At 47.7% G+C, this 68,570-nt stretch overlaps 7 protein-coding genes across 10 annotated transcripts in view; 2 read left to right on the top strand and 5 right to left on the bottom strand.

Annotated features, from left to right (window-relative positions):
- TFAP2C (transcription factor AP-2 gamma) overlaps positions 1-8,775 on the bottom strand; it is a 12,212-nt gene extending 3,437 nt beyond the window's left edge. Inside the window, exons 1-4 of one of the 2 annotated variants that reach the window (XM_053453975.1) lie at positions 8,463-8,775; positions 3,033-3,509; positions 2,306-2,357; positions 436-655 (exon numbers count right to left, since the gene is read on the bottom strand). In XM_053453975.1, coding sequence (XP_053309950.1) covers positions 436-655; positions 2,306-2,357; positions 3,033-3,509; positions 8,463-8,492 — 779 coding nt within the window. In that variant the 5' untranslated portion in view covers positions 8,493-8,775. Of the gene's footprint in view, positions 1-435; positions 656-2,305; positions 2,358-3,032; positions 3,510-4,992; positions 5,205-8,462 lie in introns of those variants that run through there. The other variant, XM_053453974.1, reaches the window with a different exon arrangement.
- A 13,688-nt stretch (positions 8,776-22,463) lies between these two features.
- RTF2 (replication termination factor 2) lies at positions 22,464-28,848 on the bottom strand. The gene is made up of 9 exons (XM_053453442.1): positions 28,700-28,848; positions 28,246-28,340; positions 28,048-28,138; positions 27,728-27,864; positions 27,521-27,599; positions 24,042-24,155; positions 23,553-23,601; positions 23,391-23,477; positions 22,464-23,007 (listed from the first exon to the last, which is right to left on the bottom strand). The coding sequence occupies exons 1-9, from the start codon at positions 28,766-28,768 to the stop codon at positions 22,823-22,825; spliced, it is 906 nt and encodes a 301-aa protein (XP_053309417.1). The 5' UTR covers positions 28,769-28,848; the 3' UTR covers positions 22,464-22,822.
- On the top strand, positions 25,017-27,301 carry LOC128471492 (beta-1,3-galactosyl-O-glycosyl-glycoprotein beta-1,6-N-acetylglucosaminyltransferase 7-like). The gene is made up of 3 exons (XM_053453441.1): positions 25,017-26,003; positions 26,155-26,250; positions 26,560-27,301. Exons 1-3 carry the CDS (start codon positions 25,031-25,033, stop codon positions 26,778-26,780), a joined length of 1,290 nt encoding a protein of 429 aa, XP_053309416.1. The 5' UTR covers positions 25,017-25,030; the 3' UTR covers positions 26,781-27,301.
- Positions 28,849-30,925: 2,077 nt separating the features above from the next.
- CASS4 (Cas scaffold protein family member 4) lies at positions 30,926-49,774 on the bottom strand. Of its 2 annotated transcripts, none has more exons than XM_053453972.1 (8): positions 49,715-49,774; positions 36,751-37,164; positions 35,808-35,918; positions 35,443-35,583; positions 33,994-35,340; positions 33,697-33,774; positions 32,099-32,179; positions 30,926-31,470 (listed from the first exon to the last, which is right to left on the bottom strand). In XM_053453972.1, exons 1-8 carry the CDS (start codon positions 49,721-49,723, stop codon positions 31,069-31,071), a joined length of 2,583 nt encoding a protein of 860 aa, XP_053309947.1. In that variant the 5' UTR covers positions 49,724-49,774; the 3' UTR covers positions 30,926-31,068. The 2 variants fall into 2 exon arrangements, with proteins under 2 accessions (XP_053309947.1, XP_053309946.1); XM_053453971.1 differs by lacking the exon at positions 49,715-49,774 and adding an exon at positions 43,524-43,599.
- A 799-nt stretch (positions 49,775-50,573) lies between these two features.
- Positions 50,574-55,553, bottom strand: CSTF1 (cleavage stimulation factor subunit 1). 2 transcript variants are annotated; one of them, XM_053453384.1, is made up of 5 exons: positions 55,355-55,553; positions 54,853-55,130; positions 54,036-54,233; positions 51,751-52,141; positions 50,574-51,190 (listed from the first exon to the last, which is right to left on the bottom strand). In XM_053453384.1, exons 1-5 carry the CDS (start codon positions 55,521-55,523, stop codon positions 50,931-50,933), a joined length of 1,296 nt encoding a protein of 431 aa, XP_053309359.1. In that variant the 5' UTR covers positions 55,524-55,553; the 3' UTR covers positions 50,574-50,930. The 2 variants fall into 2 exon arrangements, with proteins under 2 accessions (XP_053309359.1, XP_053309360.1); XM_053453385.1 differs by having other exon boundaries at positions 55,359-55,411.
- Positions 55,554-56,166: 613 nt separating this feature from the next.
- On the top strand, positions 56,167-60,097 carry AURKA (aurora kinase A). The gene is made up of 9 exons (XM_053453072.1): positions 56,167-56,254; positions 56,673-56,732; positions 57,095-57,383; positions 57,628-57,700; positions 57,964-58,155; positions 58,265-58,403; positions 58,518-58,666; positions 58,958-59,132; positions 59,256-60,097. Exons 2-9 carry the CDS (start codon positions 56,679-56,681, stop codon positions 59,439-59,441), a joined length of 1,257 nt encoding a protein of 418 aa, XP_053309047.1. The 5' UTR covers positions 56,167-56,254; positions 56,673-56,678; the 3' UTR covers positions 59,442-60,097.
- A 516-nt stretch (positions 60,098-60,613) lies between these two features.
- FAM210B (family with sequence similarity 210 member B) lies at positions 60,614-62,620 on the bottom strand. Its single transcript, XM_053453224.1, has 4 exons — positions 62,553-62,620; positions 61,984-62,141; positions 61,401-61,576; positions 60,614-60,962 (listed from the first exon to the last, which is right to left on the bottom strand). The coding sequence occupies exons 2-4, from the start codon at positions 62,134-62,136 to the stop codon at positions 60,746-60,748; spliced, it is 546 nt and encodes a 181-aa protein (XP_053309199.1). The 5' UTR covers positions 62,137-62,141; positions 62,553-62,620; the 3' UTR covers positions 60,614-60,745.
- Positions 62,621-68,570: the final 5,950 nt, after the last annotated feature.

Below are 68,570 nucleotides of genomic sequence, written 5' to 3'. Positions count from 1 at the left end.
AAGAGTTCCATTGTTTTGACGCACACAATATCACCAGCATGTTTCTGCCTTAACAATAAAATTCAGGTCATTTGTTCACTTAAGAGAAATCATCAACAATGTTCCTGCCAATATTTCTCACAAGCACCTTTAAGTAATTTAACCAGGAACCTCTATAATAATAAATTGGAAGGCAGAAGTAAAACTGACGTTTTGTGATTTAGTTTTGTTGGCATTATTCCACCATTCCTAACCCCCCAAAAAGCAGACAACCAGAAAAATCTGCCAGTCTCCGTCTTACTAATTAATGGTAACATTTTAGGATGACAACTTTGGCTTCGGTGCAAATATGAACCCATGTAGCAAAAAAAAGCTATTTCTCACAAAGTTAGATCCAAGCTGAACACAGAGTTTGCTCAACTTCAAATAATTTTGCCTGAACCCCAGAAACCTTACCTCCTGAGAACTCCTCCAAGCAAGGAAGCGTTTAGACATTCAGGGGGGGAGAGTCTGCGCTGAACTTCCGCTACTGTAACTTTGTACTTTGAGGTGGAGCTCAGGAGCGAGAGTCTGCCTGGCACCGAGCAGAAGACTTCATTTGGGTTGATGACCATTCCCAGAAGACCGTCCTTCTGATAAGGCATGTTCAGGTTGTTTTTGCCAATGGAAATTGGACCTGTGTGACAGAAAGCATACATATAAAGCACATCCAAGGCTAGAAAAAAAAATACATGCCCAAGGAGGGACATGTCCAAAAATTCAGTATTTTCAACTCGGTTCATGAGATGAAACATCCACAGACCCATCTGTGGTCCTTGTTCCTCCGTTACCACCATCACTGCGTGTCCCAGCGACCGGTCACTGAGTCAGCTGCTTCTCAGATCATCGGAACGCGTCATGTTTTTGGGATGTTTACTGTACAGTACAGCAGATTATGGGGTACCCCAGCTAACCCTAATAACACCAAGCGAGTGGGTGCCTGCCACCCCAGAATGATTGAACTGTAGAAACTTTACATCTGGATTCATAAGTCGTTTAAACAGGTCCTGAGCTGTCACAAGCATCATGGATAGATTATTCCATAGCCAAAAGGTTACTCGGTATCTCGCCCCCGGACCCTCATACACACACATAATAGATACAGCATGTATATTTATACACACATATACATACATACATATACCGTATATCACACACATATAATAGATAAAGATTTTTATACTGCATGTATATATATATATATATATATATATATATATATATATATATATATATATATATATATATATATATATATATATATATATATATATATATATATATCGTATATCACACACACATAATAGATACAGCATTTATATACTGTGTGAGTATATATATCACACACATAGATACACACACACACACACTATATAAACACTCCAATGCTTCGATAGCGCATTCCGCACACTGCCAGCACGTATGCACCAACGTAGCACAAACTAGATTAACGGGCAGAGACCCGATTCTAGATCAGAAGACTGGATGGGGGGGGGATCTCTAAGCTCCGCTCATTAAAGCGGTGAATGGAAACCAAAAAGGATTAAATCAGCTGCGTGTGAAATGCGTTCGACCTCAAACAGAGCCAGGAGATTCTCAGATTCCCAAGAGTGAAATCTAATAGATGTTTAGCATCGATAAGTAATATCGGGAGGGAGTCACGGCGAGTGCCGGTACGGAGCCTCCAGCGGACACCCTCGGGCCGGGTCGCTTTCATACAAATCATTCAGTAATCATTTTCTCAACGACTTACACAAGAAACATTTTGAAAAACAAATTGCATTTGTAAAATATTTGATGACAAACTCATTTCTAAAATGGTATTCCAATTATTTAAACGGTCAAAACATAAAATTAAAAACGCAAAGCAAAAAAAAAAACTTTGTGATTCTCTGCGGATAAAATTCTAAAACTCTTCTTCCCATAAAAGAAAAAAAAAATCTAAATATTTTTGGCATTACACAATCATGTAATCAGTTTAGTTTATAGAAAACCGGATCTGCTTCTACTCAAACATCAAGGGTTAAAGATTTTTTAAGATGAAATGTATTATTCTAAGGCTTATTGTGCTTTTGATCCCCCCCCCCCAAAAAAAGGGGAGAAATCTCTGACTAACCTCAGCTTTTTTAAACTCTCTTATAGCAACATTTTAAAACACGCTCACAAAATATTTAAGTTTCATGTTTTGAAGAGAAATATATAATTTTTTCGCAACAAGGTCACGTAACAAAAAATATCACTAAACAAGCAGCAATAAGCAAAGACTTTAAAACAAAAAACTACTAACCTTTTTTAATAACTGTCTGGTCGTGCATTATTAAATTTTGATCTTCCAGACTCTGTGGGAGGAAAATAAAAATTTTACCTTTTTTTAAAAAACAACAACAACAAAAAAAGTTTTGAAAACATTTTTAAAAAATGACATCTTATCGCAAACAAATTAATTCCAATTCAGCGTGGAAGTCGACCAATTAGCCAGATTATATCAAGTTTGAATGAGAAGAAATTAAGTGTTGCGATAAATCGCTCGCCCCCCTTTTACCAGAAGTAAAAATGTAATTATTCAATAAACTATAAGGTTTTTGTTTTTTGTTGCCGACATTAAATCTCTTCAACCCGAGACATTTATTTTCGTATTATTTTATACAAACAAAAAAAAAAAAACTTCACGGCGTCAGAGTTTGCTAAATACAGACCAAGAATCTGTTTAAACTATTCTAGCTAATGCAGTCAAGGCTCATCACTCACAGCCAGCCTCAGCGAACACGTTACTTCTCAGATTCGGGACATAAACCAAAGAGCTTGGGGTCCTGAACATTTGGCCCTTAATATTGTTTGCGTGAAAAGAGAAATCATACCAGACCTTACAACTAAAAACTCCAGGTATTGGAACAGCCCCTTAACTCAAACTCCAGCCCGCACTCGCTGGATGAGGGGGCACTACATTTCTGGAAGATCCCCCTTTTCCCCGAGCATGTAGGTTTTTGTTTTTTTTTTTTAGCAGAGGACGTTACCTCAACATCTTCCATTTGTTGGCTAATGTCTGCAAGACCCAGGTTGTCTGCTAGGTTTGAGGAGTCCATCCCATGAGCAGGTCCATGGTGGAGGAGAAGGTCCGGTCTCCTGTACGAGTCTCTGCCTAACCTTGAATTCCCAGCATCCAAGGAAGGAATATGGTGCATGAGGCCAGACCTGGAGTGGTGTGAAATCCCAGTGTGGTCTTGGCTTTGCCTGTTTGGCCATCCCTGTTGGCTGGATGTTGGAGGGTGCGAGGGATGGACAGGGTTCAGCGAGAAGGGGTCTCCAATGTGGGCGTACGGGTCTGCAGACTGTGTGTAGGGCAGAGGTTGGTATGGAGGAGGGAAGTAGGGGGGCTGGAAATCTGAAGCTCCGGAGTGTGACAGAGGGGGAGCAGGGTTGTACAGATGCTGGCTGACGGCCGACAGATGGGGTAACCTTGGGTTACCGTTGCTGCTCCCGTCGTGACGGTCCTACGGAGAAAAAATTAAAATGATTTAAAGTGTGTAAGAAATGCAACACTTCTGATCTAAAGAGCTTACACTCTATAAAGCCTGCTTGGTTATAAACCCAAGGGATGCAGAGAGTTAAACTATAAAAGGAGAAAACATGAGCCACGCTCTACAACTTAATAGCCGCGCTGAACTGAGAAGCACATGATCCGTTAACATTTCCATGTGACGCTGCAAAATTTACAAGTTATTTAAAATAAAGAAAAAAAAAGTTATAAAAGTGTAGCAAGGAAAATTCTTTAAATAAGAGGGCGTCCAGAATTTAAATTATATAAACCCTTTTAGTTAGCAGCAGCATATTACTGATTTCCCTTCAAAACGCCACAAACGCGTGACATGGTAAGAACACGGCTTCATTCTGTGTAATTATATTTATTCCACGCTCGCTTTTATTCCGGGTTTCACACGCCCAAAACTACAGCCCGTGTTGTTAATCTGAGCTAATCTCAGCTTTACGGTTATTAAAATAACAGGACAAGCTAATGAGAGGAATAAAAGCTCGCTGCGGGGTCCGCTGCGGAAAGCCCACCCCAATAAATGCAACCTATTGATTCCAAATCACCGAGACTAATTCACAGGAGCCATGGCAAGTAGCCACACAGACCATGACCGATTCACAAAAACGGAGGAAAAGGCTGAAAAATACAGAAGAATGAATTCTCTCATCAGCGAGAAAGCAACAAAAAATATATAAAAATATATATTTTCTTAAAAAAAAAATTAAGATATGAGCCCAGGGAAAGAATCAGGTGCTAGAAGCCAACAGTCCATAAAGTCAGTGAATTGTAAATGTTACGTCCCGTCGCTGCATTACCTGCTGTGTTTTTAGGAGGGTCTGAACTTTTGGACTAATAAGAATTAGTAATTTGTTATAATTAAATATTTAAAGCACGTTTCACCAAAACGTGATCCTTCAATATGAAAGCATGGAATTCAGGTTTGCAGGAAAGTGAATTTTTTATTTTGTTTTTGGGATGGCCTCTATATTTCCCAATTAACCTGAATTCTTTCATGATTTTTTTTTAACCCTTATTAGGATTTAAAGAACTCTTTTAAGCAAATAACCATAATTAAATAAGTGGCCCCGGGAATGTCCCTGTCTGTAGCGCCCGCTAGTGGCAGGACCTGTAATTACAGCCAGCGCTAGGAAAAGATGGAATTCAAACACAATTTACTCAGCATTTCAGATCAAAATCACACAAACATATAATCTGACCCAAAATATCAGCAGCCTGCAGCTCACTGCAAATACAGGGAACTTAAAATGAAATGGCGACAGAACACATTACATTAGAACAACATGAATTTAACACCTACAGAGATACATAGAATGTGTGTATAGAGATATGTGTGCGATGTATATGAATACGCATATAATAACCTAAGGAACTGCCCCGGTAATTGATAATTAGCAGCTATCGGTTGCTGAAGCCCAGCCTCTCACCTCACACTCCTCTTCATACTTGACATTATCTGCTAGTTTCCAGAGCATGGTGTATCCAGAATCCAGGGGCAATAATTAATGTGACACAGAGTCCAGGGAGAGATAAATCCAGATTCAGAGCTCCCAGCTGCAGCCAGGCATGGAGGCTGAGGACTGACTGCTCACTAGTGACTGGCTGTGACTGCTCAGTACTGGGACTGCTGACTGCTGACTGCTCAGAGCTCACTGCTGACTGCTCGGGACTCCTTTCCAAGGCAGCCTTAATGGGCAAGGACTCTAACCCCTCCCCGGGGACGGCGCTCATGCTGTGCCTGTAATTATAAAGGGGGGCTGGCTCAGCCAATCAAGGCATGCTGGAGCCACAAGCCCCGCCCGCCGAGTATTCTTGCAGTGGGGGGCAGGCTGCCCCTTTCCCCGTGAATGTGGGATGGAGGGGCAACAGGCGGTGAGAAAGTGGGGCTTAAAACACCTGCCCTAGTGATGCCCCCTCCGCATCACACACCTGTGTGCAAGCATGGGAGAGCTTCACAGCCAGCAGGGAATTCTACAAAAAATCCAATTGCACTTTATGGCTCAAGCTGCTCATACTCAGCCCATATTGTGTCTGTATACAATACATAGGAATATGAATACGGAATATGAATACGGGGTTAAATATCAGACAATCTGCTTCCCACAAAGTGTGTGTATATATATATTTATTTATATGTGTGTGTATATGTGCGTGTGCGTGTGTATGGTATAAGTATAAAGATTTGTATTATAAGGATCTTCGTTTAAATAAGAAGAAATAATGATAATTTGTACATAAATAATTATGTTATAGCCCAGATTGGTGTTCAATGGATTATATAATAATTTCATCATCTTCTATTGTGTCTCATAATAACGATAACAACAATATATAATAATACTACTAGTAACACTAATAATATCATAAATAAAAATAATTAACAATATTAATCACTAATATTATAAATAAATAAAAATAATATAACAATTATTAACTCTTAATAATACTAGTAACACTAGTAATATCATTATAAATAAATAATAAACAGCAGGAGAGGATTTTCCTGCTAGGACTGGGGGACAGAAGCCGGGGCGACTCTGGAAAACAGGTTTATCCCTGGGTGGAAATAGTTAAATACCCCTCAGTGGGGTAATCTCTGAAACTCATAATCCTTTGGATCCAGCACCAATTACTCCTGTTAATTGGAAAAAATATAAATACGGAAAATGCTGGCAGAGCCCCCCTCCAGAGCAATATACCCGAGGGTACCACAGGTGGGCAATTCCAGTAAAAATACCCTAATGTTAGTGGGTGGGGTAAACTGAATGTTGAATGCAATATTATTAAAAAATGGGGGGGGGGCGTATAAACCTGCATCTGGGTCCGGGCTTTCATCGGGTTAATGTCCCTCAATTTGGTCCTAGAGGTTCTGGGGGGTCAGCTTTTTCCTAAAATATTTATTTATTCCAGTAAAATGGCAGGATTTTGTAACCCGGGAGCTCTTAATCCCGGTTCCAGCTAATGCTTCACTGGAACACCTTCTCGCAGGGCTGAGGATGATAAGAGTTGGAATACATTTATACTTGTCCCTAAACCTGCGTTAACCCCCAAATCCCCAGCTGCCCACATTGAAATGCCGCGTGGGGCAGATTACTCCGGGCAGTAAATACCCCTGACTAAAGAAATTAAATCTTTGGGAATTCTATCTCTTTAAATGAACTAAATTGGCAAACAAACGTATCCTGTGCCAGTCATACTGTCAGTATTGCCCCACATGGGGCATTAATAAAATAATAATACTATCATTATTTATATAGTAATGTGACCCGGATTCTAATCCACTTACACGAGCCCCAAAAACCACAAGAGTAAACCATTACAGACCGAGTAACAAAGGGGTTAAAGATTTCTTTTTTTTGTTTTTTTTGTTTGTTTTTTTTTTAAGTAGACCAGAAAAAAAAAATAAAACAAAACTAATCATTTTTATTTTCACGAAAGTTGCAGAAAATGTGAGGCTTTGGTGCAGTTTATCTGGGGCAGATGAATGGCAATTTATGGGGTTTGGGGGCAAATCAATTACCACCAAAGAGCGTAAGGATCCGGATCATACTTTGAAAAAAAATTTTAGTGACATTTTTGGAGTTTCACAAAACAGTTTATTCCCAAAAGGCAAATAATTGTAACCCGTGAGATGCCTGATCCCGGCGGGGTCGGATTTAAAGTCAATTTATTGCAATATTTTCACCGACAAGATTGATTGATTGATTTTAAAACATTTTATAATTTCTGTTCACACGAAAATCTCAGGACGGTTAGAATTAAAATTTCTATTTTACATAATGAAGCTGAAAAAAAGCTTCTTTCTGCAAATAATATGGAAAATCACAATTTATAAACAACACCTCTGATTCCAGCCAATATTAAGAGTCGAATATTAGAGAGTTTCATTCATTTCTATTATTTCCTATATAATTTATAATATATATATATATATATATATATATATATATTCATTCATTTTATAATATTTATCATATTTAGATAGAATTCGGTTTATGAGAAGTTGCATTTATTTGCGAATTTTATAAAAACATTTTTAATTTACTGGTTGTGATAAAAAAAATGTTTTTGCACACGTTGGGGTAAATTTGCTATTTTTGATATTAAATGTACATATAAAGAAAGCAGAAATCACAACCAGTATTTTCTCCATTCCGCCGGAATTCAGGCAGTTAAAGGGATCTTAGTTTGGTAATTTGATTTTCAGTAAAATGTGTTTTCTGATCTCGCCTGAGTCTTAGTGAATATCCGACCTGCGGAGTCGTTCCCGATATTCCCCTTTGGATATTTGTTCTGACAGTTACAGAGATTAGGGGATTTAAAATAAATAAATACATAAAAATAACATTTACCTCCTCCTGAGTTACAAAGAGAGAGAGCGCCGGCGATAACTGGGCGAGTTTATTAATTATATATATACACATATATATAACATATTCCGCAGCGGGTTCTTACATAGCGCCGGGGGCAGTAGGCGACCCCCTATCGGACTGGGATTTATTGGGTTATTTTATTAGGCAGTTTATAGTTTTTTTTTTATTATTTCGGGACAGAAGTTTTTCCCGTTTATTTAGTTTATAAGTTACTCCGTAAAATTCTATTTTTGGGGACCCGCTGGGAATGAGTTATCTGCAGACCCTTAATGAACATTTTAGGGGTAATTTAATTCGCAGATACAGCGACCCCCGGGGATCATATGAATGATTTGTAGGGGCAGATACGGATTATTTACGGAACGCTTTCTCAGTTTAATATTAAAAAAATGACCCCTGGGGTGAGTCAGGTCTGGTGCCCCCCACACACTGCACAAATTACCCCAAACTGCCACCTTTACCTGTGCTGCAGAAAAGCCCCATAAAAACAAGAAATGCCCCGAAAGCCTGTGGAGATCACTCACCTGCCAGTCTGGTCTCCCCAGTAGAGCCATGGGAGTCGGGTGCGGGGTATTACCGGCACGGATGGGAGTCGGGTGCGGGGTATTACCGGCACGGATGGGAGTCGGGTGCGGGGTATTACCGACACGGATGGGAGTCGGGTGCGGGGTATTACCGGCACGGATGGGAGCCGGGTGCGGGGTATTACCGGCACGGATGGGAGCCGGGTGCGAGGTATTACCGGCACGGATGGGAGCCGGGTGCGGGGTATTACCGGCACGGATGGGAGCCGGGTGCGGGGTATTAGCGGCTGGGGCTGTTAGTGTTACCTGTATCACACAGACTACCTGCCCGGGGCTCTGCGCATGCGCACTGAATCACTCACCTGGGACGGCATTTCCAGCCCCTGCCCACACCTCCCCCTATACCCAGACCCCTCTCACTGCTAACTGCCCCTGTCATCTGAGCTATTCTGTGTAATAATACCCCACACCTCCCCCTATACTGAGACCCCTGTCACTGCTAACTGCCCCTGTCATCTGCCCTATTCTGTGTAATAATACCCCACACCTGCCCATATACCCAGACCCCTCTTACTGCTAACTGCCCCTGCCATCTGCCCTATTCTGTGTAATAATACCCCACACCTGCCCCTATACCCAGACCCCTCTTACTGCTAACTGCCCCTGCCCTATTCTGTGTAATACTACCCCACACCTACCCCAACCTGCCAGAACTGTCCCTAAACTGCCACCCAGAAGCTGCAGGTCAGATGGTGGAGACTCTAATGAGCTTCTTATGCAGCAATTACCATGAAAACTTCAACAAATCAGTTTCTTTACATATATGTGTATATATTACATGTTTTATATAGAATTTCAGGATTTTGTAAACCTAGTCAAATACACTTTTTTTTTACCCAAAGATCCCCCTGGAATGGGCAGATTGGGGGCAGAGGGTTTGGCAGATGAAGGGCTCCCTGGAAACTGTCCGCAAACATCAGCTGGCTCCATAACGCCTGTTAACTGAGCACCCTGGGGATAATAAGGCAAGTGGGGAACCCCAGCCTGCGCAAAAATGGGAGACCCCGAAATCCGGGCCCCCGGGGAGCTTTCCTTCACGACAACCATTTTCTTGTTGGATTAAGTTGCATTTTCTGGTTCTTTTAAGGTCACTTTTCTAAATTACCCCTCCACCAGCAGTCTGGGGCAAAGAGGCAAAACGAATTTGATGTTGGTAATAATGTAATTACTGACCCATCTCCTCCTCGGGATAATTCCTCTGTATTATTTATTATATTATACCACCCAGTATAAGTACCCCTGGACAGAGACTGGGGGGATTGGTCCGGGGGGGGTGCACCCAGAGGGTTCTCCGGTACCTGATACACTAATATATATTTCACGTTCCTCATGGTAGAACATCTACCACCCGTTAAAAAGAATAAAAGCAACAAAGCGCCCCGAAGGTGTTAATCGATAAATCCCTCTACACTCTTTATGAGCGGAGCTCCAAACGCACATTATCTCGGCGTGACGTGTAAACCCCTTCAGGGGGCTGATGAAGGGAGGGACGCTCTACCTTGGCTTTCATTTACATTTTGAAGAGTGTGTGAATGTCTTTATTGCTCCTGAAATTCCCAGGTACTGGGCTAAAGTAAACCTGAGCGTCATTAGCCCTCGGAGGCCTTCATTTGCAAATGTTAAGTAAATAATCTGCTGTGTAGGACCCATGTCGGACCCCCCATGGGGGATTCACAAGGCGGCTCCTGTATTTACCCACTCATCATCCGTTAATGTCAATGAGATAATCTCATTTAACCCCTGTGATTCTCTGCATCATTGGGGACCCTTCTTTGTGTCCTGCTGAGTTTAAACAGGAGCCTCATTCAGCTGAATTCATTAGAGGGATCCGCGGAGGTGCAATAAAGCATTCCAGGGCTGCGTATCGGGGCATCAGGGTGAACACCCCACACAGACTATGGCCGCCATGATACGGTCACCACGCGGCAGCGACCTGTGCCGGGGCTTGGATGTATTGGGGGAGATTTCATGGATGCAGTTGGAATGTATTTTTTGCTTTAAAAACGCTTATTAAATGATAAAACACAGTATTCGGGACACAAGCACAGATGGGGATGATGTGATGGTGCCTGTATCCCAAAAAAACACTGTGCCACCCCGGGTGTCCTGCGCGGTAAATAAACACCATAACCCAATAAATACAGCATAAAATGCAGGTTACCGGGTTATACCTCACCGCCCAGAACAGGGAACAGGGTATGTGAATAATATAACGAGGGTCGGACTTACGGGCCACAGAAACCTGCAGGTATTGAGTCTGTGCCATGGACCGCTCAGCTACGTTATAGTAGCGGGCATGCGGGACGTCCCATGCAGGACCATCCATGGATCCCATATCAATAAATCATTCATAGAGATCTATGAGATCCCTACAGCTAATGGGCCCCCACTAAACGCTGATTCAATTCTAATTTCTTAACAAGCTGGGCAGCCTCCTTCTTGATTGTGTAGGTTATGGAGTCCAATCCATCGCTTCTCCATTTGGGATTCAATTTTTGAAGGCTCTTTCCAGCCTCTACTCGTCAGCGTATCACCTGCCCGACATCAGCTAGTCCTCTTCATCCCGCTGCGAGTCACGCCATTCGCTACAAAGCAATTGCTAGTAGGGTATTTTGCTCTGGTTTTACTGCACCTCCTGGGCACCTTCTAAACTTCTACCCCGCAGCGTACCCTGCAGTGTGATTATTTGACAAAGTTAAAAAGAAACCTTGGATTCCCCTTTAATCCTGTTCCCTTCCTCCATAATCAGTCGCAGCATCTCGGTCGGCATTGGGTGTTTTCAAAGAGACTCCGTGATGATCCAAACAAACATGTTTCCCAACAAAATGTGTCAAGCAGACATGGAGAGGACTCATTATATATTCATGCGCTCGTGTCAGGGCTCGCACTCAAATTTACTCTCATTATGCGGCCGGCTCTTTCTGCTGGATTATTACATTTTGTTTCACTTAAGAGCCAGAAAACGTGCTTGGGCGCTCTGGACGGTGTCCCGAGTCTCTGAGGACATTCACCAGCGTGACTCAATGACACAATGTTACCTCTCAGGAGGCTCCTAGTACCAGCTACAGGTCGTCGTCTTGGTTTGGAGTTAAAAGCAGGAGATTCTGGTTCTCTGGGAAAGACTGAAACTGATCGGCCTTGGAGAGCTTCCCTCCGTCGCCCCTGACATTAATCGGTCATTCCCTGCCTGGTGCCTCTGAGGTTCCTCCATCTCTTACCTCCTTGGGCAGTATTAGAAATAGTGCACAATCACACAAAACCATGTGAGATATAATGCTAACGAGTTTGTCACCCAAGCGAGTGACCCCTCTACGGCTTCCCATGGGTTTCTCCAGGCTCTCGGCCAAAAGTTGGGTCCTGTAAACGTTAAACGGGTTGACAGCTGATTGTGAACGAGAACCCCCCCCCAAATAACAAGTCCATTCTGATCTCAAAGAGGAACCGACGTAGATCATCTCAGTATGGATACAATCAACATGTAGCCCGGCCGAAATATATATATATAACATGCTTTGAAGTTCTTTCCTTTGTTTTCTGTAAACTTTGCTGAAGAATACCGGCCATTTCTAGACCCTGAGAAAGAAATTAAGCGAACCACCATAATTCAGTCAGAAATCAGGTTTTATCCCCCCCCAAAAAATAATGATCTATTGATGCGGCTTTGGCTTTGAAACAAAACTCTTTTGTAAACAGATATTTGCAGAACGTAGAAAATATATTGAAGAATAATACCGAGAAAAGACAATACTGAGAAAAGAGGAGAGCGACGAAGAAAGAATTTGAACAATTCTCAAGGAGGGAGAAATTTACTAAAACGTTGGCGGGCGAAATTTCCCAACAGATCATCTGCTGTGACCGACACGCCGCGGTGCCAACATACACCCCGATATACTTCTGCGTAACACGTGGGGTATATAATGCACGGTGTGTCTTTTAATCGTCTGATATTTGCGTTTCCGAGGGGGTAAAATTAATTGCTCAGCGATTTATCGCACCCCTCCCCAGCAACTGAGGTATCATGCCATATTTCGTTAATGACGTCAAATAGGTTTGACCCCCGGGGTATGTTCTCCAGCTGACGGACAGGCTGGGGTAGTTTTACAAGCTGGTTTTGTTACTTCGAGGTGTCAGCGGGACATTGTCCGAGCCGGGGCACGGAGAAACAGAAGTGGATCTAGGTGTTAATTCAAAGAGGACATCTCTGCTCTCTCTGAATACTGCCAAGTAAAAAAGAGACTAAAGAGGCTTTACTGATAATCCTCTTTCATCCAGTGGCCCTCTGGCCATCAAAGGATGTAAAAGAGGTTTCTGCATTCTGATGGTGCTAGCAGTGAAATATTTACCTGTAAAGTGGCATTTTCCTAAACTCTGGTGTACGTGTGACCCACGGTCCCACAGCCCCCAAAGAAATAAGCAAAAACTGGGATTTTCAGCAATTTGGGGAAAACAATTTTTTTGCACACATCACTTCCTGTGTCACCAAAATGCTCGGAAGAGGAGGCGCAAAAAGAAATCCTTCCCCCTTGAGAAGGATTGGTGTTACAAAGCTTTATTATCTCTGGAGAAAGGTTGTATCGCCGGGCAGCGCTCTTTGTGTTCCCTGCGTATAGTACACACACTCTTTGTGTTATCTGTATATAACTCATGCATTGTGTCGCCTGCATATATAACACACACTGGATTCAGGTTCGGTGGAGACAGACGCTCGGCAGGGGTCTCTCTCCTTATGAATGACACGTTTAGGTCATTAGACCCTCAGCTTCATTGTCCCAAATAAAGCCCTTTAAACTTTCCGCTGTCCTGCGGTGTTGCCGTACCTGTCACCTATAGAGCCCACGCCGTGTCTATCCACCAACCCAAAAACCCTTTCACGGAGAATCATAACTGGGATAAATGTGGCGGTTTCGTGGATCCAGGAATTGGGTTTTGTGGTTTGTTTCGGGGCTTCTCACCCATTAACTTACCCTCAAAAACCCAAAATCCACACAGTTAACCTCAAAGTCCTGAAGCCTAAGAGCTACCAGACGGGCCTTTCCGTCCAACACTGTGATGGGGCCCCTGAACTCAAATCCCTGAACCAGCACCTGGTAGCCTTGGGTTTGCCGTGTACTGAGGTCTAGGGTACTTGGCCAAGATGAAGGCAACTCCAAAAACACCAGGAACCCTTCAGCCGAGTCCCAATACGTTGGACTGGATTCCATTTTTAGAACATCAGCTCAAAGTGTTTTCCATAACGATACCTCAGAGCTATCCCGGATTTCAGGCCAGAAATACTTATTTTCTTTCAATTCTTTCCATAACGTTTGTCTCTGGCAGTGAAGAAGGAAGTAATGTCCTCCCATCTGGATGATTTTAACCTTTTAAAGTATGGAGGCAAAAATATTGTTTTATACAATTTAGCCTAGCTGAGCATCCTGGGAGTTGTAGTCCTCAGCAGCCGAATGACCAGACCCTTTCTGCAAGCACCTGAAGCACATGGATTAGCGATAAATTAATTACCGCTAACAACGCGTTCAAGATTTACGGTTCCCAAAAAGGGTTTCAGCCCATCTTGTGTGATCTACGAACTGCAATGTATTGTATGGAGCCAAATTGGAGGGAGTATTTTGGGGGGCTTCTACGTGACGGTCACGATACCGGCCTCTCTCAGACCGGACGTGGAGGGGTTAATCTCCAGCAATGTAAGGATTGCATTATACGCCATACGCAGTGGATTCTGGGTAGTGAGATAAACCCAGAAATGTCCCCCCAACATCCCCTCAGACACCAAGTCCTGCAACCATCATGATGAGAGGGTTTCAAATGGGACACATGAGGAGCGGGGACTGCGGGGCCCACATGGAGCCACATGTATTACCCCCAAATTTAATGATTCTCCCCAAAATCTCAACAATTTCAAAGCTGCCAGCTCCAGCCACCCGGGAGAAACCAACTAACCCATCAGAGCGGAAGCCATTCTTGCGCTTGGAAGTTGAGATAAAGATGGCGTTCGATGCCCGGCAGTACCCGATGCGTCTCAGCGGGTTGCTTGTACCCGGTCCTCGTGTCTTGCCGTTTCCACTCGATGTCAAGAACGTTACCTGCAGACCCATCAGTTCATCCGGGACCCTGGTAACCGGAGCTGCCCGCTCAGTGCCGCTGATAAGGAGGCAACACCTGTTAAGACAGAATACATGTGATAAGGCGTAATGGAGTCCTAGTCTGGAACCGTGCCTCGGGCAAAGGTTTGTCCTGCCGACCTCTGATCCTTCCTCCTGACCTCTGCAATTTAGGAGATTAACCCCAGAATATCCACAAGCCGCGGTACGCCGGCTCCCCGAGCTCACATATCAAAAGTTTCAGAGATCTTCAATCCCCTTAAAATGCCGCAATAAATCACTGATGATTTTCGAGTCATAAACGTGTTTAGGCAGCGATACAAAAATATCTCTCCGCGCAGCTTCACGTTCGGGTCTTAAAATCCTCTAATAATCTCCAAACCAACACGAAATGGAAAAAACGGATGAGCGAGACGCCGCAAAGTGATGCGTAGAGACGAGTCAACAAAAAGTAATCTCATTGGCTGCCGGAGGAAGAAGCCCATCAACGCCAGGCGTGTTATTACTGCCATGAGGACGATCTCTTCATAATTCCGACGGAGAGATAGTTTGGGGTCGGGAGACGAGATAAAAATGTTCGGCCACGAGAGGTGCAAGTGATGGCAACGAGACGGAGTATCGTATCCCGGGAAAGATTTCGTATGAAATTTGCCTAAATAAGGGGTTTTCTGTCTATCTGCAAACATATTCTAAGAATTGGCGTGGAAATGACAAAAATAGTACGTTTTATTTATGAACTTTGCAGAATAAGCTTTGATTTAGAAATAAATAACGTTACTGGAAATCTTAGTGCAGAGGGTCGGCCGCCACTTTGGGGCATCGGATTGGGTCGCAGGAACTAGAAAGTAAACGGTGAGATGCGGCAGAACCGATGGGGTTTCCAGCTTTAAAAAGAGCCAAAGAGATCGTCCTCATGGCATTAAACTCATCGCAGTAATAACACGCCTGGCGTCGATGGGCCACATCTCTATCGGATTCCTGAATAAAATACTTTAATGATCACTCAGAAATAAGCCGGAGTTGGTGTTCAATTATCTCCGGGGTCAGCTCACCTGGGTTGTCCTCTCCTGAGCAATGTCACGGTCCGGGGTCCGGCTTTGTGAGCAGACAATGCTTTTTACTTTGTTTTCACAAGTCATTTTAGTTTAGACGAGTATCAACAGATTAATCCCATAAAAGAGCCCTTGGATATTGGCATGTAAATGATGGGGGACCTCAAAGCTTCGGCTCATTAACATGTCAATGGATAAACGGCCCATTTTGTTTTTCTTACTTACTGTTTTAGACTAAAATGACCGAGCTGTAAAACTTGCTTTTTTTTGGCTCTATTGTCTCCCCAAACTGGGCTGTCAAGGTGCTTGGGTTTCAGTATTTTGGCAGATTACCATGCGTGCAAACACCTACGGGTACTAGATCCAAATAATAACCGCAATTAGTTTAGATGATACCGCCAGCTCCAAAAAGAGTTAAAGAAAATTAACAAAAATTGCCAAAAGGCATCAAAATGTGCAGCCATTTGGCGCTCCAAATACCTCTGTGCTCCGGAATATTTTGGTAAAAGTCAGTAAATGTTATCTAGTTTTTTGCCTGTTTCAACCTGTTTTGCGATTTTGACGTTCTCTCCTAAAGCCAAATCCAGCAGCCGGATGAACGGGGCCCAGAGTTCTGGGAACAAATGGGCCAAAAAAGGCATGTTATAGGGGCATTACATCATTTCTTGTATTTAAAAAAAAACTCTCTGAACCCCACAGGGGGCGCCACCGACTGCACCGACGAGGGATAAGAGGGGTCACCGGACACCCCCAGAGTCCGCAGCCTGAGAGCCAAATTATTATTCTCTTGGGTCCCTCGTAGGCCCCCAAATCTTTGTATATTTACACTTGAGCCACTTACCCAATGGCGGCAGCTTCACCTTAGTACCTTATCTACTAAACGTTAGCTAAAAGTGTCCGGAGAGGATCGAGCGAACGCGTTCATTCCGCACCAACGAGCGGAGAATACATGAAAGCATTTCCTGGCATTTTAACCCAAACCGTCCCATTTCTAGTCTGAAATAACGAGCAGCAGATGGCGCAGAGCCCTATGACATCATCGCGGCCGGTGGGGAGGACCCCATAACCCTTTCCAAGGCGAGCCGCGTCGGGACCCTCTGGCAGAGCTTCACCTGGAAGTCTAGAAACTGAAAGTTACCCCTGTCTGTATCTCACCCCTCCAGGGCAACAAGAGAGACGCTCCGCTCGATGTCATCAACGTCCAAATTACAATAAATAATCTGTTTCCTCTAATTCCATTAAATTCACCTAAAATAAACATTTATCAAACGAAATTAATGTTCCACTCTTTACCCATTTCTCTCTGAAAATATTTGAAATATCTTCTTGTTGTGCAATTGTGTTACTTTTTGAATATTTTTTGAAGCAATTTATACATTTTCAAACGTTTTCTTCTATGAAGTAATAATTACATTACAAGGAACCAAAAAAAAGGTCATTTTTGTATTGGCGAATATTTACAGTTTCACCATCAAAAGACTCGGAAAAAAGAAATTCATTGCTCTGTCGCTGGTTTTGGGTTCTTAGCCCCCGGTTGGAGGAGGGACCGCGTTTCTTTTGCGTCGCCCGTTGGGGAATATATTTAGGTTTTTCTTGGTAGGGTTTGCATTAAATTCACGAAGTCTGAGCTCCGCTGGAGTTATTCTCCGGTCCAAAGGGCAGCTAACGCCTAAACGGCTGACCCTGCCAAGCTCCATCTATCACGCACATCATGCAATTAACTCCAAACTTTCCAAGCATTCGCGACGTGTGGATACCTGCGCCTGGACTCTGTTGACAAACAGAATTTGTTGCCTAAACTGCACTCATCGGGAAACAGCCAACTGCTGCGAAGGGAAGGACAATTCAAAACGACGGCGGGAGATGCCGTGGGAGTTAATCAAGAAATCAGGACTTCAAAAATATCTACAGGACTCTCGGCACGTTCTATCCGAGTCTGATAATCTTAGGAGAGGTAATGCTGGGTTCCAAATAATAATAAATAATAATCCTTTTTCTGTTCATATCTCTAATATTCTGAAAAATCTGATGAATTCAGACATAAAGAAGAAAACTACGTGTGAACTTCGGCACTTTTTAGATTCCGGATGAAATAATCTCTAAATGCACAAAAAAAGGAGTAAATGTGTGAGCAATAAACACCCTCGCGATGAACTTTTACATACGGAATCGAAATGCGCTTTCATGATTTCTGCATATTTCTTAAATTCATCATCATTTAATAAAAAAGAAGCTGAATAGATTAAAATCAATGTCTCCGGCTTAAAACAAGTCCCGGAGCGATGGCTCTGCATCTTCTCTTGTACCGTCCCGTGAAACCTTTGGTTTTTGGAAAAGACTTTATTTGGCATTTTTAATGTTATTTTGCTCAAACACATTGCGTCCAGTCAAGTATCAAAAATGCATAAAACAGATGTGGAGTTTTCAGAAGATTTATTAAAAGATCTATTAATTAAAAAAAAAATACAAAATGAAAATCACGTTCTACAAACATTAAAAGTATTTATTCCAAAATGAACATTTCTTGGGGAAATATATATCAATTTCTAATAGATATATAAAAGTATCTGGAATCATTTCAGGATTTAAATGATTTGGAAAAAGAAGACTTTTTTGTAACTTTTGTAAAAAAGCCTCCAAACAAAGCCGCGTCACCTGAGAAACCGAGCGTAAACTCCAACCAAAACATAACAGTTTGCTTCTGAGAGTCGGCCCTCGGGCCGTGTCACATTCCTGACTCCGCCAAGACATAGAAAAGAACGATGTTTGCCCAGAGGACTTTTCTGATATATCGCTGTCATGCGGATGGTGGCAACGCGCGCCGGCAAAATAAAGTGCAGCGTACGCAGAAAAACACAATGTTTTTAATCATGATTATTTTTTGGTATTTTTGTTAGAACTTTGTCTTTATCGTTAGTTTATAATTAGTGTAATTTACCATTTTTAGCCAAATATGATAGATCACGAGGACAGGTTTATTTGGAAAATGTTGTGAAAATGTATTATTTTATACAAAATAAAAATTGGTGATCTCATGAAAGAATTTTCAGCAGCAAAAATACAGTGTATTAACTATTATTATATATTAACTATTATTATATCTTAACTATTGTTATTATATATTAACTATTATTATAATTAAATATTGATTATTATTATTATTATTATATATCAACTGGTGTTATTAAAGATTAACTATTATTATTAAAGATTAACTATTATTAAATATTGATTATTTTATTATTATTTATTTACTATTATAACTACGGCTTCCGTAAAGTTATTCAATGGCTGATATTTTAAGTACCAGCCAGGAGGCAGCTTTATCTGATGTGACGAGTGGCACTTATTACCAATAATTCTATACTTGAGGTGCGAGATCCATAAACGTGTTTTTTTTGTCAGATGACGGATCATTAAATATAGAAACAGATTCATTTCTCGGATCTGCAGACGTTGCGTAATCCATTGTTGGGGATCTTGTGCAATTTCCTGGGAATTCATTTCTAAAGCCCCGCGTTGTGCCGAATCTGCCTCCACGGTTACTTACACCCGTTTTATGTTCTCTTCGCCCTTTATATGGTTTCTGTTGACTCAATGAGGTCATAGCATTCATTTGGAATGTGACATCACGGGTCGGTTTCTGGATCGTGTCATGTTTGCGTAGTCATTGAAGGCGAGAGCTCCCGGGCGCCAGACCGAAGAGTCTTCTTGCTATTATTCTAATTATTATTATTATTATTATTTTACTTGGAGCCGGTTTCCAGTTCTTTTTCCGTTCCCTGATTAGGATTCATTTTATTATAAAGTTTTCTTTGAATTTTCGGAGAAATACTTTTTTATGGAATTAATAAACATGTTAAATAAGATGAACCGCAGGAAGGATCCTTAGGGTAACTCCGCCGAAATCCCATCCCTTTCTTCTGAATGTACTCCGGCAATGTTTTTCTACCCAGAGGCCAATTTATTCCACCACTTATTATTAATCATTATTATTATTCCACGATTGTGCTGCCAAAGTGTCATTTACGATTCTGAAGTATTGCACAAAAAAAGGAAGATCCAAAATCTATTTCTTTCTTTATACAAAATGTTTTATTTTTTAATTTTAACTTACATTTTTTTTCCTCCCCTAAACCCAAAGAAAAAGCTGTGCCTTAATATGACGCGGCTTGACCTATTATTATTATTATTTATTGAGTTATATAGCGCCATCATATACTGCAGCGCTGTGCATTTCTTTGCAAATTAAACTCAAATTGTAATTGAAAACTTGTGTATTAAAGTCATTCTGATGTGTTTTTAAAGTTCATTTAATTGTGTGAATTGGCTTCCTTTCTGATGTGTCAATGAACCCCCTAAACGTAAATTCCCGGGGGGCACAGGAACATAGACATAAATACGCGGGAGCTGCAACAAAAGACTAAAACATACATAATATATAATATAATAACATATATATATATATATATATATATCATATATATAACATATATATATATATATAATATATATATATATATATCACATATATAATATATAATAACATATATATACATAATAACCAATATAACATATTAAGGTGTTACTGCAAAGGTAAAGAGGGCTGTTGGGCGCGGAGCATTCGGGGGCCTCGGGGCACGCGGGTACATGATTTATGTTTCAGGTGAAAGGGGTTCTGGGAAACGCTTAGCGTGAGCGGCTCCCACGCAATGAGAAGAGTCAACACATCAGATAATATATTAGCATAAAAGCCGCTTCCAATATGTCGCCGCGTCGTACCTTCCAGCAGATGCTTTCCTTTCATGTTGGCCGGTTGGTAACAATAGGGATGAGATTTAAAGAGAATGTCTTCATCTGAATGAGAAATAAACACTGAAACCTGCGATAATATTGCAGGGATGATACATTCATATAACCTGTATTTACGGTAGGTAGGCTGATAAACTACAATTCCCATGATCCTCTGATGGCTACTATGTTATAAAAAGGCAAATCTCTACTGGCTGCTATGTTATAAAAAGTAAAATTTTTGAAACCCTGAGGTGTACCCCCACCCCCAAAATAAAAAAATATGGGGCGACGACCCCTTGCATATCTTGTCTTGTTTCTAATACTAAGACATTAAAAGTCAGAATTGCCCCCCCCCAAAAAAAAAACAACTTCCGGCCCTGACTAGGCCCTCCAATGTCAATGGCAAACTCTTCAGGCCTTTGGGGCGATGCGTGTGACTCGCAGCGAAAGTCTTTGTAACACAATGTTATTTCCTGGGGGGGTCGTGTATTATGGTGCGTCCTACCCCCACCAGAACATAAACATCCTGCAGCGAGCACCTGCCCCGGTCACCTCTCCTTAGCCTCCAGCCGCGACACGTCCAAAGTCTACGGCCCGACTTGTAGACGGTTTAAGCCTGGATATTAGACAAATCGGAGCAGTCCGAAATCAATGTGGAGCAATCTCCATGGAGACCGCTGGAAGGATCCCGACGATTGCTAGGTGTTTAGGATTTTCCCCCTTTTGTGGTCTTCTTCGCCGTGATAAATCCCCCCCCTTAGGTGGTCCCTACAGCACCTGAGACAGAATTTATCTCAAAATACATAATGTGGTTGGAATTGATGACAAAATGTTAAATTACTGGCACGGCCCACCTGATGTGCCGGGTATTCCGGGCTCCCATCCGCTAAATACAGCTCTAGGACTAACGGAATGCGATTCCTGCCCAGCTGGAGGAGGAAACCGCTTGGTCCCCAATCTGAGCGTCTCCTCGGTGCCAAACATGCCGAATCGGAAAGGTGGTCTGCTATATGTTCTTTCTGCGCCTATCAAATCCCCCTAAAAGTGAGAAATGAATTGCAAAGTCCCTATAATGACTATTTATTGACTTGTATAGCGCCTCCATATTGCGCGGCGCTGCACTTGGAACTGCTCTCGCAGTACGTTAAATGCATAACCTTGGGAAGAAAAACAGAAAGCGAAGAGATCACATGTTATTTTGTGTTCTTCTCCCCTCGGGCTGTTTGGTCGCCCCGAGCCGAATAATATTTTCGTATGAAAAGCAGCCCCTTGGGAAGCAGAGCTCCTGAGACGGATACGGCCGTTTAGACTTCATTTGAATAAGACGATCGAAAAAAACAAGTCTGCAGATCTGATTGGTTAACAGAGTGGGCGGGGCTACCCCATTGACGGTTACATTATTTCACGTAAACTCAGAACGGTTTTTATCTCTGAATCAAATAAAAGGCGACTTGGAGAAATCATGAAAAAAAATACTTTTTTTTACTAGTTGGAATCCCTTGGATGCACCGTGATCAGGTGAAGGGGAGAAGGCATTGGTTGGGCTACAGGCCAATCACTGACACCGTATCTAAACCACTAGCTGCCCAAACGCTGCAAGTCTGATAGCAAATTGCCCCGAATGCCCCAGTAATCGCTCTGCGATCCTTTGCTGCCACCTGGTGGCCAATAGTGGTAATAGCGATTCTATCACACGCAGATCACGCCCGGTGGGGGAAACGTCCCTTTCTCCAAAAGCAGCTGTAGTTATTCCTCCCTAAAAGCTTAATATCTGGAATTTGGGCGTCACACGAATTCTCTTAATTTTGGCTTCGAGTGAAGTTATAACCCGACACTCGACCGATTAGTTTCACTTTTCAAAACACAACATCAGAAAGCTGGTTAATTTCAGACACCCCGGAATTTCCATGCTTTGACGGCGATGTCATATAACCAGCTGCTTACATCATACATCACCAGTGCCAAGATACGTAGAAAATAAAAGACAAATTGTCAACTTTTATGGGAGAGGAAATAGATTTATTTAATAACGGGTGTCAAACCCCGAAAATCGTTTCCACGTTATTAGGAAATGCAGCTTTTACTGAATATTTTAACAGGAGGATTAAAAAAAAAACAGTTTTATTATTACTCGGGTTCTGGCAGTCACTAAATTGTCGCTTTGTTGAATGGGTTAAAAGCCGTGGGGTATTTTGTATTCGAAGGCGCTTGGGGCAGATGGGCTCTGGGGGATCCAAAACCTAACATTGGGGTGCGTTTAAATAAACAAAGAACGGAGCAAATCAGTAATGAAAACGTAAGAAAACAGACGGCGTCCTATCCCATCCGGCCGTGTGACCCACGCCCCTTGCCGCCATTAGATGTAGAACGTTGACGGTGAAATCCAGTTACACGCCTGGTCCTTGGTGCGTTTGGCGGAGCTGTGGGATGAGAAAATGGACTTGTAGGCCTCAGACTTCCCATTGTCGTCTTGTAGGGACCTCTTGCTGGTGGATGAGGAGGACCTGGACGTCTTCTCCAGAGAACCAGAACCATCGTCCGCTGCGTGAGGGGACATCGACAGAAGCAAAGATATCATTCAATGACACTTTCTTACAAACATTGTCCCAACTTGACCGGATGATCAGCGCCAGGGGAATCCGCCGACAGTCCCCAACCGTCGGTGAGCTTCTCCTAGTGTATGCCAGCCAATCAGCTTCAAGCAAAACCGATTAAAAAAATCATACCCCAACAACAGAAAATCAATGACATCATTAGAACCCGCCACAAGCTGGGCAGATGAGTCTGGGCAGGATGCCCACATTAACCCCTAGAACGGGTCAAAAACTAAAAGTTTGTAAAAGTTACCCCGGCCCCCATGTTTTGATAAAGGGACGATTTCTCTAGACAAGGAGAAGCTTTTCACGCCTGCCTGCGGGACTCACCCGATCTCTTGGAGTTGGACCCAACATTCATCTGGTCTCCGGAGCTACTTTTTTCTCCAGTTGTAATTTCTTTGGATCCAGAAGGTTCTGGAAGGATACACAAAGCGTCTCATTAATAACTCAGCAAGGTATTTTCTCACCAACGAGCGGTCAGGACCGTACCTTGTTCACTCTGCGGGACAGACTTTGCCGATTTTGATTTCTTTGTTTTCTATGAGACAAAAAAAAAAAGTTTAGAGCAGTGAAGAGAAATACCTTGGAAAATGGCAGGGGGCGCATGTTGGGGCATCGAGGTAACATCAGGACCCCCTCTCTGCGGTCACAAGAGCTTACTCCTAAAATAAACAATCTTTGGATCACCTGACAGCTTCTGCATTCTGGTTTCCAGAGCTTGTTGGCGGCTGATCTCCAGCTACCCAGGATCTGGACTACGAGGAGTACGCCGCTCCACAGAACATCAGAGACTGTCAGGCTCTCCAAGTGCGAAGTTTTTGGGAAAAGGGACTGATATATATTCAGGGTTCATGCAAAAGGCGGGTATTACTGGGGTTTAAATCGAGATCAGCATGGGCCGCTGTAGTGATTTGACAGGAAGAGACCGCCGAGAACCAGCCGGCCCCTGGCAGGTTAAATAGAAGTGAAAACGCTCACCTTCTCCATCTTGCTCTTCAGTCTTCGCTCTTCCATCTTCCTCCTCAGTTCCTCCATCTCTTCCTTATCGCCATTAAGGAGAATGATGTCGTCCTCTTCAAAGTTCTTTCCACACTTTGCAACAAAAAAAGAAGAGGAAATCAGCGTCCGCGGAACATTAAGGGGGTGCCCCTTTAACCCCATAAAAGTGGCAATGGGGGGGGCACGGAGTGACCGCGTTGTAACAGCTCTAGCCGAACCCCAACCCCTCCATGCTGAGCAGGAAGGTCGCGGACATTATGGAAGAATGGCGCTCAATTACATCTTTTCCCAAAGCATTAGCTTTTCACATGGTTTCAGTGGTGAATTTACCCAAAATGATATGGTATATGGGGGGGGGCACGGAGCTTCCCTCGTACCCTGCCCAGGTCTCCCACTGAAATAACAGAAACCACCATTTACATAATCTGCTCAGCAGGGACGGCGCTTTGCATGGGGAAAAACAGCCAGCAACTCAGGTTCCGGCCCCAGCCTGCGGCAAACGGACAGCCACCCAGCGACCGGTCTGCCGACCGAGCCGCAGCGGGAACCCAGACAAGAATACGGAGTGCCGCTCCCCTACCCGAGCAGAAAACACACCACGCTACAGACCTGACAGCACCACACGGATAATTAACCATTCCACGAGCAGAGAGATTGCATCAGGTGAACGGCAGATTTATTTTAATTAACTCCTTAAGGATTCCTGACCCCGCGAGACAAAAAACTGCAGATACAGGAAAGCAAACCCGGCAGCCGGTGAAAGCGGCCTCTCCCCACAGCGAGTGGATATCGGTTCCACGGCATCGTGGCGAGACCTCCAACCAAAGAAGCGCGAGATGCCCAACGTCCCGCGAGACAGCAGTGGAAGCAGTCGCAGCTGAACGCAGCGTGTCTTCCCCCGGTGTGCGAGCGTTCCGGTGCCGGCATCACGTTCGGTGTAGGAGATGTTGAACACATTGGGGAAGAAGATGTGTCGCCTGGCGACATCCAAGTCCGGAATCGCGTCGTGTATCGTCATCTGCGGCGTCTTTTTCACATTTTACTGGATCGAGGACTTCCAGAACCAGAAATATTTTCCCCCCGAAATCAAAGAGTGCGGGTTTTACCCGGGGGAGCTGTGTGGAGCGCTGTTTGAAGGCAAACCAGCAGCTCTGGCGGTCGGGAATATTTGTCAAGCGTCTCTCCCGCCGTCCCGAGACCAAAGTCCCGCGCGTTTAAGCACCAAGTCCAACTGCTCCACGATCACCAAGGAGTTAAAGTTCATAACGCGGCCCCTGTCCGGAGAGGAGGAAGATTACCCCTTGGCGTACATACTGACCATCCATAAGCAGCTGGACATGTCCGTGAAGCTCCTTAGAGCCGTTTATGCTCCTCAAAACATCTACTGCATTCACGTCGACAAGAAATCCTCCCGGGATTTTAGCCGGGCGGTGCGGAAACTGGCCGGCTGCTTCCAAAACATCATCGTTCCAGCGAAGCAGGAGAGCGTGGTGTACGCGGGAATCTCCCGCCTGCGGGCCGACATTCACTGCATGGAGGAGCTGCTGGCTGCGGACACCCCCTGGAGACACGTCATCAATCTGTGCGGCCAGGATTTCCCCATAAAAACCAACCGGGAAATCATACGGTACCTGAAAAGCAAATGGAACGGAAGGAACCTAACTCCCGGGGTGCTTCAGCCGCCACACATGAAGTACCGCACACGCGTGAGCTACAGGGAGTTCATACACCAGGGGAGAGCTTACGTGTATCCCAGCTCGGACTTGAAAAGCGCTCCCCCCCACAACATGACGCTGTTCTTCGGGACGGCTTACTACGCCCTGACCCGACACTTTGTGGAATTTGTGCTGTCGGACGAACGCGCCGCGGATCTCCTCAGGTGGTCGGCGGACACGTACAGCCCCGACGAACATTACTGGGTGACGCTCAACAGGTTGAAAGGTAAAGACATTAATGAAGCGAAACCGAATAGAAAGAAAAGCCCCGGGTGGGGCTGGGAGGGGGTTAATCCCAGAATCTACCCCTCTAGCTCAGTTACTGCTTAATGTCAGCTGGTGTCATAAATTAAACAAGAGACTTCTGTGTCTCACAGATGCTCCGGGATCCACCCCCAATGCGCAGTGGGAAGGAAACATCAGAGCCATTAAATGGAGGGACCAGGAGGGCCGGACTCACACCGGCTGCCATGGTAAGTAAGAACCGGTTAAGGCCTCGTCTTTCTGATAGTTTGCCGGTACCGGTACATAATGGTGAGAATCTCATCTCTCCACATACATGTCAGTCTACCCCCCCACCACTGTAATCTCTCCACATACATGTCAGTCAACCCCCTGACAGTCAGTCAACCCCCTAAACTGAAAACTGGGTTTTCAGTTTAATAAGCGGTTAACCCTCGCTGTGTGTGATTACCCCTCACTGTGCCTGCACGATTAAACCCTCCGCCTGTGCGATCACCCCTCGCTGTGTCTGATTAACCCCCGCTGCGTCTCTCTGCCAGGACACTACGTTCGAGACATCTGCGTGTACGGATTAGGAGACCTGCAGTGGATCACGGAGTCTCCACATCTATTTGCTAACAAGTTTGACCCGAGAGCGTACCCACTGGTGACCGACTGCTTGGAGAGACATTTCCGGCTGAAGGTGCTGAGACAGTCCGAGGTGCCGATAGATCCCGACTGGTACCTGGAAGAGGACGACGTCAAACCGGCCAAAACCTGATAACCGAGCCGGTTCCGGCCCCCGGAGGCCTTCAGACAAGCCGAGGCAAGAGGATCGGGACAGGAGACGCGCAGGTCACATAACGCAAACATGGAGAGGTATTCAGAGACATCACCCGATATATATGAGAGCACGTTCCATGCACGTGGAGAACTTTAGCAATGGCGATGCACTATAACAATTCCACCATGTGCCGGGGAGACACAATACAGAATAATTCATACAGCGACAAGGGCCTGCGCGTGTCACCTTCTTCCCCTAAAATTAATGTTTATTTCCGTGTTATTAAAATCCCCCCCAAGCTCCTAATAGATTGTAAGCTCCAAGGGTCAGGGCCCTCTCCGTGTGTAACCCCATAAATAAACATATTGTGTGATAATAACGAGTCCGTCAGATCCCAGAGCTGCAGCGCCGCGAGGTAAATTACACCGACCTGCTCCAGAAACGGCCCCCCAGAGCAGCGCATGACCCCTGTGAATATAAATAAATAGTAACCAGCAGCTAAGCAACAGTCTCCGGGGCCCAACAAGTGTCTGGCAAATAAACCGACCGGGGAGAAAAAAAGACCTGATCAGAACAATCAAAGCTCCCGGTGCCAATACGTACAGGGAGCGCTACCAACCGGGAAGCAGTTGTAACTCCCAAACACAGGCAATTGGTTATTAACCAGTTATTAACCCCCAGTAACCCAGAAGCCCCAGTCACTGGCACGATTGATCCAGTAACCGATGGTCACCCACCTTGTGGCAAATGTCTGTCCTGATTTCTTTGAGGGCTCGCTCTGAAAACACACAGCCGCAGCGTCTCAGCACGCAGAACCTAAAACAGACGCACAGCATTTCAGTGAAAGCCCCCTGCAGGGACGTGCAGCCCCCACACACCCAACAACCGCATCTCCAGCGCATCTCACGGTGAGCTGAGAGAGAAGTCGCCTGCCCGCCTCCTACCTGTGTCTGCCGTTCATCTCCAAGCCCACGACGGGGCAGATAAAGCGCGCCCCCCGATCCTCGTATGCGTCCCCTTTGGCGTTGCTCTTGTCTCCCGACCAGGCCGGGTTGTCGGTCAGGTTCAGTTCGATCACATTCTGCGGAGAGAGGAGGGAATCGCTGGGATAAAAACTCTGAGCCGAGAACCCGAAGCCAAGACATAATTCACTGAACATTCATAAAATAATAATTAAGCAGGAGAAATATGTTTAGCGCCGCGTGCCGACGACTTCCCCCCCGCATCCTGACTCCCCTCCCCAGGACACCCCTTTATCGGTTACCTTGATGCTCTTGATATGAGCTGCCGAGCCGTGGGGTCTGTCTGGCGACTTGTCCAACAGAAACTCAATCAGCGCGTCTTTATTATAAAGTCTGAAAGAGGAAAAGGCAACACAATCACAACAGCATCGCTGCAAACCCGTCTGCTGCCGCCGGTATCCATGGCAACGGCAGCCAGAGGCCCGGCATAAAGCAGTTACCTTCCCAGGTCGCAGGCCACGATGGGCTTGGTGAGCCGCTCCTGGCTCAGAGAGCAGTAGTTCCAGCGCGCTGCCAGCTCAGCATTTTTATCCACCTATAAAAGGGAGCAAAAAGAGTGAGAAGAGACTGCGGCCCTCCATACCATATTCACTTAACCACCGTCCCCACCGTCTTTGGGACCATAATGTACCCCTCACCCAGCATAACCTATACAGTCATTATACCCCCATACAGACATAATATACCCCTCACCCAGCATAACCTATACTGTCATTATACCCCTCACCCAGCATAACCTATCCAGTCATACATACCCCCATACAGGCATAATATACCCCTCACCCAGCATAACCTATACAGGCATAATATACCCCTCACCCAGCATAACCTATACAGCCCTTATACCCCTCACCCAGCATAACCTATACAGCCATTATTTACCGCCGTCTTTACCTTTTCCGCTTTTTTGGGCCCTTTCACCAGTTCGTGCCTCTTGGGGATGGTTCCTCCGTCGCACCCCATAATACCCCGAAACCCAACTAATCGCTCAGCGACCAAAACTTCCGCTTCTGCTGTCACGTGATCTGCGCACGGAAATGCGACAGACGGCGGCCATTTTGCTACACCCAGGGCCCGCCTTCAATTTCCTCACACACGGTTTGCCAGCCATTGGGATACACCAATATCCGGTTCGCCATCTTTCTACACCCATATCCGGTTCGCCATCTTTTTAAACCTAGATCCGGTTCGCCATCTTTTTACACCCGTATCTGGTCTGTTACACAGTATTGTGTCTGCCATCTTGTTACACCCATGATGTGGAAGCCGCCTCCGGGAGCATTAGTTTATTTATTAAAAAGAGGGACGGAATCAAGTAAACCGGGACACTCGGCGGTTCTATGATTAGGTGTGTAGTATTTATCACCTCACAGACCCGGTGTGTTGAGGAATTGAGATAAAACACATATGCCCCGGTGGGTTGATATTAAAGGCGATTTTAGCAGGAATCTGTGCGAAAACCATGAGAATTTCCTCTATAATGTTTTATTTACTGATTTAAATCGCGCTCAGTTGGTTCCGCTCTTTGTCCACAGGGTGGCAGCATATCCCACATACAGCCTGCAGTGGCGACTTTCCCCCGGCAGGTGGCGCACAGCACTGAGCAGTGAGAGGCAGTGGGGTTGACCTGACATTTATTTCTGTAACGCCCGCAGGTTCCCTACCGCTTTATAGCCGGTAGGACACGCGATAACAATAACTTGTACACAGGAGAAGAAATCCTGAATACGGGAGCGAGAAGGGGTGCAGCGCGGGGCAAATACTGAATACAGAAGCGAGAAGGGGTGCAGCGCGGGGCAAATACTGAATACGGGAGTGAGAAGGGGTGCAGCGCGGGGCAAATACTGAAAACGGGAGTGAGAAGGGGTGCAGTGCGGGGCAAATCCTGAATACGGGAGCGAGAAGGGGTGCAGAGCAGGGCAAATCCGGAATACGGGAGCGAGAAGGGGTGCAGTGCGGGGCAAATCCTGAATACGGGAGCGAGAAGGGGTGCAGTGCAGGGCAAATCCTGAATACAGGAGCGAGAAGGGGTGCAGGGCGGGGCAAATCCGGAATACGGGAGTGAGAAGGGGTGCAGGGCGGGGCAAATCCGGAATACGGGAGTGAGAAGGGGTGCAGGGCGGGGCAAATCCTGAATACGGGAGTGAGAAGGGGTGCAGGGCGGGGCAAATCCGGAATACGGGAGTGAGAAGGGGTACAGCGCGGGGCAAATCCTGAATACGGCAGCAAGCTTGGTCTGTCGGTTGGATGGTGGGGATGTCAGAAATGGTGGAAATGAATCGGCAGAAGCAGTCAGTGGCTGACGGGCGTTTTTATAAAAGGTATAAACTGTCTTTATTTGGATTTAAATATACAAAAGATACAGATTGTTTCTATAAAACAAAATACAAAGAGTCAGCGGCGTCTCGAGGAGTTATCAGGGATTCGGTGTCAGACATTCCCGGAGATGTTCCATCATGTGCGTTTTTTTTTCTAGGTCCGTCTGGTGGCGGCGCGCTTCTCAACGGCAGGTGCGAAGAAGCTGAATTTAAGGTAGGATTCTGTGCTGAGGTTTTAACGGATCACCGCTAGGTTTAAAAGAAATATCAATGTTTATTTATTATTATTTATTATTTATTTATTCACTTGCGCAGCCTTTCTGTCTGAGGAACGTTCCTCTAGGAGCCGGCAGTAATAAGACGAAGGCACTGAGAATTGGCTTTGTGAATAACGTCAGGTCGCTTATAACAATAATAACAATCAACTGTCTTTCTCAAAGAATCTTGTTTTCACAACATTCAAATCCTTTGTATCTGCAGCTTTGGTTACTCAAAAAATGTATTGTAGATCGTAGCCGTGAATGAAGTATGGTTTATAGATCTTCAGACTGGCTCTTGCCCCAGGAATTGTCTGCTTTGGAAGGATCTTTTCGTATGATACGTAGGAGCAGATGGGAGACAGAAGCACGGGTCCTCATCACATCGCATCGTATTTGGCCAGCTGTGGTAATTAGGGGGCCGGGAAGCAGTCAGTGTTACATTCAGAGATTATTAATAATCCCACACAACCAACCGAATGCAGCAGCCGCACGCATAACGCATCCGATTTATACAGTAAAGGCGCAGTGAAAAGAATGGGGGTCAGAGAATTGGGAGAAATAGTAGAAAACATCTATTATCTCTGTAGCTAAGGTTGATTTTGTCGTTGGAGCGAACGTCCTCGGGGGACAGAAAGATTCTGTAGTTCCAGATAGAAGAGAAAGTCTTTTGCTGTAGCCGGAAACGTCATTCCACCATCGACCTGAATAGCTGTGCATAGTCCGAGAGCTCGTCCGTCCGGCGATGCGCTTCCTGCGTGGCAGCTGTGTTTGGATACTGTATGGCAGCTGTCTTGGTGGCCATTGCCAAGTTCTTTAGGAGGCTGCAGAGCTCGCTACTCTTATGCAAGACATCATTACGAGATTCGTTGTCCTTTGCGTCTTGGCATAGATAGTCCACCAGTTTTTGTCCCACCATGATGATTAACTTCCCGTGGGTGATAAAGACCTCAGGAGGTTGGTTTGTACTCAAGCTGCCTTTGAAGACTCCGATTGCCTTCTGCAGAGCTCCTAAGTAAAGGTGGCAGTGCTCAGAGAGAGGGATCTTCTTGGGCGATTCCTCTGGGGTGTCTTGTTTGGGTGACGATTCCTATGGATCAGAGAAGAGGATTAGATTTTCAGCCAAGCAGCACAATCCGATCAGACTGATGGATCCGCTACATGCGTTATTTTGCTGGCGTTCAGGGAGGTGGGCACTCGCAGAATACAGACCCTCGACAATCAGATCTTAAACCTGTATGCTCCAGGGCAAATCCTGAACTTCCCTGTAGAGTTTAGGTGTCACATTTTACTCTATTGGCCAAGTATGAGGATAAAGTGCACAGCTGGGAGGACTGGCTTGTTGCTGGTGATACCTCCCTACCTGCAAGTTGCCCTACGGTGGCATTTAACTCTTTGGACAGCGATGGGTGTTAGGTTGCGGTATTGCTAGATTCATGTTGTTGCATTGATTAGGTGACCCTACAGACCCTCCTTTACCCCGGACCCCCTGGGACTCATCTGCTTTAATGAATCTGCTGCAGAAACATTTCCCATCAGACCCACCGCCAACGGGGGCTTCACTTTAACATCCAGACCCTTACCTTTCGGGGGTATTTTTACAGATTTGGAACTGCGCTTTTAATTAAGTGTATAAAGACAAATATAAATATCTTCAAAATCCAGATATTTCTCCCGGCCTGTTCTCTAAGTTAGCTTTTATTTTATAGATTTCTTACCTTTTTTAAGAATATTTCACTTTTCTTTTCGGTTTCCTTGGATACAGGCGGCTTGGAACCACTTTTCACAAATTCCTTTTTCTGAAACAAAAGACCATAGAAAGCGTTTAGCTTGGAGGTTGTGAGCTGATAATTCCCACGAGTTTGGAACCGGCGAGTAAGAAATGTGCGTAGAACGCCATAAATTACGATGAGCCCAGAACATACTGGATCAGATGTAAGGGGCCGGGGGACCTGTCCACACGGGGCTTTTGGCTATTAAATGGGATAATCGCTGCCTGTCAGCCTTTTCACACAACGGCTGCCCCGGAGAAAGTAAGTGGACCGTTTGTGATGCTGTGACGCACATTCAATACATTGACGTAGCCCTGTTGTCGAGCAGCACCTGTGTGTATACAGCACTGTGCAAAAGTTTTAGGCAGGTGTGAAAAATGCTGTAAAGTAAGAATTTTTCAAAAATAGACAAGTTAAGAGTTAATTTTTATCATTTAGTAACAGAAAAAAGTGAAAAATCTAAATCACATCATTATTTGGTGTGAACGCCTTCAAAACAGCATTCTCAGTTCATTCACACAGTTTTTGAAGGGACTTTCCAAACATCTGAGAAATGACCTCAGGTCTGTGAATGTAGGGAGCCTCGGTGGCTTCTCTCTCTTCAGGTAATCCCAGATAGACTCAATGAAGTTGGGATCAGGGCTCTGTGGGGGCCAAACCATCATTTCCAGGACTCCTTGTTCTTCTTAAGCTGAAGATAATTCTTAATGACTGTGAGGAGAAATGCAGCCCCAAACATGTGAGAAACCTCCGCCACGCTTCACTGTTGCCGGCAAACACTCATCTTGTCCCGTTCTCCAGCCCGTCGGCGAACAAACTGCCTTCTGCTACATCCAGATATTTTACATTTTGACTCATCAGTCCAGAGCACCAGCTGCCATTTTCTCCGTCCCCAGTTACTGTGTTCTCGTGAATAGTCTTGATCTTGTTTCCTCGTTTGGCTTTTTAGCCCCAAGATTTCAATGAAGACAACTTCTGACCAGACTTCTGATGGCTCCATCAGGGTCCCACTGCTTTCTGCCAATGCTGAGCTCCGGACATGTTCCGATTGCGAAGGGAGGTAAACATGTCTTTCATCTGCTGTTTCCTTGGCCGACCGCTGCGTCGACGGATCTCAGTATTGCCCATTTCTTTGGACAGAACATCTGGAAACCCCTGTCCGCCGGGAAGTTTCTGCCTGGGGACGCCTTGCTGATGCAGTGTAACTACCTTGTGTGTCGTTGCTGTGCTCGGTCTTGGTGCATGACTTTTGACATTAAACTCAGCAACCTCACCCTGTTAGTGAGTGAGTTTGTTCTTCACCCGGTTTTATTTCTCCTTCACAATTGTTTCTGCTTCAGTTAGTGGTTGTTTTTCAACCTACATATTAAATTGTTCACTCGCTTTGTATTTTGTTAAATGATAAAATAAACTATTAACTTGTGTGTTTTTGAAGGAATTCTTAGTTTAAAACATTTGTTTCAACACTTTTGCACAGTACTGTGTGTGTGTATGCATATGATATAAATATTTATATTTAGGAGAACAGGCCGCTCCACCATTACCTTTTCTCCTTTATGGGTATTATTTTCATGCAGTTGATCTGAAGACAAATTCTGCATTTTTTCAAATTCTTCCTTTTTCTAAAGAAACGAAAAAAAAAGGAAGTCAGGCCAATAAAAGTTCGTTGAGGAATTTCTAAAATCACCGGTTGACGTTGTAAACTTTTCTTTTCTATAGCACGGTCTGGTTTTAGTGAGATCGTAATAACACAATAAAGGCAGAACAGACAAAATATCATATTTACAATACAGCCAAACTGTGATATGACGGTGTCGGAGGGTTGTGCGCCCTGCACTGACCTGCAGGTGGACGTAATCGCAGTCTTCGATGGCCTTTTGTCTGGGGAGCTGGGGTCTCCTCTCTTTCGTGCTCTCCCCCACCTTCGTGATGCATTCTTGAAGTACCGCAGCCTCATCCTGCGCTGCCTTCTGTAGCCTCCGCGCCGCTAAATGCTCTCTCTGAGACTTGGGCTTCTTTTCCGCTTCTTGCTTCCTGAACAAAAGCTTCCCGTTTGCTATGATGATAGACACAAACCTCTTGATGTCGTCTGGAATAGTTCGAGCCACCATGACGAAGCAGTCCAGGTCATCTGGAGTCGTGTGGGACTTGATTACAAGCTTGTGGAGTGACCAGTTGCAGAGGTTTATCTCTTCTTGGTTATGGGACAGGGTTTGTAACGAGTCTGTGAGCGTTAAGAGCTGCTGGTTAATCCGTAACTGAATGTTGCTGTCAGTTAGACGTGAGGCATTGGCCTTGATGCGTTGCGCAAAGTCCACAAACATCCCAAGTGACAGAATGATACTGTCTACGGCCCGGTGTATCTCCTCCAGGTTGGCTTCCATGTGTTCTTGTAACCTCCATTTGCTGCTCACAAAGATCATGAGGCTTGCTATGGAGGTGGACACTCGTTCCTGCAGCTGGGTTATCGTCTTGATTGCCACATCATGTTCCAGAGCCCCTTCTTTGGAGGAATCTTCTGATAATGATGATGTGAAAGACTCTTGAGAGGAGCTTGATGAAGTAGATAGGGTGCTGGTTCTGCTTTCCGAGCTTGAGACAGACAGCCTGTCACCTTCGTTGTTTGGGACAATTCGGGACAGTTTGAAGTTCCTGGGTAGCGTTGGAGGAACGTCGTAAATCCGCCTATTGCAAACAGGGCTGCTTGTTTCTCTTTTTCCGTGGGCAGGCGCCACCAGCCCTCGGGGGATATCGTAAATGTTTTCTTTGTAATCAACTTGGTCCGACTTCACCTTCCCAAAACTCGATGACGACTTCTTTAAACTCCCGTTTTGCTGCGCAGCCAGGCTCTCCCGAAAAGCTGGGACATCGTACAGCGTCTGATCAGCGGACGCCGATTTGATATGCATTGGAGGAGGGATGTCGTATATTTGGCTCGGAGAGTTGCCGTCTGGTTTGGGTTGCATGGCTCCCGAGCCATACCGTGTCGGTGGGATGTCATATACCATCCGCGTGTCGAGAGAAATCTTGCGGCTGGTATCTTTTAGGTCTTTCTTTTCCGGTGAGACTGGGATATCATAAATCCACTCAGACTTTCTGGGATTTGGCAGAGTGTTAAAATTGCCGGCCGTGGGTGGCGTCTCGCAACGTTTCTTCTGATGAAGGCCACTTGGAGGGACGGCGTAGATCTGTATGTAAAATACACACCATGTTTAGAATTTATCACAAATCAGTTTAATAATATTACATTATAAAAGGACCGGCATTACGGTGCCCGGTGCAGAACGTACATTTGCGTTCTTGGGCTCCTTGAGGCTCTCCCTCCCTGGTGTATCCGGGCTGGACGGGATATCATATATCTGCTGCTGGATCCTCTCCGACGATGAGAAAACCGGGGACCGTCTATCGACCGGAGATGGAGTTTTACGGTCCTAAAAATACAAATAAAGTTTTTAGGTGAACTCTTGCTAAAGATTTGGGGCTATGAAGGTGCAGATGAAGTTCTTTGTGGTTTTTAAGATATTTTAAATATAGTGTTAGTCCTCCTGGAGCTCATCGTTTGGGATCTCAAGATGTTGGGAATATATTGAGAATAATAATACAAACAGCTGGTAAAAGTGTCGGAGGGCAGCGTTCGTAGCAGGAACCTCGTTACCTGGGAGGATGTGGGGCTGCAGTGTTTGGACGGCGGGGTGTCGTACAGCTCCTGCTGGGAGAGAGTTGTGGGGTTCGAGGCGCGGGTGGCCCTGGGCAGAGTAAACAGGTGCTGGAAAAAAGAGAAGAATTTATAAATTATTGATATGGATAAAATGGGCTGTACTCCTGGAAGCTCCACCCATAACCTGGTAGCCCCGCCCACACACCAAGAGCTCTACAGGCCCCAGGGGTCCCAGCTCCTGGCCATAATATAGATTATACATTGAGAGTGATATGTGCCCGTCCCTGGGTCAGATGACCTCTGTTTAGAGGTATTGCCCTCTCCACCCCCGAGCTAATACTCAAAGGGTTAAAATAAAAGTCAGGCTGGACGATACACACGAAGCACCGCATTTCTATAAATAACACATTTCTGTGGGTTTGCGCTGTCCGCGCAGGGCCGCTCTGCTGTTTGGCTTGTTTAGGGACGGCTTCCATCTGCCGGGAACAGCTGAGCATCTTAAGAGTACAAACAGTTGCACGGCAGAAAATAGCCGCCAGGATTTAAAGGGACGCTTAACCCCACGTCTGCTGCTGAAACGTGGGGCTGGATGTAGGGCTTCCCAGCTGACCCGTTAACGTTTTAACCCTTTAGTAGCTCAGTATGGAGTTCATTGTCTCGTTGCGCCCGTTTGTGCCCGGTTTACAGACTTTGCTGATCAGTTTGTGGTTATCTTGGCTTTTACGCCCGGCAGGATGTTATACAAACCCCTGACATCCTGCCGCTGCTGCTATGGAGGCAGTTACAGTTTTTAACCCTATGTCTAACCGGCCCTTAGACTAATAGTTGTCAGACATGGCTGCTTCACTGCAGATCTGCGGAGCCCCATCATGCGGCACAGCGGTACGTGGCCAGCTAGTTACGTTTAACTGCCCACGTTCAGGGCCACCGGAATCCTTACCTGATTGGATGAGCTGCACGCCTTCTCGTAGAGTATCTCCGGTGAAACGGGCGTCTGGTAGATGTCGCCCGTGTTGGGTGACGGAGGGGTGATGTAGATACTGTCCATGCGCTCGTATGCGGCTGTGTTCTCGGGTTTCGGTGCCGAGGGAACCTGGTAGATGTTCTGCGGGCTCTGCTGCCGCCTGATAGAGCCGTAGCTGGACGGAGTGAAGAGGATTTCGTTCTGCGTGGCGGTGAAGAGCTGCAGGCGGTTGGCCGGGGCTAGACCCTGCCGTCCGTGTAGGTAGCACCTCCACCAGCCCTCGCTGCCGAAGACGTTCTGCTCCAGCACGGTGAGAATGTCTCCTCTGCGGAAGGCCAGCTCGTCCGAGCATTCGGCTTTATTATCGTACAAGGCCTTGGCCAGCATGTTCTGCAGAACAAGAGGAACATAATATCAACACGCGTGTGCTGTATGAAACTACACACACAGTTACACACAAACACTTCATCTCTATGTGACCCTACACTCCCCAAATAAAGCCCCGGGCAACAAGGGAGACTCTTATTTTTCCATTAATGAATCAGCTGCCGTTGGAACGCTGGCAGGGGGTCCCCAAAGACCCCATTTCATGGTCTTTTCCCTGCCGGGTGTCTCCAGTAAGCTCACACGTTGACGATGTTGCAATGCGTTTCCTGAGCCTGACATGTGCTTCGTGTTTTCTCCAGGACCCGTGGTGTTAATTCAAACCAGACGCCGACGCGCAGAGCCGTGCGAACACTACACACAAAAACACTTTGCACGCTTACAAATACTGACGATGATCGACAGCCTTTCCCTGCAGTCAGGACGCTTTACCCTCACCCACCACGGACATGAGATATAAGCTTTGTTCATTAATGATGTCATACTTCAGCATTCACAGATACGTGTGACAGGCTATGACATCATCCAGGTGAAAATGACAAGAATGAAATGTGTATTTCGGAGCGTGTTACAATAACAATGTTACCTTGTTGTGCACCCAACCAGTTTCATGGACCCCATTAACCCCAACCCCCACCCCCCCGGGACCATCGGCGTGTGTCACATGCGCGTGCCATTTGGTGACACAGGGGTGTCTGTTCACTTTGTGTTTTTCATTGCCTCTGCAAGTTTCCGATTAAACTAATTATCCCAACTCATTGTGCGAGGAGGCGATTGTCCTCTTTAGGGGACGCAATGTCATTAGTGCAGCCGGGCAGGGGGTCCGAGGACCGATAATCCCTTCTCTGCGTGCCTCCCCTGGAGGCATCTTCACGGCTTCACACCTTCCTTGTATTGTTTCTGCTAACATTAGAAACATGAGACGCTCGGACTGAACCGTCAGCGGATTTGTTTTTACCCCATCCTCTTATAACCCCAGAAATGGGACCCCATACGGGGCATTATTAGATTAATATGAGGTGCTGGAATTCTGTGCGGCCCCCACCAGTTCTTGGTCAGGAGGTCCTGGATCTCGGGATCGGTAATAACGGGTCATGCGATACAAACCCCAGTGGGTAGGAAGGGTGCTTCACATACCCCCATGCCACACAGGGGTTAAACAGGCCGCTTATCCTGCCCCCTGAAAAATGGGAGGTAGTTTTCTGATGCTCAGAGGGGTAACTGGAACCGTCTGTATTTTTATCCAGAGCATTTGTTTTACGGAGCAGCTGGTTTAAAGGGGAAAGCAGATTGTCGGCTCAGCTGATGGGGCAGTTTGTGCAGAGGGGCTCAAACAATAGCCCTTTCACTGGCCGGGGGTCTGTCAGCAGGTCCGGGAGCCCCAGCTGTCAGATACGCGCACCGGCCCCACATCTCCCAACCTTAAAGTACCACGTTACAAATATATCTTAAACTGGAGGAAGGGTATCCAGCCAATGAGCGGAGCCGTCTCTGCTGTGCTCTTCTCCCATTGGCTGCCTGGGGTTGTCATTTATAAACTGTTTACACCGGACCGTTTATCAGCTTTGTGTTTATGATCCAGAGGAATGGAGGCCAATTCCTGGCCCCTCTTAGCAGACGCACCCATCGCTTATTAGCTAATATTCCGCAATCTGAAGGCGCTGTATCAAACAACAAATAATAATAATAATTCCCCCAAACCCTGGGAGATTCTAAACATCCGAATATGAGCCTCCGGCGTGAGCCGGGGGCATCGGACCCCTTGATGTAACCCGGAACGCGCAGCCCTGGATGGGGCTCCCAGTGGATGTGCTGCGTTACCCAGAATCCTCTGCATTATAAACACGGCTTTGGAGAAAGGCCCCTTCCCTTTGATGTATGAACAAAATGTTTGGGCTCAGAATGTAAACGGGAAGAAAACATGAGTGAAGCGTGATACGTGACACGTTGTCTGCGTGTACACATGGAGCCAATGTCTAACAAACATTGCACAGTGTGAGTTGGCCCCTGAAGACCCCGAGGAGCTTGCCAGGAGCCCATGGAGCTTACACTCTAATGTGTGTCTATTTTCCTGGATTTATGCTACAGGGACTATGGTCGCCTCAGCCAGGAGGACCTGGATAATGTGCCGATGCCCCAATCGCCATATAATCTCATATAGTGACCCCAGGCATGTATTGGGGTAAACCAGAAACATGCAGGCTCCAATCGTTACAAAATTCCCTCTCCACCCCAGCACCGAGGGGTTAAAACCAGTAAAAAGCATGAAAAGTTAAAAATAACCCCGGCCTGTGTGTTTCTGCCCCAGCTCCTCACATGCCGTTAGGGGGCTCAGGGAGTGAAGGTCACAGCTGAGTTTGGGAGGAATCCCCCGAGCCGAGGCCGTAACGTGTCACATCCTGTGTATGAGAAGGAGTGAGAGCGCTCTGGGTCCTGTGTGAAAGCTTCCTGGGAATTCCTGCCTGCGCGAGATCCCACAGCCCAGATCCCCCCTGCGAGATCCCACAGCCCAAATCCCCCCTGCGAGATCCCACAGCCTAGATCCCTCCCCCGCGAGATCCCACAGCCTAGATCCCTCCCCCGCGAGATCCCACAGCCCAAATCCCCCCGCAAGATCCCACAGCCCAAATCCCCCGCAAGATTCCACAGCCCAAATCCCCCGCGAGATCCCACAGCCCAAATCCCCCCCGCAAGATCCCACAGGCCAGATCCCCCCCTTCGCTACATCCCACAGCCCAGATTCCACCCCTGTAAGATCCAACAGCCCAGATTCCACCCCTGCGAGATCCCACAGCCCAGATTTCCCCCCTGGCGAGATCCCACAGCCCAGATCCCCCCATTAGATCCCAGATTCCCCCATGGCCCCCCTGGATCACAGCCCCGGTATCAGGTTCTGCTGCCTCGTGTCCCATCGTCCATTAGTGATCCTAAATAACGTTTCCTCCCGTGCATTATTATTATTATTTACTGCTTTATATATAGCGCCATCATAAGCTGCAGCGCCGTACAATTGTATGCGCTTGGCTTCCTCTTTCTGATTGGCTGTTCATTGTGTGTTCTTTAATTCTTTGTATATTACAGTCTTTCCTGATATTTAATTATCTGATGGCCAGAATCAGCGGGGGCTCCAAAACGCGTGTGACCGTATTACAGGAATGGCAGACGCCTGAAGATCAGGGGGTCCGTCTGCCCCCCACTCATTGAATGGAATGTCTGAGCTCGCTGAAACCTTAAGGGTTAATTACCGGCGAGTGGCCCCTAAAGCTTTTGTCATGCGGAATCGGGGGCTGTAATCACGTTAGCGACGTGCAGGAATTCCTCTCCTCACCTGTAATAGCAGCGAGAGCCGCGTAATTGGGGGGTTTGCGGCTGCATAGAGGCACTCTGGAGATTAGGGATCCCTTCACAGAATGAGAGAAAATCAGCTGATGAGCCTCAGAGGTCTCTTCTTCAGATGTCTTATTACTGATACCTCTGAAATCTGTCACAGACGTCTTGTGACAACGTCAGAAACTAGGAATGTATTCCCGTTATTAACGGAGGAGAAGCTGGACTGCTTGGAGACGCCGCTAGATACCCCGGGGAAGAAACCCTACCGCACATGGCTAATTGCCCCAGTACCTGCTGGGTCTATATCAAGGGGTATTTGTGGCAGGAAAGGGGAGGGGGTTCTACCCTTTTACAGATCTCTGGTCAGGCTTCACCTGGAGTAGCGGGTACAGTGCTGGAGACCCTATCTATAGAAGGATATGGACATTCTGGAGAGAGTTCAAAGGGAGGGAAAAAAGACAGAGAGAGAGAGATGGGGAGAGAAGAAAGAGAGACAGGGAGAGAAGAGAGAGAGAGAGAGGGACGGGGAGAGAAGAGAGAGGGATAAAGCATGGGACGGAATTTATTTCAAAGGAGGAGAAAATTTACAACAAGAGACGGTAATCTAAGACTAGAGAGTCAGAGACTGAGATGGAATGGAAGGAAGGTTTACTTTACTGAGAGGGTGGTAGGTAAGTGGAACAGCCTCCCAGTAGAAGTGGTAGAGAGTAATACAGTGAGGGTATTAAACATGCATGGGATAGACATACAGCTCCTAAATCTAAGACGAGACCGGCGACTGATTAAGGTTTGAGTCGTTACAACAGGAGAAACGGCCGACGGGGGCCGATCTGCCTGCGGGATCTGGGTTTGTTGTCACCTCACACAAGGGCCCGGGACAGTTGGGTATAACCACAGGGAAAGAAAGTTCCAAGAGCTGGCCTGACCCAAAGAGCTTGCAATCTACAGGGTGTGTAGGATGAAAAACACTTTCTTTATGCCAGAAAAAAGGTGTTAGAGGATGAGGAGGGTCCGCAGACTCCTAATATCCTGTCGGGTGTTTGAGATGTTAATCAGTTACAACACGTATAGAAAGCTGGCCCGCTGGGCTGACACTTCACTAAATAAAGACCATTTACTTATGAAAAGCACAGAACAGATCCGGCATTCACCCCGTGGGGGCAAATAGCAGCCAGAATCAGAGGGGAGTCTGCAATAAACGGGGGGCTCTGCGCCTCGTCCCCGTCTAATGCACGCAAATTCCCAGCAAATGGAACCAGTGAAACACCCCCACCGCACAAACTACCCCCCCAGCAAGTGACCAAGAAAACAAACAAGTATCAGGTGACATCAGCCCCCAGGGGGGACAAGCCAGGCCCTGTGACTGTGCACTACAACTCCCATCAGGTTCAGTCACTATAGACTGAATCCCCTATCATCCGCAGCACTGCCAGCCACTGGCTGACCATGGTGGGAGTTGGACTCCTGCTCACCGGATGTTCCATATATTTGTATGACTGACCCCACTCCTGGAGGTGCCAACTGAGACCACCACGGGGGAGGGGATGCAGAACACAGGATGGGGGATTTTGGGAATCACAATGTACCCCCCCGGCTCCAGCGCCAACCCCTGTCTACCCGAACTTGATGGGAGTTTCCACCAGCGTGTTCCTGAATCAGGGACAAACAAGTGATTCTGGTGCAAAGTGTGAAAGGTGGCCTTATAACCATAGCAAGCAAGGCTCCTGCTGATTGGATCATCCCACTGGTTGCTATGGTGATAAAATCCCTTTTAAAACTTTGGACCAGAATCACCAGAGATACCCCAGAGATCATCTGATTAACCAGTTCATGTCTGCTGTAAAGCGGGACCTCTCTTAGTCCTCGACTCATCTCTCTGTACAGAGTACCAGAGGCATGAATCATGGTGACCCCGCGAGTCGCCCCGTGTTACCGGGACTCATAGACCCTGGGAAAGGAAGTGGCCAGTAATAGATTCCAGCTGGGGGGGGGGGGGTGACATCATCTCATGCAGCCCCAGGCATTTAAACATGACAGCTGAGTCTCAGGCACATGTGACACGGAACACGCCGGGATACAATGTAACAACAAACCGTTTGGACCCTCGGCACCTAAATCTATACAGCATATATATCTGCACTCACACAACTGCGATGCCAAGGGGCAGCCCTTCGGCTATTGGACTGCAACTCCCATAATCCCTCATTAGTGGCGTTACAGTGCAGCAATAACTTGGGGCCGAACGCGGACAGTCCCAACCATTTATTGTGCCACAGAGGAGACGTCCCAAATGAAACCAATATTTTGGTCCAGATTTAGAAAGTAACGATAAAATAGTAACATAAACGGTAACGGTAATAAAGTAACATAAACGGTAATATAGCAACAAACGGTAACGGTAATATAGTAATTTACGGTAATATAGTAACAAACGGTAACGGTAATATATTAACATAAACGGTTATATAGTAACATAAACGGTAATATAATAACAAACGGTAACGGTAATATAGTAACATAAATAGTAACATAAACGGCAACGGTATTATATAGTAACATAAACAGTAATATAGTAGATAACGGTAACGGAATTATATAGTAACATAAACGGTAACGGTAATATAGTAACAAAGTACTCCCTACCGATCCTTTCTGCTTCTGATCCAAAAGAAGGCAAAACCCTATTTTTTTCTGAATTTTTTCTTGATTCCTGGATTTTCTTGATCAGAAGCTCTAAATATTACTGTTTATTTTATAATTTGGAATATTTTCTAGCGATTATTGCTGATATTTGGTCACATGATACACAAAGAGAACTGGATACGCTCCACGGACATCATTTCGAATGGGTGCGAGAATTAATGCCCCCTGGGTGTGAGAATTAATGCCCCTCATCGGCGCAATTAAAATAAAATATCCCAATAAATGAATTAAAAAAACATGGCAAAAAATAATTTCTGGGAAAAAAAAATTGCAGGAAAAATCTGAAACTATCAGAATTCTGCATAAAAAGTTGGAAAAACCGTGTGACTTACTGTAACTTTCATTTTTTCCTCCCCAGAGTGGCTATTAGTCCATCCCAGGTATCTCAGGAATAATCCAGATCAGGGCCGAAGCAGCCGGATCACTGAGCTCTTCTTAGAAATGAATGGGGAGAAGGTCTCATAAACCCTCCCTCTGAAAGCCCTATTGGCTGAGACAATGTGTATGCAAATGAGGAGGGACAGGCCACGCCTGGCAGGGGGCTGAGTGACAACCAAAGAAAATTCCAAGTAACAAATGTATCAAACCGGCCAATACTGTGACAGGGGGCTTCAGAAACAATGTATCCAATCAGATCACTGATAAGGTTGCTGAGCTCCTCCCTCACAACCTGCGCAGCTCCGCTATTTGTATTAATATCACTATTCTTTGGCACACGATTTTGTCACTTCGTTTTTGGACACTGTTTTCTTTTTAAGAGGCAGTGAAGCCTGGACTTTGCTGGAGGAGGATTGGAGCCTTCTGGCCCTTTCCTCTCTTCAAGAAGGCCAGCAAGGAGTCTCACTCTTCGGGGTGAGACTCAAGATCCGACCCTCCCATGGGGGGGGGTTGGAATTTGTCCGAGTTCTCCGTGAGGGAACTCGGTATCGTAGTCTGGCTTCTGCTGCCTTGTGCACAGAATGCGGCACCAAGGAGCACGCACCTCGGGCTTCCAAAAAAAAAATAAAATAAAAAAAATTTGTATTAATATGATGTCATCACAGCAACGATATATCTGCCCCTTGTTATGACCTCATCTCCTAATTACTAAAACAAATGTCAGGCCCTCTGTCTCCTACGCCGTCCAGACCGAGCCGGCCAATCAGAAGCTTTTCTTGTGGACCCGATCTAGTTACTGTATATGTATTGTCATATAGCACCATCATATTCCGCAGCGCTGTACAATGTGATGTGTTATTACCCCAATGAACAACGTTGGAATGTAACAAAGCTGCCGAGACCCCAGGGGAGGAGACCCCACTGATAAGGCTGGCATTAGTGTGTGCACACCAATGAACCCCCAGGCCCCCTATGTACGGGCGATGGGGCGACCCCAAGATTTTTCACCCCCCTAACCCTCCGCACGTTTTAACCCTGTCCTAACCCTAGCCATATTAAATTAACCCATCGCCTGCCATTTCCTGTTTTTTTTTTTTTTTTTTTTTAACACATTCCTGCCCGTAATACACATTGACACAACCGGGCCCGTCTCACGCGGGGCGCGATCACCGCTGACCTGCGTCCCCCTCACACACCCTGCTTGGACCTTTTTCATTATCCCCAATAAACAAAAGCTTCTGGAAACTTCCTTCTCACAGCACAAAAGGCAATTTGCAAGTGTCTGTCCGTCTGTCCCTCCAGCTGCAGGACAGGCTTAGAGGGGATTAAGGAGACCTTAACTCTTTCAGTGCCAGGAGCTTTAATCAGCCTTCATTCATATGCAGGAAGAGATGTGCTAACGAGAGACTTACTGCTCCCATTGTGTTCTACCGGGCACTACAATTCCCATCATGCCCAGACAGCACGGTCACTTCTCACTTCCTGTGGACCTCATCACCCATCACATCTACACGACATGTTATATTAAGCCGTGTAATTTGTGAACCCCCCCCCCATATTTCTTATTTGATCTAATTTCTGTTTTTTTACCAGGTGCAGAGCAGGGGGTCAGAGAGGCATGGGGGCACTGAGGACCCGGGGGGGTCAGAGGGGGCATGGGGTCACTGAGGGAGTGGGAGGTTACTGAGGAAACAGGACTTGGGGAGTCACTGTGGGTGCAGGGGGGTTCCTGACGGCACAGAGGGTCACCAGGGGTGCAGGGGGTCACTGAGGGCACAGGGAGTTACCTGGGCGGTGCAGAGGGTTGCTGAGGGTACCTGGGGGCACTGAGGGTGCAGGGGTCACTGGGGTGCAGGGGTCACAGCGGGTGCAGGGGGCACTGAGGGCGCAGGGTGGCACTGGGGGTGCAGGGGTCACTGAGGGCGCAGGGGGTCAGTGAGAATACCCCTGAAACAAAAGCCGGAGTGGACACAGCCCCGTTCCCTGTTTGAAGTCTGGTATGTAGACGGCTGTATCTCGCTGCTTTGTGCTCTTATCACGGGGGGGGGGGTTGCGGAGATAATAATTCCGCAGACGGGAACTTCTGGAGAGCCGTGGAATTCCTCTTTCTGTGTGAGTCGCTGATAACGTCGCTTTGTGCAAAAGATCCTGGAGCGGATTACCGAGACGCATCTATCTCGCCGATCGGAAGCAGCGCCTTGATGCGTCGCATTAAATGCTCTGATATCTCTGATGTCATTGTGACTGAACTGATATCTTATTAGTGGGCTCCAGCCCGGTACCAACCCCTACCGGCTTGGTTCTAACCCCCTACCTGCCCGGTACTAACTCCCTACCTGCCCGGTACTAACCCCCTACTACCTGCCCGTTACTAACCCCTTACCTGCACGGTACCAACCCCCTACCTGCCCGGTACCAACCTCCTACCTGCCCGGTACTAACCCACTACCTGTCCGGTACTAACCCCCTACCTGCCCGGTACTAACCCCTACCGGCCCGGTACTAACCCCCTACCTGCCCGGTACTAACCCCTACTGGCCCAGTACCAACCTCCTACCTGCCCGGTACCAACCTCCTATCTCTCCGGTACTAACCCCGGCCCGGTACTAACCCCCTACCTGCCCGGTACTAACCCCTACCCGGCCCGGTACTAACCCCCTACCTGCCCAGTACTAACCCCCTACCTGCCCGGTACTAACCCCCTACTTGCCCGGTACCAACTTCCTACCTGCCCGGTACCAACTTCCTACCTGCCCGGTACTAACCCCCTACTTGCCCGGTACCAACTTCCTACCTGCCCGCTACTAACCCCCTACCTGTCCGGTACTAACCCCCTACCTGCCCGCTACTAACCCCTACCCGGCCCGGTACTAACCCCTACCTGGCCCGATACTAACCCCTACCTGTTAACCCAGGGGTCTCAACATGTCCAGCTTGGGGGAGAGAAGTGAGAGGAGGGGGGGAGACATTTAAGTACATACACTGTATATATATATATATATCTTTATAGAGGGGGGCCATCGCCTGCAGAAAACCACAGACAGTTCTTTTTATTTTTGCGCTTTGGCGACGTCTTCATCTCCGAAATACAGGAAGCAGCTTTACAGGAAACGGGTGATGCTAATAATAAACTTTCACCTCGTGTGGGGGCATCACGGGGGCCGGGGGTAGATTCAGTAAAGGCTTGATTGGGGACCCTATCGGCCCCATCCAATGCGCCCTTATTTCCGGCTGCTTTGAGAGCAGCCTTGTACCTTACTGGGCTCTTTGCCTTGTCTGTTACTCAGGGGCCGAGGGGCCACGCAGGTTTAGGTCATCTCACCCTTCGCTCCATACCCGGGCCCTTCCCTGGAATCACGAGGGCCGAGGGCTCTGATTGGTAACGATATCGATAACTGGTAGTAATGGCGGCCCCCGCGGCAGGTGCAGGGGGGTCTGCGGCCGTTTGTGCTGGAGAATTTAGGGGTTTAGGGGGTTAAAAGTATTTTGGGCAGGGTTAATAAGAAATGGCTGAAACAGGTGCACGATACAGAGGGTCGTATACCAGGTAATACCCCACTCCGTTACCCCATGCCGAGGGGCAAATCTTACAGACAACCTGCCAGCAGATCTCATAAACTCGGCTTCACCAAAAAATGCCTAGACATGTTGTACCCCCTTCCCTCGGTATTTGGCCCCCGCTGTTCTGTAGCCCTGGTTGCCTCGGCCATGCTGTTTGCCCATGGGCTGGGTGCTTTTCCTGCGTTCGGACGTCTCTCGCTGACACTTTTCATGTAAATGGCGGCATTGGTGGGGTTAACTGGCCCCCATTCACAGCCGGACCCCTCGCTGCTCTCCCTGCCGTTTTGGGCATTTCCCTTCTTAGCACTTCCTGGGGAGTTTGTGAATCAGATGTGTGATAAAATGCCACAAAAACAGGGGTGGCTAATAAACCCATAACCTGCACCCAGATACGCCGGGGCATCACACGGAGCCAGTAATGAATGGTTTATGGAGATGATCCCATATATGTGGCATTTACTGTGGATATATGGTGCTGCCCTCCAGTTGGGGTGGTACAGAATTACAGTCTGGGTTCCAAAATTTAAGTTTGTTGTGAATCTCCACATCCCTCCCCAGGGGCCACTGCTTCTCCAGCTGCTACGAGCTGCAACTCCCATCATACTCAGCCAGCCCTGGTGGTAACTGCCACAGTCACCTCGCTGCCCAGTCCCGGCCCTGAAACCATCGACTCTTAATCTGTCGGTGGCCATTGATCAATATCTGTCACAGAACAATGCAGGGGAGCAGATCTCCCAAACTGCCCACACGCAGAGCATTCTGGGGCCGTTCCCACCAGGGGCAAGTAACTGCCGCCTCCTGCAGCGAGATGTTTGTGCCGCGGAGATAAGAGAGTTGCTCCTGCAGAGTATCCAGGAATCTGTGGTATGAAGGGGGGTGTCCGGCTGCTTTTCAGCCCCTGGGGTGTGTGTGTGTGTATGTATATGTGTGTCTGTATGTGTATGTATGTATATGTGTGTCTGTATGTGTGCGTGTGTATGTAGGGTGTGTGTGTGGGGGGGGTAGGGATATGTATGTGTGTGTGTGTGTAGGGGTGTGTGTGTATGTATGTATATATGTGTGTGTGTCTGTGTATGTGTGTATTTGTATGAGTGAGAGAATAAATAAATTAATGTGTAAATAATTTGTGTGAAAGTGTAAATGATTGTGTGAATAAATTGCGTGAATGAAAGTGAATTAGTGAGTGACTGTAAGTGTGTGTGAATCATAGGTGTATAATTGATTTGTCAAAAAGGCAAAGATTGTACAGGCAGGGTGTTTATGGGACAAAGATGGCACAGGTAGCTTGTTTATGGGACAAAGATGTGTGTTATCTGCGTGCTGGTCAGGTTCTATGTGGGCAGTGTGGATGCCAGGGCTGGCTTTGGGGTGTGTGACCTGTGACCTATGCCTGTAATTTATGGGGTTTTGTCTATACCTTTAATGCTAAGTTTTATGTGAATTCACACGGCGTGGGTTTATCAGAGGGTCTCACGGGCGGGCGGGACAGGTTACTGGGTGGGTTTATCGGAGGGTCTCGCTGCTGGGAGGGACGGGTTACCGAGTGGCGCGGGTCACGTCGTGGGTTTATCGGAGGGTCTCGCGGATGGGGCAGGTTACGGCGTGGGTTTATCGGAGGGTCTCGCTGGTGGGAGGGACAGGTTATCGGGTGGCACGGGTCACGGCGTGGGTTTATCGGAGGGGCTCGCGGGCAGGACGGGTCACAGCGTGGGTTAATGGGAGGGTCTCGCGGGCGGGACGGGTCATGGCGTGGGTTTATCGGAGGGTCTCGTGGGCGGGAGGGTCTCGCGGGCGGGATGGGTTACGCCGTGTGTTTATCGGAGGGTCTTGCTGGCGGGACGGGTCACGGCACGGGTTTATCAGAGGGTCTCAGGGTGGGACGGGTCACGCCGCGGGTTCATCTGAGGGTCTCGCTGGCGGGACGGGTCACGCCGTGGGTTTATCGGAGGGTTTCGCGGGTGGGACAGGTCACGCTGTAGGTTTATCGGAGGGTCTCGCGGGTGGGACGGGTCACAGCGTGGGTTTATTGGAGGGTCTCGCAGGCAGACGAGATGGCTTCGGCCGTGGGTTTATCGGAGGGTCTTGCAGGGGGGGACAGGGTAAGGCGTGGGTTTATCGGAGGGTCTCGCGGGTGGGACTTGTCACAGGAGGGTCTCGCGGGTGGGACGGGTTACGCCGTGGGTTTATCGGAGGGTCTCGTGGGTGGGTGGGACAGGTTACCGGGTGGGTTTATCGGAGGGTCTCGCTGGTGGGAGGGACGGGTTACTGGGTGGGACAGGTCACGCTGTGGGTTTATCAGAGGGTCTCGGGGACGGGACGGGTCACGCCGTGGGTTTATCGGAGGGTCTCGCGGGCGGGACCAGTCACAGCATGGATGTAGGGAACGGGGGACCCCCAGCTGTATTCACACAGAGCTGCTGCATATTCCAGCCGCTGGCTGAATGTTGCACAATATAAAAACATTTAACTCTTACAGATACCCCATCTGCCACATTAACAATAGCGATGTTTACCACCTCTGCCTAGAGCACCTTCTGTGTAATTCATAGAAGTCTTTAAAAAATCTCAGGAGAATGCAGCCTACCTTATTCATCGTGTGCAGCAGGCAGCGCCCCCCGTCCAGCCTGCACCCTGCACGTCTCCTTCTGAGCTGTGAACGCTTCGCACCGATGCTGCACAACATCTGGCCAAAAGCTGACAGGAAGTGACAGGCAGCAGCGTGATAAGGCAGGGAGACAGACGCTCGGGACCGAGCATGCAGGAGAGACAGATACTCCGCAACCTGCAGCGGCCAGGAGGCCATGTTAAGCACAATTAGTGCCCGGGGGGGGGCAGCTCGAGGGCACCCAGACCTCACAGGCTCAGAACATTTCTAAGAACAAGGACCTGATTTCACGGAGCGCAAAGGGTTAAACTTGGATGACAATTCCCACCATCCACCACTAATCAGACACAAATAAGTGTAAGGTCATCTGGAAGGTGTAAGTTTAAGCGGTGTCTGGGGGTCCTTAAGCTTTTCCCCCCTTTCAGGCATCTACGCTTTATGGGGCAGAAGCCACATTAGCCGCAAGCGCCCTGATCGATGTGTAAAGACGGGGGGGGGGGGTTTGCTGTGTGCAACTTCCTGCCTTCTGCGTAAACACCTCGCATGGGGAAATTTGAGCCAAACGCGGAGGTTTAAAGTACTCACCATCCTGATAACTCAGTGAGTGGGGACGACGAGACCCTGCGCAGACCCCCCGGCACTCGGAGATCACTATGTGTACTGTATTTCTATGCGCACACATTATACTCCGCGCCGGGGTCGCAAAGCTCTGATATTTTCACATTTTTAGAAGGGGAGGGTACGCTGGAGGAGACACCAACCCCTGAAACGCGAGCGTGCGAGACATCACCCGGCACAGTGGCCCGACATACACGAGAGTTCACCAACGCGCTCAAAATCATCATTCAGGATGCAGTTTATTCGCTACAAAAAATGCAAATACTTTTGACTAATTCATTAAAATTCATGGTGACGCCGTCAGTCCGGTAACCCTCCAGCCCAGAAAGGAGTTCAAAATAGTGTAAAAAAAAAAAAAAACAAACGTAAGAAAAGCCAGGAGATTTGATGGCGGCGCGGACCGCACCGCAGCAACCTGGGCTCAGCGCGTCTCAGCCGGAGGGCAGCGATATCCGTCCCGAAGCACGATATTTACAAGAAGTCGCTGGTTTTCCCCCCAACGATCGCGATGGTGGCAGACCGGACACCGTCCACGCAGCACCCAAAGTATCTGTGGATGGGCTTCTACATGGGCTCTTCAGTCGGTCGTTGACCTGCGATACCAGAAGCGGGCTCGGAAGTCATCGCTGCAGGTCATGAAGCCGGGGTTTGTGGGTGAATGCACGATGCAGCGGACAATGTTATTGTGACCCAGAGAGAGGAGGTTCCTGCGCTCGGCCGTCCGCGAGTCCCAGCAGCACAGGCTGATCGTCCTCTCGTCGGGGAGCAAGACGTAGTCCTCTGTGTGGTTAAAGACAGCCTGGGTCCGATGCACCTGCCGGCCTCCCAGTCCTGCACCTGCATGAACAGAGACACCGCCGTTCAGTGAGAGAAGAAAGAGACATCGCCGGTCAGCAAGAGAAGAAAGACAGCGCCGGTCAGCGAGAGAAGAAAGACAGCTCATACAATACAGTCCCCACAACTTTCCGCCTGACATCCTGCATGAACAGAGACACTGCCAGTGAAAGAGTAAAAGGAAAGAGAGACAGACCCCTGAGAGTGTAACTGTGTGGCCCCCGGCTGCTGTATCACTACTATGAATGTTAATAGACCGCTAGCTTTGCACAAATGAGCAAAACTCAGGAAAAATAAAGCCAGGGATGCGTTTCTTGGGTGTAGTCTGCCCTCTGCTGGCCTCAGGTGGCATTACAGCCGCAGCCTCTCAAAGCCGAGCTGTGCCTGCCATTTCCTTACACAATAAGCTAAACCTGCATGTCGGTGACTCGTTGGGCGACATGGTACACAATTTACGCTCCTCTCCCCATTTTACTACAAATTGAGGCAACTCAGTTATCCAGAGCAAACTCTTAATCCCGTTAACTGCGTTGGACCAATAAACACTGATGTGAAACACTTACCTGTGTATTTGACCAGCATCCTCCCGGTGGAGATCTCCCACAGTCTGGCCACAGAGTCCTTGCCGCTGGACAGAATGTACTTGGAATTTTTGGAGAAGATGGCGGAGCACACCTCAGCGCCATCGTGCGCCTTCTCGTAGGTGGTGATGCAGCGGTTGGAGACTCCGTCCCACAGCTTGATGTTGCCGTCTTTGCTGCAGGTGACATACGTGTTGGCGCTGGGGTTATAGTTGACGGAGCAGATGGCGTCCGTGTGCTGGTCCTGCGGGTTACAGGATACAAAGCACTGGAACGTGTTAACGTCATACAGCCGCAGCGTGGGGTGCTGTGTGCCAACGATGATGTAATCACCAGACGGGTGGAACGAGATGGACCTCAGCATTTCAGCTTCCTGGGCAGAAAGAGAAGCAAAGCATTTACTGCTGAGCATGACACTATCCATCTTACATCATATGCGAGTGAACCCGGCAGCTGCTGCGCTTCAGGCGACATTTCCATTGCCCTAATTACCGTATTTGCTCAATTATAAGACGACCTTATAGGAAAAAAAGTTTTGCCAGTAAATGTTAATTCATGTAAACTATGTGAACATTTTTTTTTTATAAAAGCTATGATTGAGAAAAATATTTTGTTTTTATTTCCTTTTTTTTTTTCAACCTGCCCCCCCAGTTATGCACATCTGCCCCCTGGCTTCCCACTCTGCCCCAGAAATGCCTTATACCCCCTATATGCCACTGTGTCCCATGATATGCCTTTTAACCCTCTAAATGCCACTGTGCCCCATGATATGCCTTTTGACCCCCTATGTGCCACTCTGCTTCCAGAATTGCCTTATATGCCACTCTGGCGTTTAGGAGGTTAAAGGGCATATTATGGGGCAGAGTGGCATATAGGGAGCTATAAGGCATTTCAGGAGGCAGAGTGGTGTATAGAGGGTTAAAAGGCATTTCTGGAGGCAGAGTGGCATTAAGGGGGTTAAAAGGCATATCACAGAGCACTCTGCCTCCAGAAATGCCTTATGGCCCCCTTTTAACACTCCCTCCCCCTCCCTCCTCCACACATACCCAAGCTTCTGAGTCACCGGTGCGTAGTCCGGGCAGCGTGTAGACAACTTCCGCTGCAGCCTGGAGGAGGTGCGGTTGGCAGCGGGGGTTGTCTGCGTCCATCGCGCAGACCTTCCCCGGCTGTCAGAGATCATGGGGAACTCTGATCTCTGACAGCCGGGGAAGGTCTGCTCGATGGACGCAGACAACCCCCGCCGCTAACCGCACCTCCTCCCGGCTGCAGCGGAGGTTGTGTACTCAAATCGCGTAGAGCATAGTCCGGGCAGCGTGTAGAGCTCTACGCGATTCGCGATACACGCTGCCTGGACTAAGCACCGGGGACTCAGAAGTACTGGTAAGTGGGGTGGGTGGGGGTGAGACAGGAGTTTCCAGGTCCCCTGCATTGCTGCGGGGGATCTGGATCTTAGTCTCATAGTCAGATCTAACTGAGGTCTGATTATAAGACGACCCCGATTATAAGATGAGGGGTCTTTGTCAGAGCATTTGCTCTGAAAAAAACTTGTCTTATAATTGAGCAAATACGGTATATTAAGTAAGAAATTAAACTTTAAAGCACCAGAAGACGGCCGCCCCGGGTCACTTCCCTGCGTATTAATGAACTGAATACAGAAAGAGAGAGAGCGGGAAATGGACTTGTACCCGAGACGTACGCTAGTCACTCAGACATGTCCTAACAGTCACTTTGAGACCCTCAGAGCCGTAGCTAGCTCCTTTTGCGCCGAAGTAAGAATTGGAAATTGTGCCCCCAGCTATTTTTACAGAAGCTATTTTATTTACACTGCCCTTACACACGCATATACACATATAGTGCCCTTACAGACGCATATACAAACACACACACACACACACACACACACACACTGCCTTTACATACACCTGCCCATAAACACACATATACACATACACTGCCATTACTCACCCCTGCCTTTACACGCACCAGCTCACAAACACAAAGATACATACACTGCCCCTACACACACACCTGCCCATACACACACACAAGCTTACAAACACCTCACCCTTCGTTCGGCCCTGCAGCCAGAATCCTCCACCCTGAGACAGTCACATAAATGGCATGAAAAGCACGGCTTCCAGAGACCAAATAATACAAGCGGGACCCGCATCTCCATTGCATGCTGCTTTAAACCCCCACACATGCCTGGCCCCCACCGGTGGCCCTGCATATGGGAATAGCGGGAGCACATGAGCCGCGCCTCTGACCTGGATGTATTTAAAGGCTCGTTTGGCTGATGGCTTGGAATAGTCGAACAGCTTCAGGGTGTAGTCTTTAGAGCCAGACGCCAGGATTTGCTCCGTGGGGTGAAAAGCCAGACAGGTGACTTCATCAACGTGATCGTACAGCGTGCGGATGACAGGATGGTTCTCCATGTTCTGCTGAGCCGTCTCATTCATCATCACCTAATGACAGACGAAGAAAATGCTTTCAGACAAGAACACGCCGATCACTGAGCAGGCAAAGAAACCATGCGCTGAAATGTGACCTTCAGCGATGCAGTGAGGCTGCTTCTGGGCACTCACAGCAATATACCCCCTCCCCCCAACGCTCACAAAACTCTGTCATTGGCACTAACAGTCCCGGCACAACCGGCAGTAACGCTTGGCAGCAAAACCCGTTTAACTGATGGCTGCAGAAAATGTCATTTACCGTCAAAAACTGAGAGCCGTTCAGAGACCGCTACAAAACCTCAGCCGATCTCAAGCTTTATGCATCTAGATTTCTCTCTCTCTCCCTTCTCTCCCCGTCCCTTCTCTCCCTCCCCGTCCCTCATCTCCCCCTTCTCTCCCTCCCTCGTCTCCCCCTCGCTCCCCATCCCTTATCTCTCTCATACGCTGGATATATTAAGATCCCTCAGTTTTTCCTGATCATTTTTATCCTGCAAACCATTCACTCTGCAGAATATCTCTAGTGTTCAGTACTCTACTCAGTACCCCAGGTTATGTCTGATGCCTCTAGAAATAAAGCCAAAAGAATTTGCACCGCCGGCCAGTATCCTGATCACGCTACCATCTTGTTTACCTCGATTGGCATGGCACTCTTAGCCAGCATCCGCTCCGTATCCAGGATCTTTATGGAAGCGTCCGCTGAGCCAGTCGCGATGAGCTGTCCGTCTCTGCTGTACGTTGCCACTCGGCACGGCCCTTTGTGCGAAGTGACGTAGCAGGTCTCATACTCAGAGGCCTCAGGGGACATCGTCTGTACGTCCGCATCAAATTCAAGGTCAATGCCGGTACCGGGAGCCACGGTGTCAGACCGGCCGATGGCGTACTGTACAGCACTGTCATCGTTCTCCATCCCTGCAGGAACAATCGTGTTACTAGGAAGACGCGTCACTAAAACGGACCCCTGTGCAACATAAACATCGGTGTATTTAACCCTTTCCGTGCTTTTACATATTAGCCGACGGTCCTTACGGGGCAGGTCTCTGCACGATTGACTCACCCTAATGTCATGAAACACAGTTAAACGCATCACATTTATAACGTTCACACAGGTTGTGCGGCGGGTGCCGGCGACCTACCCACTTTAATGAGGTGCAGTAACTGCTCGGAGGGGGCGCACACGGAGTGCGGCTTGATCTCGTTGATGAGGCCGTTGGCGATGTTGATGTAGCCGTCGTACAGCAGCTGGCTGATGATCAGCTTGTAGAGCTGCTGCCGGTCCTTCAGGGTGATCTTATATCTGTACATCGTCAGCGCCGGACCTGCAAACAGACAGAGGGTGGCGTGAAAGCCGGCGGCACCAACCCCCTTATCGTGTGAGCGCTCTGAGGGCAGATACATCACACCACCCCCTGGGCTATATACCCCCTGGGAGGGAGAATGCTAGATGTTCATCAGCCCAACATACTACCCCCTTGAGGGCTATCCACATTACCCCATTACAGGCAGATCTGGCCACTCGCTCATTAACCCCTTAGCGAAGAGAGATTGCCCCCAGCCCGGGCTTCCCGCTGCACAGGGAAGTAAGAGACTTTCAGCTAATTACCCCTCACGGTCACAGACTACCCCTGTATTGCCCTATTTCTGCTCCTTGCCCCCCTTCCAGAGTTAACCCTGTGACCGCCGGGCAGTTTGGGGGAACGAAACTTACAATCAATCAAGTGAACTGGTGCGAGGACCGGGCTGTGACGTAATTAGCAAGCGTCCGGCAGCACAGGTGACGTCTGGAGAATCCCATAATCCCTCGCGCGTTCAGGTCTCCTGGCTCCGCCTTCGGGGGATGGAGAGTCCTGCGCAGCCGCTTTGATAGCCAAACGGTTGTTTTCCTTTGTGGCCAATGAGAGAGCAGCAGAGCACCCCCGGCGGCCAATCAGCGCTGGGAGCGGGGTAACGGCCTTTAAAAGCGCGAGGTTTGAATGTAATGGGAAAGTAGTGATTGACGGAGCCTGAAAGCCCGGAGTGGAACCGGCTGTGGACTGGTGAGCGGCCTGGTGTGTGTGTGCGCACGGCGGGGTGACACTAGATACCCAAATATACCCTGGTAATGGCCCAAAACTGCCCCCCCCGGCCTGTCTGTGTAGGGGGGCCCCCTTGGCCTGTGTATGTGTGTAGGGGCCCCCCCTTTGCCCTCCGGCTGCTGCTGATTTGTGATATTTGGGACTTCCTTCCTCACATTATCTGCCCCTCTGCCAGGGTATGACTGCCCGTGGACCACTTGGGGAAGAATTTGGTTGTTTTGGTTTGTTGGGATGTCGGGCATCTCGTGCTTTAATGCTCTGTCTGTTAAGTGGCTGAGAGTACCAGGCTCTATGACCCCTGCTGGCTGGCAGCTTCTCTCCCAGCAGTCATGGCTCTGTTCTGCTTGCCCGCGTGTAAAATTCTTAAATCTCGTTTCAGGTGAGAATGGAGAAATCTGTGAAGGAGAATCTCGGCGGGGGGTCTGGCTGCAACCTGAAGGTAAATCCGCCTTAAATGACCCATTCTCTCTGGGTGAATTCAGGGTAATCGGGGTAATAAAGCTAAGGAGGGCTGATATCCGTTATCAACGTACCCGCGAGGGCCCGGCTCTAACTGCCATTAAGTCGGATATTTAGACTTTTGGGGGGTGGGAAGGGTGCTGTGATGGGGGGGGGGGAATCTGATGTGCTGCCCAATATGTGGGATTCTCGCCTGGTGTTTCCATGGTGATTAGTTGAAGGTCGGGGTCTGACACAGCAGCATTCAATTGGGTCTTCAAGATGTTTGCAGTTGCTGTGCACTCCGGACCGGTTGCCGCGCATGCAAAATAAACTCGTACAACCCCTTTTTGTGTTCCTCAGGGTTTGCACTCCATGTCTGATGGCCCCAAACGGATTCCGGTGGCTGCGCAGCAGCGAAGTGCCCAGGTCAGGCCACCTGGAACTTCAGCATTAGCCCAACGCGTTCTGTGTCCTTCAAAAGGACCCCAACAAATTCAGACTCAAAAGCCAGGTCTAGCCAATCAGAAGCCGTTAAATCAGCCAACGAGCAACTCTGCCCATCTGCGGCCTGCGAGTCGGGTTCCACCCACGTGCAAGCCTCATCCGCCTAATGAGAACCACGAGCCGGCGCAGGCCAGCTCATCAGCCGGTAAGTAACCTACTGCGCGGCGCTCTAATAGAGCGTATCCCTTCTCTTATAATCTGACAGTCGGGTTATCCGGAAGCAGTCCGTGTCTTTCGGGATATCCTTGTGGTGGGTTTATCCTCTGCGCCGATAACTCGTTTAGCAAAAAAGCGTAATATTTATCAAATGCTGATTGGCTGTTCTATTTATTCTTTATTGCTGATGTTATTCTTTATTATCGCTTCACAAATGTATCTTTTTCTTTCAGCTCCTTCTCTGGAAAAGAGAGGAAATCCTGAGCAGAATAATCCCGCCGGCACCGCAAATGACGAGACCAAAAAGTACGTGTGGAATGCGACGTAGTTGTTTATTTCTGTTCTGAGAATCTGACAGCTTTGGTTGCCCTCTTTCTGTGTGCTCGGCAACCCCCCCCCATCGTTTTTTGCGCGGTGCTACTCGTCTCTCTGCTGCCAGGGGTTGGCTGCGCAGCTCCCTCGCGCTCATTAGCATATGGCTGTACTGCTCTCCCACTATTTAAATGAGCGCGAGTGACCGCGTTGCCTGTGAACATCTGTCATTAACGCGCCGCGGTGTTTCCCTGCAGGAGGCAGTGGTGTCTGGAAGACTTTGAGATCGGCCGTCCGTTGGGTAAAGGGAAGTTTGGAAACGTGTACCTGGCGCGTGAGCGGCAGAGTAAATTCATCCTGGCGCTGAAGGTTCTCTTTAAATCCCAGCTGGAGAAGGCTGGCGTGGAGCACCAGCTGCGCAGGGAAGTGGAAATCCAGTCCCACCTGAGGTGAGTAGCTTGGCACTAAATGGCATCCTTTATGACTCCTTCACGTCCCGTCTACCTGCGGCCCCCTTCCTTCTACTCTGCGCCTAACAAGTCTCTTCATCCCTTCCAGGCATCCCAATATTCTCCGGCTCTACGGCTATTTCCATGATGCCACCAGAGTCTACCTGATCCTGGACTATGCGCCTCGCGGGGAGATCTACCGGGAGCTGCAGAGATGCTCCAAGTTTGATGACCAAAAAACTGCTACGGTACATCTTGATGCGATTGGGGGGGGGGGTGAGATGGGACATGATCCTCTTCCGGATCATGCTGGTTGGCAGCTGCCAGCCAGACTACTTAACTCTCTCTCCTCCATATGACAGTACATCACGGAGCTGGCAGATGCGCTCTTGTATTGCCACTCCAAGAAAGTGATTCACCGCGACATTAAGCCGGAGAACCTGCTGCTTGGCTCCAATGGAGAACTGAAGATAGCTGATTTTGGCTGGTCTGTGCATGCGCCGTCATCCAGGTAAGCAGCCAGGAAGTGAGGTAACCTTTACCAGCGTTGGTGATGGCGGCTACGATGTAGTCAACTGATGAGGTGGCATTTTACAGAGCGTCTGTTTATAGGGGAGATTATTCTTACACAGCATGCGCATGCCGACGTCGTATAGAGCCCCGAACTCCTTGCCTTCAGAGATCAGCGTCTGCAGCGCATGCTGTAAAGTAATGATGATGTAATGCAGTGACTGTGCTGTAAAGAACTTTACTCAGACGCCCCGCGCGCCTGTCCCCAATGCTTATTTATCTGCCGTTTTAGGAGAACCACCCTGTGTGGGACCCTGGACTACCTGCCCCCTGAGATGATTGAGGGCCGCATGCATGATGAGAAGGTCGACCTGTGGAGCCTCGGTGTTCTCTGTTACGAGTTTCTTGTTGGGAAGCCGCCGTTTGAAACGGAAACTCACCAAGAGACATACAGACGAATTTCTAAGGTATGGTAATAACCCTGATTTACCCCTCTTCTGCGGGCTGTTCATAGGGGCCGATCCAATAAGATTGCTGATGTGGGATCTACTCAAGGACCTGATTCCTGCTCACAAAAGCTCTTGTTTCAGGTTGAATATCAGTTTCCTCCATTTGTGTCGGAGGGAGCGCGAGATCTCATCTCCAAGCTGCTGAAGCATAACCCCAACCACAGGCTGCCCCTCAAAGATGTCCTGGAGCATCCATGGATCGTGGAAAACTCCACCAAGCATCCACAGAGGAAACAGGAGCCCCCCAGAGGAGCGGCGACTCAGTAACACTGCGAGGGCTCAGTGATACTTCAACTGTGAGAGCGCATCGTATTTTGCACCCGCCGAGTCCGCGTCCCGAACACTTCAGGGGTTTTCATGCCGCTTGGGGCTCGGTCTCGTTACTGATAACCGTCGGCTGCCGTTCGTTTAGCAGCCGCATGTGAAACTTGAAAGCCATTCAAACAAATCCCTGCTGAGTAAACTCCCCGAAGTGCTGTCAGAGAAGCCACGTTTCAGTAGCGCGGATTTCCCGTGACATCACTACACGCCTCTGTGTGCCGATATCCCGACGCCATGGATGATCTGCCGACGGGGGGGCTTCTTGTGTGGTGACTTCACAGGATTCTAGACTCGTTGCTGCGTCTGGATAGACATTTAACCCCTGCCGCTGCGTCTTCTGGTCCTGAAGCTAATTCTGGGCAGTGTGAGTGGGGCTTAATCCGGCCGAAGTGAAGCACTGTGATCTGAGCGGGCGGCCGGTGCGATATCTGGACGCTAGCGTGTATTTATTGGGCTGATGCTGTCACCAGGTGGCCCGGCTGCTTGTAGTGGGAGTGAATGGGTGAGGCTGCTTACTACACTTAAAGTGAAAGAATGTCAAGCATATTTACATGTTCCATGTCTTGTTCTGAAATACTTTTAATAAATAAATGTAAATCCTCCTCTGGTGTCCAGCTTCTAGATAAAGTATCGCTTGTTATATGGTCCTGATTGCATGGGAGGCTGGCTGCGCATGCTCTAGTCTGAGGTCATTCCCTGCGTGGGTTCTTCTGGTATTTAAATGTCATCCTCTTTTAATTATAATTAATTAGAACCCACAGTTTATTGTTGCCGGGGGGGTCACAGAGCAGCTATATTCAGACACCCCCTTTATAAGCAGCAGGGTAATAAGGGGGTGTTATCTCACTTACAAAAACAAAGTGGCTGTTGCTGGTCCGCGTTGAGTGAGGATGTAAACCGAGCCGGAAGAGGAATTCCACGCCGTTGCAGGAAGAATCTGACGGCTGGCATACAGGGCGCCGGGGCTCCAGCACTGGATCTATGATAACTAAATGTTTAACCTGAGCCCATTCCTCACACAGGGGGGTAGAGATTTATTCTGGGGTGAAAATCTCCATGCCAGCCCCTCATGTTTGGGGATAAGCACGAGCACGTGTGAGAAAGAAAGAGGGCGGTGCGATCTTAATCATTTATTAGATTACAAACTGGGCGCAGCCTCTAGGGGCCGACGTTAACGAGCGCCCCCAGTCTATATACTCCTATAAATTTATTACAAATTCTCAACATAAATACAAAAAAACTGTTCAGTCTCAGCTGCTCGGCCGGGGGGGTCTGAAGAGCCCAATCCTCCTGAGATAGCTGACGATGAAAGGAACGGAGATGACTGTAATGCTTATCCGCAGCGGAGCGAAGAGTTTATGGACCGCGTACGCCAGCACGAAGGTGCTCGTCCCGGCGGCCACCTTGGACTGCACCACTGCTTCACTGAATCCCACTTTAAGGAGTAGCGCTGTGACATCCAGCCCACTGTCAGAAAGGGTAAAAAAAAAGAAAATGATCACATGACAGAATCGTTGGCATCTTCTACAAGCTGAAGCAGAGAACATGAGCTCAGCCTGACTTTCACCCCAACCCTGCGGCGCCACAAATTTATCAGTGACGTTTGTGGCGAGTGGATTGGAGATATTTTAACCGAAAGTGCTCTCTTGTTTTTATGAGGTTAAGGCAGTGATTACCCAGAAGCCCTGGCTGCAGCGGGAGTGCTAAATGTGATGGGGTAAGGGGGAGTATTACCCAGAATTCCCAGCTGCTCTATATGTGATGGGGTAAAGGGGAGGTTATTACCCAGAGTCCCCGGCTGCAGCAGGAGCTCTGTATGCCATGGGGTTTGGGATTAAGGGGTAAAGCAGCGCCTTTTCTGCCCCTTATGTGTCTTATTCCCGACCCTCTGACTCCAGCACCGACCTGGAGACGATCAGGTAGAAAATCCCGAGAGACGTTAATGAAATGGCGACATGGAAAGACACGGCGACCGCTCCGTACTCCTTAAACACCTTCTTAAGCTGTTGGGTTTTGTTTGGTTTGTGGCCTTCAGGGTTCACAGGTTTCTTGGGGTCTCCGCCAGTTGGGTTATCGAAGCTCTAAAAGGAAGGCGAGAAAGAAACTAAAATATTTTATGACAACATGCGATGCTGCGGAGCAGAGAACAGGGTGCACAGCGAGGGTTAAAAACATCAGCAGCAAGAACGCATTAAATGAGCCTCTGGGCAGTTTGCCGCTGTCCCTGGACACTCGCAGTTATCTGCATCGTGGTTGGACGCGCCTGGCCCGGGGGACTCAGCCGATTGGTGGCTCTGATGGGGACAGGAGGTGTTGGCCAGATGGTCTCGCGTGATACATACAGCCTGTCGGAAGCTGATAACCGGTGCTCAGCGCTAGTGACTTAGAGATACCGAGTCTGACTCGGAGGGGTCCGGGGGTCCCACGGCCACACAGCACAGAGTACCTTGGGTGTGCATTACGTATAACACACCATAGGGGTCCCCACCTGGTTGAGCCCCCTGTTTGCTGCTCCATCCTGAAGCATCCTGCGTCCTTGGGGCAAGAGAGCCCATGGGGTATCTAGCCGCACAGCCCTGGCGCACACGCCCCACAGCCCTGGCCGCAGTAGTGACCCGCGGAGGCCACAGAGACCTAGCATGGAGGCTGCAAGAAGAAGACGTGATTGGGTGAGACGCCATCACACCGCAAACTGCACGCCAGCAGAGATCATTACAAAACACGCAACATTCCTGCACCTCAATAAAACCCTGCGGGGCCACGCTGCACCGCACCCTCTATAACACACACCCTATATACATTATATACTATACATGTACCCCACACCCTGTATACAATATACTATACCATATACCCCATACCCTGTATAACACACACACACCCTATAGACATTATATACTATACATGTACCCCACATCCTGTATTTCATATTTGACATATAGCATATCCTCTACACCGCACACACTATATACACCATATAACATACATACATACATACATACATACATACATCCCGCACCTGTATATTGCACACACTGCTCCTGCCCCACAACTTACTGGCAATCTAGAGTCTGGACTCTCCTGCACTTTGTTGCTTCCGGTTCCTCTGTCCGTCTCCTCCCTTCACTACAGATTACCTCCCTTCCCTTCTCTCCTCCCCTTTCCCCGCCCCTCTTGTACCTCCTGTGACTCTTTCTCCACGCAGAATCCGTTATCAGGGGAGAGAGGGAGCGCAGGGTGTATGGGGGGTAAAGTTGTAGGAGGCGGAGGGTAAATGTGTAGAGGACGGAGGGTAAAGGTGTATGGGATGGAGGGTAAATGTATAGGGTGCGGAGGGTAATGGTGTAGGGGACGGAGGGTAATGGTGTAGGGGATGGAAGGTAAATGTATAGGGACGGAGGTTGAATGTGTAGGGGACGGACGGTAAATGTATAGGGACGGAGGTTGAATGTGTAGGGGACAGACGGTAAATGTATAAGGACGGAGGATGAATGTATAGGGACGGAGGGTGAAGGTGTAGGGGATGGAGGGTGAATGTATAGGGGACAGAGGGTAAATGTATAGGGATGGAGGGTGAAGGTGTAGGGGACGGAGGGCGAATGTATAGGGGACGGGGGGTAAAGGTGTAGGGGACAGAGGGTAAATGTATAGGGGACGGAGGGTGAAGGTGTTGGGGACGGAGGGTGAAGGTGTAGGGACGGAGGGTAAAGGTATAGGGACGGAGGATGAATGTATAGGGGCTTAGGGTGAAGGTGTAGGGGACGGAAGATGAATGTATAGGGACGGAGGATGAACGTGTCGGGGACGGAGGGTGAATGTGTAGGCAACGGAGGGTGAAGGTGTAGGGGGCGGAAGGTAAATGTGTAGGGGACGGAGGGTGAAGGTGTTGGGAGAGGAGGGTGAATGTGTAGGGGACGGAGGGTGAGGGTGTAGGGGATGGTAAATGTATAGGGACGGAGGATGAATGTATAGGGACGGAGGATGAATGTATAGGGACGGAGGATGAAGGTGTAGGGGACGGAGGGGGAAGGTGTAGGGGGCGGAGGGTGAATGTATAGGGGACGGAGGGTGAAGGTTTAGGGGACGGAGGGTAAATGTATAGGGGACAGAGGGTGAAGGTGTAGGGGATGGAGGGTAAATGTATAGGGGACGGAGGGTGAAGGTGTAGGGGATGGAGGGTAAATTAATTTCTTGTGTAAACTGAATTGTAGAATCGCAGGAAAGTTCTGCATCAGGTTTGCGGGCGCAGCAGACTCGGTGACCTCCGGCTCCGCAGCCTCAGCCGCAAATCAATCCATTAAATGCGCGGCGCTAGAGAGAGCGGCGGGACTCCGGCTCCAATAATTCCATTGCGGGGTCCGCGCGTTAATGGAATAATGATTTGCCAGATGCCGACAGCTCCCTCTCGGCGACTTGGATGTCAGTCGGCCAATTAGTCGCTAAGTCAATTTGTGCTTTGGGTTTTCCTGCGGCCTCCGGATGGTTATTTTGCTGCCGGGGACATTAAAGGGACAGGAAGCGCTATTTATTTCTGGGGATGAACGTGCACGAGCGTCTTCACAGGGTAGCGGCTCTGAGCCGGCAGCCGGTATTTCCTGCCCCGGAACCGCCCCACCGCGTGACACCAGGGCTACTTTGTTCTTGAAAACTTCCGTCAAGAACTTTGAGAGGATTCGTGACCGAGCTGCAGGAATTCGGCAGTCGGGTAATTAATTGGTGCCGTATTTGCATTGCAGATAACTCCAGTATTCATGTGGAACCATAATGAACACCTCGTTAATATGCATGCGCTGCCAGGGCGCCGCAATCAATGATTCCTGCTTTATATTTCCGATCACATACGTTCGTTGTGCGCAGTCCAATAAATAATGTTCACCGAATCTACATAAACATGGATTTGTCCTCCATGGCGGATGGAGATAAAGCCCCCGGCTCGCTTTATGCAGGGATGAACGTATTTACGAATCCAGATTTAAAGTTACAGCTCGGCGGGGAGGGGGGTGTAACGTATACGTTCTGCTGAGAAGCTTTAGCATATGGGGGAGCCATTTTCTGTTACACACCTTTCTTCCTGCAGACAAATAGAGCAGAAACCATTCTTATTAAACCATTGTACAGCGCTACGGGATTTGATGGCGCTATGTAAAACAATAAATAATAATCTGCTCCTTTGGCTGTTTCTAACACTCTGTTATTAGAAGCTGTCTCGTTCCACAGAGCTTGCAGTCCATTCCTATGTGTTTTAGAGTCTGAGCGAGAGAGACCCCAGGTCCAGGTTACGGGAGCGGGGTCTTGACACGCCCCACTCCCCACCCGTTTCCCCTTTAAGTGGGGGTGTTACCCGCAATGTCAGTGGGAACGTCGGCCGATCCTACAAGGGTAGGCTCCAGGTAGCCAGGGCCTTTTAAGTTCCCAGGTATGGTTATTAGGGGGGGTATCATGGTGTCCAGGTGTTACTAGGGGCGGGGTCAGGGTACCCAGGTGTTACTAGGGGTGGGGTCATGGTGTCTAGGTGTATTTAGGAATGGAGTCAGGGCTCTCAGGCATTACTAGTGGTGGAGTCATGGCGGCCAGGGGCAGGATCATGGTATCCCGATGTTAGTAGTGGTACGGCCATGGTGGCCAGGTGTTACCAGGGGTGGGATCATGGCGGCCAGGTGCTGGGGGCAGGATCATGGCAGCCAGGTGTTACAAGGGGCGGTATCATGGTGTGCAGGTGTTACTAGTGGCGGGATTAGGGTGGTCAGGCACCATTAGCGGTGTCTTTGCGCGGTAATGAGAGCGGAGAGAGCTATTCATTCCCGTCACTTTTGCCCGGACGCGCTTTGTGTCTTTTATCCCAAGATGTAATATTAATAACTCACAGCTAATTGCCGAGCAAACTTACCGGGAACATGAAAGGAGCTTGTTAGGCGTCCCTCAGCTTTAATACTCTGATAATTAACAAAGTATGCAGCAAAAGGCCAAAAATAAATGTGCCTTAACCCCTTCCATGCCAAAAGCAGCACAATGCAAATCCTTCATGGTGTGATAGAGATCAAATATAGAGCGATTCATTGATCACATTCAGAACAATTGGATAAAAAAATCTGCAGAAGCTATGCCAAAAACACGGGGCAACGAGGACCGAGGGCAGAAGGTTATCAAAGTGAATTAACAATAAAACAAAAGAAATACATTATTTCCATACTGCTCTGCTCTGGACTGTAAATGACGCTCGATGACAGACGCTGTTTTGTCTGTTTAAGAGTTAATGGCGCTTATCTCCCAGGTAGAGGTAAAGCCGGATCCAGCCATAGAGGAAGGCAATGGGGGCTAAACACAGGGCATCTCATCCATCTACCTGCCCCGTCTGTCCATTCTACGTCTCTGCCGTCTGACTTTCTATTGGTTGGTTTGGCTGATTTATTTATTTATTAAAGCGTCTGATGCAGCTTTTATTTAACATAAAGCTTTGGCCGGGTTGCACATGAAGAGCCACTGGCTCTGAAAAAGTTAAGCCTTAAGCCCAGGTGTTTTAATAACACAACCTGCGGGACGCTGGGCTGCGCTGACCTGGCGGGTGACCATTATACCGCAGGCGGATTTTTCTTGGAGCCGGAAGCGCACAATGAATCAATATGTAAATCAATGAATATAAAAATATCCCCTGGCTGGGGAGCTTATCGCCCTTTTATTATTTCTGGTTGAAATGGTTGACTTCCAATTTAAAGTCAAAATAACCAAAATATTTTCAAACCTTGGAAAAAAAGAAAGATATTTCCTTAAGGCTGCGGCTATAGGGACTGCCGAACATTGGCAAAGCAGCCGTGACGGACTACAACTCCCAACATGAAGTGCAAGGCCCTGGGAGTTGCAGCGAGTTACCATTTTCTGGTGACTGAATGGGTTCCTGTGTATCGGGGCACGTGTAGCCGTCCTGTGTTAGGTGTGGGATCATCGTGTGGACCCCTTATTATTGCAGACGTTATCACTGTGGTACCCCATCTACACCCTAATCAATAAAATTATTCATTAGAGCCAAGAATTTCCCGTCCGGATCCTCAGCCGAGGCTCGTTACCGATGGATCTTCCAAACGCTTCCATCACTTTCACGTTCTGCTTCGGAAGAATAAATTGCATGAAAAGATGGGAGCAATTCAACAATCAGAAGATTTAATCTGGAAAGCCATAGAAAAGGGCAAGTCTGGGCGTCTTAAGATGTTTTTCTCTGGCCAAGAAGATGAAATGCGGGAACGATTCCAGGAAATATAACTCCCTGATCCGATCGCCAGGTGGGATTCTCTTTAATGGACTTCTCGCATCCCCATCAATTTTCACTGATTTAGAACATCTTGCCTGCCTAATAAGTGTTGTTTATGGGGACATCAGGAACGTCCAGTCCTTCCAACGAGGACAACATGGATAATAATGTAGCTAAAAGCAAACAACATTAACCAATGTCCTCTGGGTAATTAACAGCGGAACAGAGGACTTTAGAGACCTCTCCTGTCTGAGGCTTATATGACTGCAGAAGGCATAATAAACCTAAAATACCATAATTACAGCTCTCCTAATGTTTATGGGGTGACATTAACCAACACAGGTGCTGATTATAACGATTAAAATAAGTTCGACAGAGGGAATCCTGCACGTTAACATATCCAATCAACGGGTGAATCCTGCACCTAAACATATCCAATCAGTGGGTGAATCCTGCACCTAAACATATCCAATCAGCAGGTGAATCCTGCACCTAAACATATCCAATCAGCAGGTGAATCCTGCACCTAAACATATCCAATCAGCAGGTGAATCCTGCACCTAAACATATCCAATCAGCAGGTGAATCCTGCACCTAAACATATCCAATCAGCAGGTGAATCCTGCACCTAAACATATCCAATCAGCAGGTGAATCCTGCACCTAAACATATCCAATCAGCAGGTGAATCCTGCATGTAAACGTATCCAATCAGCGGGTGAATCCTGCACCTAAACGTATCCAATCAGCGGGTGAATAACAGACACATTCAACTTAACAACAGATTTTTTTTAATTCATAGGCTTGATTTTCAGCTACAAGTTACGAGACACAAAACAATGTGGAAAATATTAGGAGGATTTCTGCTTCACAGTAAATGTTATTGTCGCCTATAAAGTGAATCAAAAGTAGATGTAACCTGCAATGAAATAAAGAGCAATTCACTGAATAACGGGCGGATTCCGCATGTAAAGTAAATAATAATATTAATAATATTGTAACGGAACAATGGCGTCCAGCGGGAAGTCCCCGGCCGTGGTTGTGAAAGAAGGACAATAACATAGGTAGCCATAGGGTCTCCCAAAGAACGGTACCATCGCCAGGATGAGACGGGCACTTAGACGCTAGACGGTGACTCACTCTTAATACACTAGAAGTGGAAAAAGGAGGGTGAAAATACAAAATGCTACAATTTAACCCCTGTGAGTCAATGTAAAATCGCCAATAGTTTTCAGAATACGGGGGACCGGCATTTTTTTTTTTTACCAAAAGCCATTCTACATCAGAGCTAAATGTGGAGCAATCGCCATGGAAACTAATGAAATGTGTTTAACGTTAACAGTGTCGTGACATTTCATTTTAATAATGTATTTAACCCTTTTATGCCACAGATTAAATGGTAAAGAGCATCGAATGAGTAATACAGAAGGTTTGGTAGAAATCGGGCAGACGAGGTGTCCATTTGGGTTTATGAAGGGAGGTTGTAGGGGACAGAGAGGAAGGACATAACCCTCCGAATGAACCCCTGGGGTAATTCGCACCTAATTAGCATCTAATCCAAGGCCTTCAGAATGAAACCTTCCAGAGCCGGAAATCAAAGGCTTTTAAGGAATCGCCCAATTAACAAAGATTTAGAGATTAACCAGCGATTCTGCCGGAGGCTCCAAATGCATCAATTAGGAAATCCATGTTGGATCGGCCTCATAAAGCAGAAGTTATACAATGAATGGATCTTCATGAGAAAGGATTCTAAGTACAGAGTAAGAAGTCATTTCTGAGATGTACGTTACTCTGAAAATACTCCAAAATAATACGTAGATATTAAAATATATC

Source organism: Spea bombifrons, chromosome 13 (assembly GCF_027358695.1).
Source record: "Spea bombifrons isolate aSpeBom1 chromosome 13, aSpeBom1.2.pri, whole genome shotgun sequence".
Lineage (NCBI taxonomy): Eukaryota > Metazoa > Chordata > Amphibia > Anura > Pelobatidae > Spea > Spea bombifrons.
Note: the sequence above shows the minus strand (reverse complement) of the source record. Positions and strands in the feature narration are given on the sequence as shown.

What these genes read in the sequence shown, in the direction of transcription:
- LOC128471492 (XM_053453441.1), top strand. Translation starts at nt 25,031, where the DNA reads ATGTGTCGCCTGGCGACATCCAAGTCCGGAATCGCGTCGTGTATCGTC. An exon ending in GACGCTCAACAGGTTGAAAG is followed by an intron (nt 26,004 to 26,154) that starts GTAAAGACATTA and finishes TGTGTCTCACAG; the next exon opens with ATGCTCCGGGATCCACCCCC. An exon ending in GACTCACACCGGCTGCCATG is followed by an intron (nt 26,251 to 26,559) that starts GTAAGTAAGAAC and finishes TCTCTCTGCCAG; the next exon opens with GACACTACGTTCGAGACATC.
- AURKA (XM_053453072.1), top strand. Translation starts at nt 56,679, where the DNA reads ATGGAGAAATCTGTGAAGGAGAATCTCGGCGGGGGGTCTGGCTGCAAC. An exon ending in GCAGGCCAGCTCATCAGCCG is followed by an intron (nt 57,384 to 57,627) that starts GTAAGTAACCTA and finishes TTTTTCTTTCAG; the next exon opens with CTCCTTCTCTGGAAAAGAGA. An exon ending in ATGACCAAAAAACTGCTACG is followed by an intron (nt 58,404 to 58,517) that starts GTACATCTTGAT and finishes TCCATATGACAG; the next exon opens with TACATCACGGAGCTGGCAGA.
- CSTF1 (XM_053453384.1), bottom strand. Translation starts at nt 55,523, where the DNA reads ATGTACAGATATAAGATCACCCTGAAGGACCGGCAGCAGCTCTACAAG. An exon ending in AGAGTGCCATGCCAATCGAG is followed by an intron (nt 54,234 to 54,852) that starts GTAAACAAGATG and finishes GTCTGTCATTAG; the next exon opens with GTGATGATGAATGAGACGGC. An exon ending in GAGCCTTTAAATACATCCAG is followed by an intron (nt 52,142 to 54,035) that starts GTCAGAGGCGCG and finishes CTTTCTGCCCAG; the next exon opens with GAAGCTGAAATGCTGAGGTC.
- FAM210B (XM_053453224.1), bottom strand. Translation starts at nt 62,136, where the DNA reads ATGCTAGGTCTCTGTGGCCTCCGCGGGTCACTACTGCGGCCAGGGCTG. An exon ending in CAAACAGGGGGCTCAACCAG is followed by an intron (nt 61,577 to 61,983) that starts GTGGGGACCCCT and finishes CCTTCCTTTTAG; the next exon opens with AGCTTCGATAACCCAACTGG. An exon ending in TTCTACCTGATCGTCTCCAG is followed by an intron (nt 60,963 to 61,400) that starts GTCGGTGCTGGA and finishes CCTTTCTGACAG; the next exon opens with TGGGCTGGATGTCACAGCGC.
- CASS4 (XM_053453971.1), bottom strand. An exon ending in CGTGCAGCTCATCCAATCAG is followed by an intron (nt 35,919 to 36,750) that starts GTAAGGATTCCG and finishes TCTTTTTTCCAG; the next exon opens with CACCTGTTTACTCTGCCCAG. An exon ending in ATACCCATAAAGGAGAAAAG is followed by an intron (nt 32,180 to 33,696) that starts GTAATGGTGGAG and finishes CTTTTGTTTCAG; the next exon opens with AAAAAGGAATTTGTGAAAAG.
- RTF2 (XM_053453442.1), bottom strand. Translation starts at nt 28,768, where the DNA reads ATGGGGTGCGACGGAGGAACCATCCCCAAGAGGCACGAACTGGTGAAA. An exon ending in CTCATATCAAGAGCATCAAG is followed by an intron (nt 27,865 to 28,047) that starts GTAACCGATAAA and finishes CTCTCTCCGCAG; the next exon opens with AATGTGATCGAACTGAACCT. An exon ending in GAGATGAACGGCAGACACAG is followed by an intron (nt 27,600 to 27,727) that starts GTAGGAGGCGGG and finishes CGTCTGTTTTAG; the next exon opens with GTTCTGCGTGCTGAGACGCT.